The following is a 72,089-nucleotide window of genomic DNA, read 5'->3' on the forward strand; positions in this document are numbered from 1 at the left end:
GATATCCCAACCTTAGCTTTAGCACTGTGCCAAGAAAGATCACAGAGCAAGATCATGGAACCTACTGGGCTACCTCAGATAAAATAAACAACAGGTAATAACCTTCTAGGAGCAGGTCAGGAAAACCTGCAGGACACTCATGAAGAGAGGGTGGGAGCAATGTCCAAGGTCTCTGTTTCTTTCTCCCCAACGTCCTCATTATGTACACAGAGTACTAGTTGCTGATTACTGTGTGTGCAGCTGGGCACCTGATACACCCAACCTCCGGGAGAGCCGCGTGTCCCGACAAGAGGTGGGAGGAGGGCACTGAGAGGGGCAAAAAGACTGGGACCCTAGACCTTCCTGGTCTGGCCGCATCGAAGAACCACTCACTTTATCGTTACAAGATCATGCACGTCGCCCCACAGCTCGTGAGCATCACGTCCAGGCAAAGAAAGCTGGAACAAAGTAAAACAGACAAACAAAAAGAAAACACTGGTGTCCAGTCCTAACCCTAAGGCTTGGAAGCTATGGAACTCACTAGGGTTTTCACTTGCCTTCCTTACAGAAGGGGGCTTTGAAAATCCCCCCGGCCTTATCCTCACAAGAGAGCTGAGAATCACAAAGGAAATCACACAGGTGTGGATTGGGGCAGCCACTTGTCCCATATTTTCTGTCCCAGAAAAACAGACGTGGCTGAAAGTTTTTCCAACTTGTCCACCAAAACGGAATTATTCTGTTCGTTCCAAATCTGATTTCCCCTAAACAACGTATGATCGGTAGCATTTTCTCCTTGCCTTTCCTTTGTGTGTTTGTTTCTTTCTTTCCCAGAGATGCGGGAAGAAAACAGCTCAAGATTCTGGAGTTTTATATCCACACAGAGCGTCTTCAGCAGCTGGCGGACTACAATACAACAATACAACAGATCTATGATGGATCAATAAGTCTATCTCATTATCATTTACGGCTTAAGGAAACGCTTGGTGGTTTGGAGACTGCGAATTAGATTTTCTCAAAGGGAGTATGATTTGGGCTTCCTATGGTCTTGAGACATCCAAGAACCAAACTCAGCTTGTAAAGATGGGAAACAGAAAGTTCTGTTCCCATTTTCGATGCCGATCTCCTATCAGACTCTGATGCTCATGGATTACTTAGCCTAAATGTAATCAATTTTGATAACTTTAGTTTTCCTGCTTCTTCCCTTCTGTATTTTTTCCTTTTTTTTTTTTTTTTTTTTCAAAATTAACCCAGAGGCTCAAAAGGCTGAGGAAAATTTCCCAATGCCTTTTAGCTGGTTTCTGGTTTAAAACCTAGTTTTCTTCTGAAATCCTTGAATTTCCACTGCAGGATAAACAACATACCTTTAAGCCCCCTTCAGTTTACTCCAGAGGCCAATGTGCCCTGCTGATTTATTTACAGATTTTTGGGATGCTCTTCTCTCCACCATGAAATGTTGCGGAAGCCCAGGAACTAGGGACAGGGGGAGGAGGAAAAAAAAAAACAACACATATTGTTGCAACCCCCTCCTTCTCCTTGATCATTAATTGTATCCTGCTGGGAGCTCTCCCGTGCACTCTGGGTGAGCATGTGTCAAACACATTTCCCTCTTCCCTGCACTTGCCAAGGGTGTGTTAGCCTCTTAGTGTTGGAACCCCCTCCTTGGGACATGGAGAAAGTCGGACCAGAGGAAGGAGGGGGAGGAGAAGATCACAGGCGTGCGGCAGGCCAGGGTCAGGCTCTGGGCTGGAGCCTGCAAGTTCAAACTTCCTCCGTGGACGGAGGGTGGGGGTGATCAGGTCTTCTGTGGTGACCAGCTGGAGGCTGGGGAGGCAGAAGGGACCCACTACGGTGCCCGGAAGCTAGGAGGCTGCAAACTCACTTGGGGTTCTCCTTAAATGATGGGGTAGCAATCCTTTGTCTAACTCCGCCTCCACTCGTTCTGAGGGCCCCGGACACTCCCAGCAGCCAAATGTGGCTGCTTCTCCCAGCTGTTTTGAATTCTTCTGAGAGCAGGATAAGCAGAAAAATCCTTCTTGGATATTTATTTGCCCCAGAGGGCAACAAGGTACATGACCAAGGGGCCGGGAACAGTCTATTGGGTTCTATCAAGGGAAGGAACATTCACAGTCTGGGGGGCCTGGAAGCTCCACTGGGGTTTCTGCCGTTTTTGGCTCCCATGGAAGAGTCTTGCCTCTCAGAGCTGCTCCCCACGCTGAAGCGTGAGACACGGGTCAGTCTTAGCAATTCTGCTCAAGGAATTGTAGGCGTAGGGTTGTCCTCTGTCGCCGGGCTTAGTCCTCTCTTCCCTTCAGCCCCAGCCATGTGGAAAGGCTTCCGATTGGCAGATCACAGCTGGCTCGCAGAGAGGCTGCTTCTCCAAGACACGGGAGGACCGGCGACCTTCTCCCCCGATCAGGAGAGGCTGCCAGCCAGCTTTCGTTCGGCTTCACCGTGACTTTGGCTCTTTTCAGTATCACGCATGATGCCTTCAACCCCGCGTCGGTCCCATCCCCGCATTGTCCTTGGCGAAGCTGTACAAGTTGCTGCAAAGTGGTCATTACTACCTGGTGCCCGTGACGGGACTACTGAGCAGACAGGCTTACAGGCGGACACGACTTGACCCACACCTCATTAGCTGCAGGACTTGTCCTCTCTGAACAGCTTGAGCCTCAGGCTACCCGTCCCTGTTTATTTTTAAAGGATGGAATGAGAGGGGCCCCTGGGGGGCTCAGTCGGTTAAGCGCCTGCCTTCTGCTCAGGTCACCATCTCCCGGTTTGTGAGCTCAAGCCTCGCATTGGGCTCCGTGCTGTCAGTGCCGAGCCCGCTTTGGATCCTCTCTCTCTCTCTGTCTCTCTTTACCCCTCCCCAGCTCATGCTCTCTCTGTGTGTCTCTCAAAAATAAACCTAAAAAAGTTATTTAAAGAGAAAAGGCTGAATGAGAATATGCGTGTGAAACACAAACACTGTGAGGGCACGTGGTCTGCAAGAGATCTCATGTGTTACCGCAAAGTGAGAAACGGCAAGAGTGAGATCTGGAAGCTCATGTTGCTTGGGCCACACTCACCAGGGCCACCTCCCAGCCAGGATGCCCCCCTCCTCCGCTTTCAGGTTGTGTCCTCTCTGGGTCACATATGTCCACGAGCCACAGACTTTTCACTATCCCATGAAAACTCAGCCCAGATGGAGACGAGGCAGAAAAAAAAAAAAGGAGAAGAAGAAGAAAAGAAAAAAGCCGAAGTGTGGCTCTCCGCAGACCCTTGCTTAACTTGCGTTCGGCCCACTGCCCACTTGTGCACGAACAGGCACAGCTGTTCCTCCCGCCACGCTCAGCCCCAGCGTCTTGGATGTCCCCGCAGGCCGGCCTCTCGAACCCAAGTCACAACTGGCTCCTCGAGGCAGCCCGAGGCCCGACAGCACCTGGAAAGAAAACTCTCCTCCTGTTGAAAATGCACAGGGCCCCCTCTGCCCCGGTCCCTGCCACTCCCCCAACATTGTCCTACTACTGTTTCCGTGTAGCGCATCTGGCCAAAGCAAACAGCTCTCTGGAGCCGATCTCCAGCAAGCAGCTGCAATTCAGAGTTGGCAGACTGTTTCAGGAAGCCTCGGCCTTCCCCCGCTCGCCCTACGAGCTCTCCTGGAGGACACGAGAAACGGGGCCTAACCTTTTAATTAGCCCTTGCACAGAGCCTGACCCCCTTCTCTGCAGGGACCAGACCTCCCCCTCCACTCTTCCGCCGTGGTCCTCACCCATCTTCCACGTGCCGGGTGCCCAAGGACTGGGATTCGTTTCGGTCCTCTTGAGAAAAAGAAGAGTGTGCTATGCACATGGGAGGGTGGGGGCAAATATGAGGTTCACGGGTCAGAACGCATCTTATTATCCTATAGTCATGGTTCTCTGCCTGAGTCTGCGGTTTGGGGACGGATGCGGGTCTCGGATCTGGGAATAATAGGAAAAGGAAGAATCGGAAGAACAAAGGGTGGAGGAAGATGGAGGGATGGAGAGAAGGAAGGATTTTTAGCACCTTGGTAGGTTAAGTCACGTGAAAAGCGTTTTACGTGGGTTTTCTCCTTTAAAATCTGTAAGGCCATGTTTTCCCCATTTTATGTGTCAGACTTTGGGGATTGCTCAAGGTCACGGTTGGTAAAAGGCGGAGCCAAGGCAAGAACACGAGTCTTTGTGCTCCAGACACGGAAGCTTTCCATCACCTTCTGCTGTTGCCCAGTGGTTTGGGGATTCCTCTAGAATGTACTTACTTGGTCCCATCGCCTGGCATAATGCAACCGTAGGCTCAGCTGGTCCACCAGTCTGGAATGCGTCATTTCGGCTAAGAGTGACAGTCCCTCGTTTTGGGGTTTTGAAGAGTTACTTGGCGGTGGCTCTGGTGACAGTAACGAGGGGGAGTGGCAGTGGCAGCAGGGGTGGTGGTTGTCATGGTGGATTGGTGAATGGGTAACCACAATGTGGAAGACGGTGGGGACAGTGGCCGTATCGATGACGGTGATGCTGATGGTGGTGGTGGTGGTGATGGTGACAGTGGTGGTGGTGACGTTGGTGTTGATGGTGCCTGTGGCGGTGGCAATGACGGTGATGGCACGCCCCTATTGTCACGAGTGGTGGCAGTGAAAATGACACAAGACATAAATAAACCAGGTAACTGGCCTTCTCTGTCTCTAAAACCCTTCCTCGTACCTCCCTCCCGTCTTCTGATGTTTTAATTTTGTAAAAAGTGGCCAGAGTTCTGAAACCTTTGTTTTTGGTAGCAGCATCTGTAAGATGATATGACAGCCTTTTTATTTATTTATCTTTGAAAGGAGGTAAGGGAAACAGCTTCCCTTATTTAAATAAAACACAGAGTCCCCAAGGCCTTAAAACTGGAAGCCAAGTCTCCAGGTGGGGCGGGGGTGCTGACCAAGCAGAGCCAGGACCTCTCCTGAGTTTCCTCTTTCCCTTGCCCTCCTCTCCCTCTGACTCTCGCAGCCACGACTATGTCAGCCCAGCACCGAGTTACCGTTCAGTCTTCAGAGTGCCAGCCCAAGTGTGGCCAGCCATCTGCCCCGCTTGCTTTCCCTTAGCCCCGCCGAAAGACGGAAATGTTAATGACACAAAGAGGAGATAGAGACACACAGAGAAACTGAGAGAAGAACACCAAAGGAAAATAAACAAAGAAAACACAGGAAGTTTAGCGAGCATCCAGATTACAAAGCTTATTTTTCTGAACCTTCACAGCTAGCTCATTCCCAGGCCCCCTGGCCGTGTCTCCGTCCGCAGCTTGTCTGCTGTGTTGAAGGTGCTGGGACAATTTAAGAGGATTTGCATGCTCCCCGAAGTTCCTGACTGTCTCCATGTGGAAAGGGTCCCAGCACATTCCTCTGGTCACCTTGTGCTGGTGCAACCCACACAGAGATCGCGAACCCCGGCCACCCTCCCAGGGTGCTCCCGCGCAGCCCCCTTCGCCCAGATGCCCAGCAACACGGCAGTTGCCACCGAAATGAGTGAACGCACCCTTTAGGGGATCGGCTCGGCCTTTGTGGTTGGCCTAACAGTGTAACAACCTCGTAAGTGCAGAATCACTTTGCAGTGAAGTTAATTTCACCCATGAGGTTACAGCGAGGCCGCCTCCCAGTAAGAGGCAAGACCAAGACGGAAGAGCTCGGTGCCGGGGACTGCCTTCAGCCATCTTTCTGGTTCCCTGCTGATGGCAACATTATGGACAAAAGATACAAGAACAACAGACTTAAAGCTCAAAGGAGAACAATTCAAAACTCCCTGGGGCTGCAAACTGAGTCGCTTTATTTTATTTTATTTTTTTAAAAATGTTTATTTATTTTTGAGAGAGAGAGACAGAGCATGAGCAGGAGGGGGCCAGAGAGAGAGAGAGAGAGGGAGACACAGAATCAGAAGCAGGCTCTGGGCTTTGAGCTATCAGCACAGAGCCCAATGCGGGGCTCGAACTCATGAACTGTGAGATCATGACCTGAGCCAAAGTCAGATGCTTGACTGAGACACCTAGGTGCCCCCGAGTCACTTGAATAACAACTGAAACTCCTTGGGAAGCCTTATGCAGCCCACTTTTCCTTTCTGTTAGTGCTGTGTCCCTGGGCAGTCTGAAGGAGATGTCTACACTTCTTACAAACAGCCAGTCCTAGCTCTGGGGGTGTCAGCCAACTCCCTAGTCAGGGATGCCCCTCCTGGGGAAGGGGATGCCAGTCTGAGGGTCCTGCAGGACCCCGAGCTCCCTCGCCCAGCTCCCCCAAACCTCACACTTTTTTTCCAGGCCCGCTCCGTTTCAGCCTTCACCCAGTTGCTCCCTCTACGGCTTCTTCTAGAAACACTTTGATAAAAGGACACAAGGAAGAGAAGAGGGGAAACAATGCCTGGGAAGGATACCTGGCACATGTTTTTCTTTGCCGTTCAAGTAACAATTTCTGCCTGGTCAGTTTGGACCGCAGATTCTATTTATTTTGCTAGCCTCCTATCATATTCCCATCCCAGGGGTGGGGTGGGCTGATAGTTTCTTTCAAGGCTGTACTAAAAATTCCAGCCTCCCTCATGATTCTAGCCTCCAGGATTAGCGGTGCAGGCAGCCTGTCCCTCTTTGTCGCTCACAGGATGGGGTCGCTCGCAGCCTCCCCGGGGGGGGGGGGGGGGGGGGGGGGGAGGCCTTGAAGCATTTGGAGATGCCCCTTCTCTCCTATCTCTCAAATGTGTTGAGGGAGGATTGCAATTGTCTCTTTTTAGCAGAAACCCCGGGACAAAACTAATTCTCCCCCAGGCCTATCACTCCCTGCCTCACAACGATTCCTAATCTTTCTGCAGAAGTTGAGCTGTTTCCACGCCTCAGCCCCCAGCCGCCCCTGTGGTTTTTCTCCGTCCCTCCTGAGTGAGGCTGGAGTTTGCAGGGAGGGAAGACGAAGACGGGGGGCTCGAAGGGTTAAGTTAGCCTGGCTTTGGAAGAAGAACAACGGCATTCCCCTGATCCCAGCTGGAGAATACTGAATAACTCCCTTGGGCAAGTCAGCATGTTTGGTTATCTTGGAGTGCGTACTGGGGCTAACTCATCCTGGCCAGTCCTTCCGGATGCAGCCTTGCTCAGAATCAAGCCTTATACAGGAGTGTTATTCCCCGGGGCTGCCTCCTCCCCGGCTGATAAAGAGTTTCATCATGGATGATTCAAGAGGTTGAGATTCAAGCTCTGGAGATAGCTAATGAGGCCTCCAGCGCCCAGCTGACCTCACTTTCAAGCTGTTGACAGGTTCCGTCAGGCTGGCCAAACAGCATCCCAACGACGCCAAGACAAATGATCTCCAGCGCCTGCACCCCTCCATGTCTCCAAGTCCTCCTCCTGGATTGCTGTCCACCTCCAAGACGCCCCGTGGACCCTCTCCAGATGGCCCTTGCTCCACAGGCAGATGAGTAGGCCCAGGTGGATTAGGCCGATTCTGCTCTCCAAGCCCACATCACTGGCTGCCCAGAGCTTGACATGGATCCTCATGGACCCTTCTTACTTCCTCCCAAATTCTCCTTCTCACTCGGTCTGTTAGGGGCCTGGGTAGGTGTTTTTTTGCATCTTGGATCACTTTAAAAAGCATGCAGTGGGCCCAGTCTTCTTGTGGACAGAGACTTGAAAGTAGGTGAGGGACACACACACACACACACATATACACACACACACACACACACACACAGCAGCAGCAGCAGTCCAGCCTGTGCTCCAGCCGGGGCTAGGATGGGAAACGGAGGCCTCCTTCTCAACCACATGGCCAGTGGCACTGAGAGCCCCCAGTTCCTGGGAATGGTCACCTCCTCAGATCCTGAGTAGGGGACTGAAAGAAGACAGACGGCAAGGCTGCACTGGTATCCACGTGGTGGGTGCCAGACAGACTGGCCCAGGACACAGCATTTTCTCCATAACTTCTAGAGTTAAGCATCGCTTTGGAAACATTGGAAGGGACGGAAAGTCCTGGGGTGTGTGAGGAGGGACCATACCCCTCCCCTCCACCCCACACAGCCAACTCTTGGGGGCCAGGGCTCAAACTAATATGCAACTTGGGCTGTGTCCATACTGGGCTCAAAGCTGAGGCTGAAAAGGCTCCAATCCTCGTGTGGCAATTCAGTCCACCGAGTTAGACCCAGGGGCGTCAGTAATAATAACAAACCACACCCCCTGACTGCTGCGTGATAACTTGGTCCTTCTTGAAATGCTTTTCCTGTACATTGTCTGATCCTCATGTCATGTCTATGAGTTCTATATTGTTACCCCTCTCTCCTTTACAGGGGAAGAAATCTGGGATAGTGATGAGCAGAATGAGGACACTAACCTTGGACCTTTGACCCCAGATCCTTGGCTTCTCCCTTGAAGAACGCATTTAATTGTACTTGGAAATGGATAATACTTTACAGCAACGTGAGGAATTGAAGACTGATAGGCACAATGATGAGATTAACAAAGACAAGGTAACAAGAGAGTGGAAGACATTTTCCTTTTAAGAATTTTTTTAATTGGGGCGCCTGGGTAGCTCAGTCCGTTGGGCATCCAACCTCCACTCAGGTCATGATCTCGAGGTTGGTGAGTTTGAGCCCGACGTCGGGCTCCGTGCTGACAGCTTGGCGCCTGGAGCCTGCTTTGGATTCTGTGTCTCCTTCTCTCTCTGCCCCTCCCTCATGTCTCTCAGAAATAATAAATGAATAAACTTAAAAAAAAGAATTTTTTAAATTGCTTTACTTCAACGTGGTGGAAATTTAACTATTCATTACTTTATGCATTTAGTCCATGGTTATTGTATAAAAATGTTTAAATACTGATTAAAAAAAAAGAAAAAACTAATGGTGCCTGGGTGGCTCAGTAGGTTGAGTAATCCAACTGACTCTTGAGTTCCGCTCAGGTCATAATCTCAAGGTCATGAGATCGAGCCCCACATTGGGATTTAAGCTGGGTACAGAGCCTGCTTAAGATTCTCTCTCTCTCTCTCTCTCTCTCTCTCCCTCCACTGCTTGGCTTGTGCTCTTTCTCTTGAAAAAAAGAAAAATAAAGAAAGAGAAACCACTAATTTCAGTTCCAGCAACGGGATGTATGTACATAGATACATACACATCCTTGTCCAGTTGAGTTGTTCTTTGTGCATATCATTATTAATTATAAAGATCATATATTAATAACTATTAATTATGTATTTCTATCTCCACATGCCTTCATTTTTACTTAGAAAACCTAGAAAAATTCTGGAACTATGTGTCCATGTCAGTAAATAAATCCATATGATTTTTTAATGATTTCCTAGTGTTTCATTGTATTAATATTATTGGACACTGAACATTGTTTTCATTTTTTTATAATTGCAAATCATGCTGTAAAGAAACCTCTTAGGCATGCATCTTTGTGCAGCTGTCTGATTATTTCCTCAAGATGAATTCCTGGAAATGGAAGAACTTGGTTAAAACATACCTTCAAGGTTTTGGATGCATGTTGCCAAAAAGTGTGCCTTTTTGTAATCCCGGCAGCCACATCTGGGGGTTGGAAGGCTTAGTCAGAGAACGTGTGAGCAGGAGACAATGGCTGGAGTGGGGAGGGAAGGGTCAGAGTGCAAGCCGTGTTTGCGGGGGACCTTGGGTGACATTAAGTAAAGACTGGACTTTGATTTATAAGGATTAGAGACTTACGTTTTGAGCAGAGATGGACTTGGCCAGAAATGGCAAAAACAGGAGGAGAAACTGACCCAGCATAGAGCCCTGGTGCAGGTGGGGAAAAATGGAGTACTGAGATGATCTGCATCCATGTGACAGAGAGACAGAGTGGGAAGTGAGGGGGGGAGGGAAGGGGAGAAGAAGGAGAAGAGAAAGAAGGAGGGGGAGGAGAAAGAGGGGGAGTAGGAAAGTGAGGGGGTTGAGAGTCATGTCATATGTGGGAGTAAAGATGATACAAAGCTTTTGAATCTGAGCATTGGGAGGGATGCTAGCAACGCTCCAAGAAAATGGGGGGAAATTTTAAGGGAAAGTCAAATTTGTTTTGAATGGTTTGATGGTCCACATCCATGCAAAGCTGTCTCTCAGAGCTGGCTGCTTAAGAGGGTGACCTGGTTTAGAGGCACGTTTAGAGCCAGACTCCGAGTTCACGGTTAAGGCTGCAGGAGTAGATGACACTGCAAGAAGTGAAGAGAAGTATAAAGAAAGGACCAAGGACAGATCCAACTTCAACTGGAGGAAAGAAAAGAGTCAAAAAAGATGGTCAAGATGAGTCAATAGAGAGGAAGAAAGAGGACATGGAACCTTGGCCTATGGGGCCCTAAGAGGAGAGATTTAGAGGAGAGGTAGTTGAACATGATGCAGAGAAGTCACCCAGAAAAACATGGAGGAGGAGCCATTCATTTGACCCCACTGGTGAGCTCCTCATGGAATAAGAGAGAAGGCATCACTCAACTGGCCATGAGTCTGGGAGGAGCTCGGTCTGAGCCTTTGCTAAGGGCAAAGATGGGAGTGAAACAAAACAGAGTTCATCGGGCCATGAGCAAGAGGAACCTTCATAGGCTGAGTCCAACAGGAATGTTCCCACCCTTCAAAGACTGATTAAGGGGATGGTGTGGGGGAGCAGTCTTTTTTGTGAATTATCTAAATGAATGCATAGCATATAGGACGGGCACACAATGAAACAGGATGCACAACTCATGCTGTGTTTAAGGCAGTGGTACCGTGGTAGCCCAATCACTCTTTGTTTTTTTAACATAGAATTCCAAACCAGAAAAAGAAAGGGAGCATCCTATTCCATATTATGGGCAAAATTTCCTCCCTCTTCATTCAACAAAATAGTAAAGGTCTTTGGGCTGATACAAATGCCACCCTCCCTCTTAAAACAAAAGTCTCAGTTACAAAAACAAAACAAAACAAAACACATTATTCTCCCAGAGAAGCTGGGCATTCTGTTGCGATCCCCATGCCTTGGTTCTCTCTGGAGGCAGTTCCCTCCGTTATGTCCCTCCACCCCCATTTTCAGAAGGCGGGGGGCAGCCCGTCAGCTGAATCCCTTCTGCTCTGCTTGCCTCCTCCAGGACTCAATTGAGGGCACACACCAGGCAGAACAAAACAGTGGCAATTGATGACAAATGGGCTGAGCTGCCCCCACATCCCCCTCCCCATTCCCTGTTACCATGGAGACACCAGCCAGCCGAAGCCAAGAGATCAGGAAATATCCATAAAGGACAGTCTGGTGAACACAGGTGTTTAGGGAATCAATATGAGCCAACAAGAACCTTTAGTCTATTGAGGGTTGGAGGGGGACTGGGGACTAAGTAACACAGGTGGGCTTTGCCCTTGGGACCAGGAGCCTCTTTTCTCACCACTGAGAGTTGCATCGTTCTGATACATGTTGATGCCATACATGGAAAGCTCTAGTTGTTTTCAGTGCCCATTTCTTCTTCCCTTTTCTACTTCACCCACAAGTCTGAATAATGGATACATGCACAAGAAGCCTTGAAATCTGGCAGAATATTTAGAAGACTTGGTCACTGGAACCTCCTTCAATCACTTTGGAAAATAGACGGGACCTGTATACCGACAAAGGATTCTCCCCACTCTCTCCTGTTGGGAGAAACAGTAAACACGTCCTCGAAACTGACAGACAGAAAGGCATCGTTTTAAAAGATATTGTGGTTTATCCTTCGCTATTAGTTTTCTGTATAACAGGAAGCTAACAGTCAAATATTAACTGGAGCTGTATCACAGCTCAGTAGGTCTAGTGGACATTACTTTCCCCAAACATAAAAATGGGAGGAAAGAACCTTCTTAGGTACTCTTACTCAAAAAAAAAAAAAAAGTAAATAGAATGTTCCTACTTAGGTACTTTGAACTCAGTCATCTGCATTGTTCTAATTCTAGGTACCTGCCATGATTCTTATAACAAGACGCTCACAGCACTCACCTCTGGAGCTGGAGGACAGATTGAGCCGATTGTTCTAGACTTTCACAACATTGCTTTGTCACTGCAGTAGCCGTGAGGATCAAGACCAGGATTTTTGCAGTTGGTTTTGTGGAGCATGAGTTGCCAAAAAACTAGCAGGGTTCACTGCTTGCAGAAGGTACTCAAAACATGCTGGTTGGTTGAACACTGGAAAATTCTAAGCCTCGCTATACTAGAAATTACAGCTGAATCCCTAAGAGTTCTTTTTCCTCCATTGTATAATCCCATTGCATGGGATTGAAATAGAGATTGACTCCACCCAGCTGCAGGGTCGGATCAATCAGCGATTTGATTCTGATCCTCCTGCCACAATGTTTGGTTGAGATAAATGAAGTCTATGCCAATCAACACACAGCATTTTCCTGAGTCCTGGGAGAAACTTTGCCAGGACTTTTGAGAGAGTAAGTTCTTAACTGTGTCAGGGAGAACCACCAAAGCCTCACTCCTGGAGAACATTGAAGATGACAATCTTAGAGCTTTAAACATTTTGCCACCCTGAAGGAAATTGGCCTGAAGATAAAGACGGCACCAATGAAGACCGAGCAAGGTCAAAATAAAACCAGTCCTGATGACTTAATTAATCTGTTGGATCAAACCAACCGTGAATTCCACTTTATCCATTCTTTTTCCAATGGGCTAGGCCAATAAATCCCTTCTGTTGTTTAAGCCAGTTTGAGATGGGCTGTCTTTTTGTTTACTTGTTTTATTTCCAAAACAAAGAGTCCTAATAAATTGTTTAAAATGTTTTAATTAATTTAAAAATTTTTTAATCGTTTAAAAATTTCTAACATTGACAAGCAACCTAACCAACACACTTACCAAAACTGTCATCTGTTTGACAATTTTGCCCTTAATGAACAAAAACAAGTTTTGAAGATCTGAAGTCTGAGATTACAAATGAAATCTCCTCTTTGGAGAGGTACAAACTGGTGAATGACCAAACTGTGTCACCAGCTTGTGCTGTCCAAGGTATCCAAGCACAGTCCACTCTTGACAGTTCTTGTTAAAAGGTGGGGGAAAAGTCAGGGGAGACAGCAAACATTTTGTAGTGCACTGTATGTTCTACGAAAAGCAGATCCATTTTTATATGTAGCTAAAGCTAATATTTAAATGAATTTGCATTCTCTGAGCATTAACGTGGACCATTGTGAAGAATGATGTTGCAAGTGCTCAAGCATTCCAGAAACCGATAAGGAATTTGAATTAGAAATGAATAATATAATATGTCGATAATCCCAATGCCCGTTGCTGAGAAAGACTTTTAGGCATTCTATTGGAATTAAACTATTTGTCATATAGCTGAAAAGAACATGTTAACTCATCATTGGTCTGCAAGAAGGACCCCCTAATTACTCTGACCAGATACACAAGGGAAAGTACTGAGAAGTTAATGCCAAATACTCTTTTTGGAGACTTAGTGATTTACTGGCTGTATTCTGCTAATCCAAGGATGAAGCTGTTCTTTGTTCTTTGACTCCCCACAACTGCAGAGTTAAGAAAATAGGAGAAGCTCAAGAAATAATGGACAGATGGATGGACGGATGGATAGATGGATGGATGGATGTAAGGCTGACGGGTGGAGCTCTCTATGAAAAGAACACTGATCCACACCACATCATCGAGTCTGAAACATTCCTTCCAAAGGCGGGAACCCATCTCTAATTCTGTGATTGCTGGTCCAAAACACATTCTTCAATAGCATCCATCCACACCCAGGTTCTGTAATCTTCACCACTTCAGGTATCTCAGCAAATCTGATGATGGAAAACTACCTCTTGTGTCTCAGCCTTGCAGGGCCTTAGCATCCAACTAACACGTACACCTCTTTCTCTTTTTTTTCCTTCTCAAATAAGGACTTACATGTGCCTTAGAGTCATTGAATTCCAACCAAACTGTCAACTCCTCAAACTCTGTTAATAGAAACACCGTTTTCCTCACCAAAGCCCCAGATTAGGAAATCATCATTGTTCTTCACTTCCTACTTGGCCCCCACATGCAACTTGTAAGCCCTGAAGAGCCCACCTGCTCATTGGTTTTCACCTTGCCCCCTCCTTTCTTTGTCTACCCCCACCTCCTACTTCAGGTTCTCATTAACGTGTCACTTAAACAATGTAATTGCATCTTATTTGATCTCCTTATTTCCGGCCCCCTTCTCATGCTTTTCTATCTTATCTGTCACTAGAAAATACGATACTGTTCCAAAAGAACCACCCTTCCCCTCCCAATTGAAGCCTTACACAAGATGGAAAAAAAGCAAAGTTTCTTCACATAAAGCTGGAACAGGGGTAGAGGAGCAGGTGATGCATTGCCCTCCATGACAGTCCCTTGGTAGCCCTGTGACACCCTACAGCTGAAGCCTCCCTCCTGCTGCTGCCACTGGTGCCTTCCAGGAAAAGGCCGCTGAACAGATGCTGAGAGCATAGAACTTCAGATTGTCAAAGAGTGTGGTGTCCTTTCATCCTCACTGGCCTAGGATCCCTTCTAGAGCCTTGAAGCAATAGGAAGTATTCCTTTTTCCCCATCTCTGGATCTCATAGTGTCAACCAGATATACACCATTTCTGACTCTGAGCTGATTTTTTCTACAGAGAATCAGGCTTGTGTTTGGGACAAGGCTAGGGAATGGTCACCATTCTGTTGGCAACTTACCCTTGTCTCCTCATCTCTTTCCCAGGGACCAAAACAATCCTATCATACCCCTCCAGATAGACAGATTGAAAGGGATATGTAATTTGTATATTTACATATATTATATTTATATCAAATTTAAATTACATGTACACACACACACACACACACTCCTGGGAGTTTCACCGACCCACCAATTTATCAGATACGACCAGTAGTGGGCTATTGCTTTAGTCTGTGTTTATAAACATGTGTTTTCCCAGGGGAGACTTAGGGGTCATAGTCAACATTTCACTCCCCTCTTTCAGTATCTAGTTAACCGGTTCTGTTGAGATTACCTTCTATTTTTTTTTTAACGTTTATTTATTTTTGAGACAGAGAGAGACAGAGCATGAACGGGGGAGGGGCAGAGAGAGAGGGAGACACAGAATCGGAAACAGGCTCCAGGCTCTGAGCCATCAGCCCAGAGCCCAACGCGGGGCTCGAACTCACGGACCATGAGATCGTGACCTGAGCTGAAGTCGACCGCTTAACCGACTGAGCCACCCAGGCACCATGAGATTACCTTCTAAATATCTCTCATGTCTGTCACCTCTGGCCATCTCCATTGTTCATCACCCTACTTTAGGCCCTCATCATCTAATGCTTGGACTGGTGCAGTAGCCTTCTGATAGACCTCTCCACCTCCCAAATCATCCCCTTCCTTTCCATTTACTCTTCCCATTATAGTTGGAAAATATATACATGGCCATTTTTTTTACTCCTCAGCTTAAAACTTTTCAGTGGTTCCTTTTGGTCTAGAGATAGAAAGTCAACCGTATTCGTAACCCGGTCCTGCTTCCGTAGTGGTTTCCTGTACAACTGTCTTCCCAATTGTACACTCTCCCCTCTCTTTTGAGCTGTGGTTAAGTCCCCCTATCTGCATTTGGGGGGCTTCAGAAGACATGGCCATGTCAGAACATGAGCCGGTCCCATGGCCAGAACTGCTCAGTCCTGAATGGGCATTCGATCATTGTTGGGTCAATGAGTTTTCTCACCGGGAATTCTATGCCATGTCTGACCGGAGAATGCTTCCCACCTATGCGGTCCGCTATGCTTCACGCTAACCTGCTGTGAGACAGAATGGTGGAGCCAGCACACACGGGAAGTGAGAAGTGACGCCAGAGAGGGGGGACTGACCACAATCAAACCTCTGGTGCTAGCTGCTCCCCTCCGCGGGCAGGTGCATCGTTGTGCGACTCTTCCTGGGATCCCATGAGCTACCCTAGCATTCTTCCTTTCCGTTCTCTTTTGACGCGTGCTAATCGGAGTTGGGCTTCCACGTCTGCAGCCAACCGTCCTAGCTATGCAGCCCCCCTTACAGGTCAGCCCCTGGAGCCCAGGGCTGTGACTTTGTCATCTCTGCTACCCTCAATGCCCATTCAGCGCTGGCACTCAAAGCTTGTGGAACGAAGAACCGATCTGGTGCCGAATAGAAGTTTCCAGGGCTGCCTTGTTAGCTCATCACCAAAGAGAAGATTAAGAACGATTTAATTCAAGGACACCCACAGCATTCACCTCTTCCGTGCTTCCTGGGATAGCCACACCTTCTCTCCGGAGAAAGTTTCCGGTATCACAGCGACCACAGCAGTGGTGATGCCTACCACCGCCCTGCACATGCGCAACCCCGTGCTATCCTCCCGGCAATCCAGCTGGGTGGCGCTCTCATCAGGACCATCTCCACGTGTACAGCTGGACATACGGAGGCCCAGAGAGAGGAAACGACTGGCCCGATGTCCGTGACCTTGCAGCCCGACGGGGTTCTGCCGGACTCCAAAGCCAGTGCTCTTACCAGTTTCCCGCCTTGCCTTCTCGTCGGATTTCCCGAACGGATTGGCTCTGTGTTTAGACCAGAAGAATCCCCAGAGCGTGAGCCTGTGTTTCAGATCGTGCCAGGGGTGGGAAGAAATCCCCGCGAGCACCTGCGGAGAGGCGAATGGTCATGTTCTGTGCCGCAGTCAGACCGGGCCGCCGGTACAGCTAGCAGAGACCGCACGGGGCCGGGGACACTTGATTTTCCAAGAGGGTCCCAGGTGTGGGACACAAGGCGCCCCTCCCGCAGTCAGCACGTCCCCTCCCTCCGCAGAAAGGTGCTTTGAAGAGCTGACACACTGCGGAAAGCGCCGACGACACATCGCAGAAGGAGCGGACGAGAGAGGGGCCCCCGAGGTGGGTAACGAAGAGTTAAGGCTGCAGCTGCCAGTGCGTGTGCTGTGGAGTTATGTTCAAACTGTTCCCACTGGAGACCGAGTCAGCTGTCATCAGAGAACAAAGAATCCCCCAGAGCCGCTCAAGTTATGTCACACCCGGGAAGCCCTGAGAGCTCCCTGATTAGGATTTCTAAATCAGCCCCATCGAGGCCTGAAGCACAAAGCTGCGGAACAATACGCCGGCCACATTCACACAGTCCCAGTCCGGCCTGGCTGCCCGCCTCCCCGCCACCGCCCCTCCCACGGGGCCTCAGAGGCCACTTCACCTCCATTGGGAAAATCCTGTGGCGTCGAAAGCCCCCCTCCCCGGCGGCTGCGTCCAGAGAGCTTCGGCCGCAGGGGGGTGGGGGGCTTTGTCGCGCGGGGTCTCCGCTTGCAGTCAGGGGCAGGGGCTGTTCCTCAGGTGTGTCTTTGGCGGCATAAAGGGGGATCTGGTGCAAGGACTTGGGGGGGGGCCCTGCAGGCACAGCAGAGGCCTCAATCTGGGAGCGCAGATTTTGCTGTTCGTGTTTCATTCCATGCAAGTCTAGGTGACCAGGGCTTAGTGCTGGAATCCTGGGATCCCCACCCTGGACGCTCAGCCCCAAGCCTGAGAAGGCCTCTCAGATACCAGTGAGCCATGGGCCATGGCGTGGGCCATGACCGCTGGCCAGAAGATTTCTTATCCGCAGACACTGCGGTGAGGCGAGGCAGTAGGTCTCCAAAGCACCTTGAATTTGGAGTTTTGACTTAACGCCCATGTAAGGATATTCATAAAATCGTTCCGGTTGTGAGTGCTATTGAAACTTCTTTTGTTCAGTGTAAATGCTTTAAGAACACCAAACTGTTACAACGTTGAATTGCATAGATTTTTAAATTCTGGGATTTAAAAAAAAAAAAAAAAGGCAGGCTGAATATCTCAAATTCTGAGGATTCTTGGTTTTCAAACATTTTTCCTTTTTAGGGGCACCGGGGTGGCTCAATCGGTTGAGAGTCTGACTTCAGCTCAGGTCATGATCTCACAGCTCGTGAGTTCAACCCCCATGTCGGGCTCTGTGCTGACAGCTCAGAGCTTGGAGCTTTGGATTCTGTGTCTTCCTCTCTCTCTCTGCCCCTCCCCCTCCCCCGCTCACACTCTGTCTCTGTCTCAAATATAAATAAACATTAAAAAATTACAAAAAAAAATTTTTTTTTTCCTTTTTTTTCTACCAAGAGTCAAAGTCATTGCCTGGGACTGCCTTTTACTTCCAGGTGTCATGGGGTCATTAACAAGGAGGATCTGGGGAGCTTGAGCTCTGAGGGGAGCCTGAGCTCTGGGGGTTCTGGCCGTCCCCTCCTCTGTGCCTGCGTCAGCCCTGGGATCTGAGGGTTAGCTCCGTGAGAGGCTCCGACACTTACGGGCCCACCTGGAGCCAGGCCTGGGGGAAGCTGTGCCCCACGTTCTCCTGCCACACCTCCTCCCACCGACTGGAGTCACAAGGGGATACACTTGCATCATCAGGTCCCCGCGCCACTTTTCCGAAGGAGATCGTGGAGGAAGGCATGGCTGGACTCCCAGACCACCTCTCATCCAGCCGTGAGATCTGAAAGCCAGAGCAAAAAGGATCACAGTCCTTTGCGGCAGCGCCGTTCAAATATGTTCTGTTATCAAATGCAGACGCTCCTTAAGGAAGCAGAGTGCATCTCGCAGGTGAGCAGACCAAATGTGCCGTAGCTCCAGGACTTTCTCAGAAGTGTCTATCTAGGGTGGCACAGCCCATCACAGAGTCCAGACCCAGCCAACACCCTGGTATCGGTAACGCCTGCCGATGCAGGACCCTTCTTACGTGTTCAGCATTGCTTACAATTAGTGCCGTAGCATTGATGCCTGTTGTGGTGAGGAGAAATAAATAGCACACAGAGCAAAACACTGACAGAGTCACAATTTGAGCCCAGGTCCGGCTGCCCCCAGGACCACATCACTGAGTTTCCGGGACTCCTTCCCCTCAATTGTGTGCCATCGAAATGGAAAAGTCTTTGATGCAACACAGTTCCCCTTTCTCCTTCTGTCCTCTCGCTGCTCCGGATGGGTGGAAGGAGCCAGAAGCGTCACCGCCAGGGGACAGGCTTCACTGGGGTGGCGGGAAGGGCAAGGGGGCAGTAGCCAGCCAGTCAGGTGAGGCAGTGGTTCTGCTGAGCACCTTAGGCCAATCACCTACCCTCTCTGAGCCTCAGTGTCTTCCCGTGGGAAAGTCTGGAGGTGGCACCGATCTCACCGATGGCTTGGGGATCCACGGGAGAAACCTGCATAGAAGCGTCTGACCCATTGTACGTGTCCTGTGAATGTCAGTGTCTCACCTCTTCCTTCCGTGAGGATAAAGGTAGCTGTTAACCCTGATCTCAAATCACTCTGCTCCGGGTGAACAGCCTCCCCCAAACGGTGCCACTTTCTATGCTCTTTTCCGGACCATCTTTTATTCTCCTTTCACACCTTCTTGAACCCTGGCGGGACTGACTGACAAGAAAAGTTGCCTGAAGATGAGCCAAAGAAACAAAGAAAAAGAAGGAAAAGAAAAGAATTATGATGTGGTCGTGTAATGATGTCACCGATTCATTTTAAGACTTGGAAATAAGTAAACTGGGGTGGGGGGGGGTGGAAAGATGCCCCTTTGAACCTAACACATTAGGTTCAAACTGTTCTGTTTCTTTCCTAAGCTGGAGTATAAGTCTGATTTTAGCAGAAATGCCTGTGAGCTCATCACCACTGTCTCTGGATCTGAGGCAGAGGCACTGAATGAGAGAAGGGGACTTGTTGAATGCAGGTCAATCTAACACTAGCGATCAAGACAGTGGTTGTGAGATGTAGTTAGCGGCCTTCCCACTTTCCTCCAAAGTCTTTTTAAGTTAGTTGTTCTGTGTATGGTGGCCTACATAGGGTTGTCAGGCTGGAGACTGGGGACCTTGACCGGAGAGGGCAGCACTGTGTTCTGAAGTTATTGGTATCTTCAGCGACACTTAAGATGTCTGGTGGGCTGAAGGAATGAGTGAAGAATGAATGAATGAATGAATGACAAGCACATCCCAAATCAAGATTTTCTCTACCTACAACTCACTCTTGCCCAATGACATCAGAGTATTGTCGAATCCCTTTTTCTAGATTTCATTTTTAAATGTCAGCTCAGAGGCACCCAGGTGGCTCATTCAGTTAAGTGTCCGACTCTCGATTTTGGCTCAGGTCATGATCTCACAGTTTGTGAGTTGGAGCCTTGTGTTGGGCTCCACACTGGCTGTTGGGAGCCTGCTTGGGATTCTCTCTCTCACTCTCTCTCTCTCTCTGCCCCTCCCTGTGCTCTCTCTCAAAATAAATAAACTTTTTAAAAGTTTATTTAAAAAAATAAATTAAAAAATGTCAGCTCAACTCTTGAAACTAGAGAAAAAAATTTTTTAAATTTATTTTGAGGAAGAGCGGGAGAGCAGGGGAGGGGCAGAGAGAGAGAGAGAGAGAGAGAGAAAGAAGAGAGAGAGGAAGACATAGAATCCCAAGCAGGCTCCACACTGTCAGAGCAGAGCCCGATGTGGAGCTCGATCTCATGAACCATGAAATCATGATCTGAGCCAAAACCAAGAGTTGGACGGTCAACCTACTGAGCCATCCAGGTGCCCCAAAACTAGAGAAACTTTCAAGTTGATGTTGGCGGATGCCAAGAAAAGACATCAAAAATGACTGACACACCTTAATGACTGGCAGGAGAGAAGAGATGTGTCGTGCTTGGCCCGAAGCTGGGGATGTGGGGATGTGTCAAGCCTGGAAAGAAGGATGAATAACAGATCTGAGTAAGACCGGATTGTTGAAAACCCACCAGCGACATGGTGGTGTTCACGGTGTTCATGGGGGGTGTAGAGTTGAAGACCTCACAGGGCGAGACAATATGTGGTGTTGTTCAAAGAGCTGGGGCTTTAAAATCAGACAACAGAGAGTCCGAATTCAAGTTCTGCCACTTACTGGGTAGGAAAGTTCCATTTCCTCACCTATAAGGTGTGGAAACAAGTACCTACTCTTTACACAAGGCTGTCGTGGGAAGGAGATGATATAGAATGTGTATATGGAGCCTGGCGCAAGGAGACGCTCAGCAAGGGTAAGACTATACGGTGAACTAAGGCACGGGCTGAAGGAAGCAATGGGCTGAAGGAAGCGGACCACAGCCAGGGCGCAGGGGGTTACGATCTGTGGCCATAACCACCGCTCCCTAGGTGAGAACGCTAGGCTGAAAAGTGTCTTAATTATGACATTAAAGCCAGTAAGGGAAAGAAAGGAAACTTCTAGTAGCTCAGGGGAAATAGGAAATGGACAAATACCCAGGAAGGATCACCTGCGGGGCACTGGCTTAGCCTGGGAGAGGCCTCTTTCGTGGCCACCGGGGCCCTGGAGGCTGGGGCAGTCCACGTACAGTCTGTGAAACGCAGCACACTTGGTCTAGTCGTTACTGTCTTCCCGGTCGGTACCTGTTCTCACTCCCCACTTCCCAGAACCCGGGGATTTCACATTATCTCCCTCTCCCTGATAGAAAGCCTGCTCCCCGAACATTTCATTCATTCACTGATGCCAAAGCACGGCTGACAGGTGACAATTTAAAATATAAACCCACCCCGTAGTCATTTATATTGGAAAGCTAATTAAATAAGAAAGTTGATTTAGCAAACGTTTCGGGACTCCAGTTCACCGCGAGCACTCGGGCACTGAGGATACGGAGTGGAGACAAGTGCTTTGCTCCTGCCTTAATGTCATGGTGTGCTAGCTGGGCCACCTCCCATGGCCTGACGTTGGAGCACCCCAGACGTGCCCACTCCTCCAAAGGGTAAAAAACACCCTGTCCAAAGTCCCCTTCAGTGGGTTTCTCCAGCACACACGGTCTTGGGGGAGCGTGGCACTGGTTGTTTCTGCCTGATCGTGAGTTCAGCCCGTGGGCAGAAAGAGGAAGCCAGAGACTGGAGGTCTGGTCGTTCTTGCTCTTTCTTGCTTATCCTGTGACCTTGGGCAAGTCAGCTTTGCTCTCTATGCTTCACTTTCTCTTCAGAAAAGCCAAGAGATCCCTTTTAGTGCCAACATTTCAGGAATTAAATGAGATGGCCATCACACTGGCTCAGAGAACCACTTTGTTCTTGTGCAAAATTATACATTAATATAATTAATATTAGATATCACCAAATAAACTATAGGATATATTATGCATCAAAAAATTATATATTAATAAAACATAATCATTTATATTTTCTATAAAATTTTATATAAATATATAATTTATATTAATATAATTATCTGTTATATATACACAACACACATATATATATGTATCTGTGTACTTGCCATCTTATTTAATTATATACATGTATTATGTATGTATATATGTCACATATGTTCATATACATGTATATGCACACATATAGTTAAAATAGTGTTAAGAATCAATGTTCTAAATCACAGAATATCTTCTCCATAAAAAAAGGACACACACAGTGCAGTTAGATCCAGGAACATGTTCGTTGCTCTTCGGACAGTGTCATTATTTTAGAGCTAGGCCCGGAGGGGACGTTGGGACCTGAAATCATTTCCCTGGCTCCAGTCCAAACGGGGCTCAGTGAGGACTCTTCCAGACTTACTACCCCCATGAGCACCAATTATCCCTTGTGTGTACTTGAGCATTGCTTTTTGTTTCTGGGCTGAAAGGAAATGTTGCATTTAGATAAAAATGCAAAATTAGTAAATGAATCAGGGAGCATCAATATCAAAATTAATGATAATGATAATGGTGAATGACAATGAAGTTCTCTCCAGGCAGTGAGCAGAATGTTTGAAAAGAAGTTTCTGCTGCCTGTGCCAGAGACAGGCCTGGATGGGGCCATCATTCTTGGACTCACAGAATGTCCAGATTGGAAGGGAACTTAAAACTTAGCCAATTCCAAAGAGCCCAAATGTCCATCAACTGATGAATGGATAAAGATGTGGTTTATATACACAATGGAATACTACTTGGCAATGAGAAAGAATGAAATCCTGCCATTTGCAGCAATGTGGATGGAACTGGAGGGTATTATGCTAAGCGAAATAAGTCAGTCAGAGAAAGACAGATATCATATGTTTTCACCCATATGTAGATCCTGAGAAACAACAGAAGACCATGGCGGCGGTGGGGAAGGGGGGAAAATGTTACAGAGAGGGAACGAGGCAAACCATAAGAGACTCTTAAATACAGAGAACAAAATGAGGGTTGAGGGGACGCAGGGCAGAGGGGAAAATGGGTGATAGGCACCGAGGAGGGCACTTGTTGGGATGAGCACTGGGTGTTGTACGTAAGCGATGAATCATTGGAATCTACCCCCAAAACCAAGAGCACACCGTAGACACTGTATGTTAGTTAACTTGACAATACATTATTTTAGAAAACAAACAAACAAACACAACAACAACAACAAAAAAGCAGCCAATTCCACCCCACTTGACAGGCAAGCAGGTCGTCTGGACCCATCATCCAAATAATAGTTGATTGCCTCTCCTGACTCACAGGCAACCGGTCCAATTCACCAAGTGAACACAAGAGGACCCGGGCCAAGCAGATTCTACCTTCGAGGGCTGGGGGAATAAGGACACAGAGAGCAAGATGTGATTCCAGTTAGCAGGGGGAGCTGAGTGAGGAGGTGAAAAAGTGGAGTCTAGGCTGGGTCAGCACGGGGCCAGCCACGGTCATGGGCACAACGTTATGGTGCAGCAGAAACCACGAGTGCACGCAGCAAAGCAACTCTGCAGAGGGCTTGGGAAGCAGATCTATCAGCAAAGCAGAAATGAGAGAGCATTGGCCTTTGAGATGTGAGAGCGAGCGAGCGGGAGGGAGAGCCGAGCCCTCGGGGCTCACGAGGCCCAGCAGTACTGGGCTCCCAGGGCAAACCAGGTCAAGGGCAAGCAAAATCCTCTAGAGGCACCAGTAGTAAAGAAGCATGTTACTAGTTCTAAATTAAAATTGACACCTGCAGACTGTGAGCATTTCAATAAATTACCCTTAACGTCATCATCTCGGACTCGTTCAGTACTTGTATCGTCTATGTGTTAGATTATAACCTCTGGAGATGAGGGGGCCATTTCTGTTTGTTTTCTGTAGTACAATGACACGTTTACAACTCGGGAGTGCTTTTCTTTTTTTTAAGCATCGTATTGCAAAAATTAGATAGGATTTTATCAATTAGAGAGTGTACTGATCTTGCCTGCTCTGTCGACCCGCTTTTGACTCTTTAAACTCGATGCGTGTTCCAGTTATAACAGCCCAACCTGGAAACTATCCAAATGTCCATCCACAGCAGAATGGAAAAATAAATTGTGGTATTTTCACACAATGGGATATTTTACCACAATGAGAATAAACAGTCTATGACTCTCTGCAACAATCAGACTGGATGACAGGAAGCCTGAGACAAAACCACACGTACTGCGCGATTTCATTTATATGAAGTTCAGAAATAAGCCTTGCAAGCTGATAGTGTTAAAAGTCAAGATGAGGGCTTCCCTCGGTGGGAAGGAGGGAGGAGCCACTGGAAGGAAGCCTGAAGGGGCTTCTAAGTTTCTGTTTCTTAATCCCAGTGCTGGTTACAAAGGTGTGCTCGGCTCGTGAAATTCTTCCAGCCGCTCGCCTTTGCAATTTGAGCACTATTCTATAGGGATATTATTATACTTCAATAAAAAAGCAAAGAACTGCATGTATGACTGTGGTAAACATAAACTAATACATAGGAAAATTTATAGATTTTATAAAGCACGTTTGACGTGAATGGTATCAGTACTCCGTACTATCGTTCTGAAACGTTGAGCCAAAGAACATCATAACAAACCACTTCATTAGAATGCTTGCTTTAGAAAACTGTGGTTTTTAACTTCAGGTTGTAAATTCTGTCCTAGGAGGTTGTTCTCAACCCATGCACCTTACTGGGAAGTAATTCATTATGACATCCCCAACTCAGCTCTAACTGGACCTTTACAAAATGTGTGCAGATTTTCTTAAACCTAGAAGCAGAGCTAAAGATGTTTCTTCTTATTTAAAAAAAGTATATATATATTTAAGTATAAAATAGTTATCTAATTCAATTGAGAGAAACAATATCAGTTTCAATGCTTCCTTGTGATAAACCAAAACCTGCCTCAGATTTTTTTCCTAATGTATTCCCTGGGCCATCTTCTCCCCACCTGTTCTAAGCCCAATTCAACCCAGTTTGAAACGGAGGCATAAACATCCAGAGTAATGCCCGATACATGCAACATTCCTCCAGAATAAATTGTGTCTCGACGTTTGAGTTCTTAGAAAGCTAAGAGCAAATAAATGCATTATTTGTGCATTGGTGCAGGTAAGCGGATAACAAACACAGAGAAGTTTCCATGAGCCTACTTAGAGGCACTCAACCTTTTAATGGCAACCAGGGACTTTCACCGCAGAGACGAACCTTTTATCTTTCAAAAGAAAAGTCTCAAAATTTCTATTATCCCGCCACTTTCACAAAGCTACCTTTTAACCTTCTATGCCTTGGAAGATGAATCTCCTTGTTCGAACATTAACGTTTTTCTATTAAAGCCAGTCCTCTTAAAAAAAAAAAAAAAAAAAAGTAGGCTCTTAAAGTTAATTGAGTTCAAAGTGGGATTTTTTTTTTCCATCTTAGGTGGTAATCACCCCCACTGCTGCTTAGCTTTGAGATCACGGATCAGCTTCCCCTCAGCTAAGCATCTTCTCAGGAGGGCAGTGGGTACTGCAGTGGGTTCTGAGGGGCCGTGGAGGGTTTGGATGGGACTCTTCTACTTAGCCCAATTGTGCTCAAATTTGTGTGTGCATAAGGATCTTATGGCTTTCTTGGATGATCTCAAGGCTTTCTTAGCCTTCATTCCCCCCTTCTCTCATCTGTTCCTGGTAATCAGGTTCCCATTACCTAGGGCAGGTGATATCAGCTAAGATGGAAAAGAAGAGCAATGTGATCAAAGTAGTTCATACTAGCGTGTGAATGACTGATGCCATGGAGCAATTTTTGAGCAGTGCCTAGAGGTAAAAGTGTCCCTGGGCCAGCCACAGGCCCATTCTCTGATCTCTTCTAGTCCCTCCACTTCGTACCTGAAAGATGTCCCACTTATCATCCTAAAAGCGGCCATCCCACTTGGAAGCCACACCCACCCCTTGCCAGGATCTCACCGACATACTCTTCCTTCACATCCGGAACTAGCCACTGTCTAACCTGAATTCCTGAAAGCGAGTGCTGCTAAAATCGTGTAGCTCCAACACAACCCGGTGTGCTAGTATTTCTTCGCTTAAACCCTGGAAAGATTTGACGCAGCTTGTCCATAAAAATGCTACAATTTCTCTCATTTTTCCCGTTTTCCCTCCTTGCCCATATTTCTAAGTCTGTTGGAGGCCATCTCATTTCTCCAAACCAATTATATAATTGGAGTATAATTATAATAGAAAATATTATAATATATTATAATAGAAAATATACACTTATTTATAATTATAATAGAAAATTATATATAGAAAATATATAATTTTATATATTATAATAGAAAATAGATTATAATAGATTATAATAGAAATTATAATAGCAAATAGCAAAGACGTTCCCAGCTGTCAACATAAAAGTAGTTACCAGCCTGACTGCCACGGAGCTCATCCCACACACACACAGACCTGGGAGGGGCTCGATGGCGTGTCCTGTCCCCTCAAGTCTGGGGTCTTCCCCTCCTCTTCATGTTGGGGTCTTCCTATTTCCCTCACATCTCATCTTTGGAAATGTCAAGCAGCAAAGCACACTACTGCTAAAACCACGTACAGGACAGACGAACGGAAAGCGACGTTGAAGCAGACTCGCGTCACTTTTCAAATGGGGAAAAAGGCCATCGCGCACTTTCTGGACTAGTCCCAGTACCCATGGTACCTCTGAAAGAGAGGTCCAAGACCTGGGGTCCAGCCTGCATTCGTCCACTCCATTCCACCACGGCTGCTGAGTGACGCCTCCCACGCGCACACACATCAGGAATCAGCACTAGATGGGGGCAGGGGACGTGACAAAGGTAAACCAGAGACAAACCCTGTGTTCCAGGACCCTGTAGTTTCTGAGAGGAAAGAACGTACCAGGAGTCACGTTTACTTATGGTAGAGAACGGGAAGCACAACGCAAGAGGTAAAAAACATACAGTAAAACTTTGGATCGCGAGTAACTTGTTCTGCGAGTGTTCCACGAGACGAGCAAGGATTTCTAATAAATTTTAACTTGCTCAACAAGTGAGGTCTTGCAATACAAGTAGCCGAATGTCACGTGATCACAACTGAGCCAGTGGTTCTTCTCTCTCTCTCTCTCTCTCTCTGTCTCTCTCTCTGGGGGATTGTGGGTGACTGTCCCCATACTCGGTCTCAGGCTTCAGTGTTTGGCAGAAATCAGTGATTTTCCAGAACATCGGAAGGTACCCACAGCTGGCACTAGTGATTTTTTGTCACTTTGAAGCACCTATGGACAGTCCTTGGCTTCTCCATCCAAGAGTGAGCTTAGGAACGCTTTGCTTCATTCTAGGTCAGGCTGCCTGCAGATAGAGACCCTTCCCTCTGCTGCCTTATTGCCAGCTGCACTAAATACAGTGTATGACAAGAGTTTATTAATACTGTACCATAGTCAACATCCCTGTGAGCGTATACAATGGCCCCCACGTAGAACAATATTCCATCGAGCCAACAGACAGCAGTGATTCCATTAGTGACAGTGAAAGTCGTCCTACACAATATCCCTCCTCTCTCTGGTCTCCCTCGCACCAGCCAGGAAGGTTTTCAAAGGTAAGTGCAGGCTAATTTATGTTTCTTTATATTTTTTAATCATCTTTATTATTTTGTATTATATTACAGCATTGTAATCATTTTCATGCGAATATTTTTGGGTCGTGAAATGACTCACCCGAGTTTCCATTATTTCTTATGGGGAAATTCGCTTTGATACACAAGTGCTTTGGATTACAAGCATGCTTCTGGAACAAATTACGCTCGCAAGCCAAGGTTTTAGCGTGTATATACATATGAGAAGTCAGGGAAAGAAAAGTGTTCTTCGGATAAAGAGAGTCAGCGAGACAAAATCTGAGCTGGTTTTTAAAGGCTCAGAATTTACTCCTACCAGAAGCCACGTGGGGAACTGTGATTCGGGTCGAAGCGACAGAGGGGCAAAGGGCAGAGAGAGAAGGTGTTCTCCTTCTGGTCCAGCTCAGAGCACAGGAGGCAGCTAAGGGAACCCAGAACCTCATGGGTGAGAAGTTGGGGGCGGTTAAAGGCGGGTTGCTGGGCAGTGGGGAGGGCTGAGATTACAGGTGGGTTCAAAAGCCAAAGGGTGATGTGAGCAAAGTGAAGAGGCGGGTCTTAAGGAATGTGCCCCATTTTCCTGGCTCCTTGGGGACTCCAGGCATTCTAACAAGAGATGTGTCGCCTGCCAGCCAGCAGATGTGGCCCATGAATAAACATCCCCGCAGGGCTGGGGGTGGGGTGGGGTGGGGTGGGGAGAATAATAAATATGAAGAAGGTGGTGGCCTGCCCCTCCGGGTCCCCCTTCCCTGCTCCCAGGGCAGCAGACACGCTGGCCCGAAGGGGCGGACTCAGACATCCTCACTCTGGGCCGGGGTCGGCCGCACATTAATCCGGGTGGATTTGGCCATCTTGTGACATAGCCAATCAGTTCGAGGGAGGGGATGGCAGGAACGCCTCTCTTTTCACGCCACAAAAGGATTTTCGTCCCTAGAGAGCACAATGGGAAAAAAAGCCAATCAAGGCGGGATCAGCTGTGGGCTGGTCGCTGCAGATCTGTCTCTCCCAGAGGGGGGTGGGGGGGACATATTGGTCCGTGTGGGAAACCCACAGCCTCAGCTTCTCACACATTGTTCTCCTCCTCTTCAACTGCACCCCTCCCCACCAGCCCGTACCCTCCCCTCTCCCCTCCCCAAAGCCGTTAATGCCACAAAAGATACTTTCCCCATTGTGCCCGGACAGCTGAGAGGTCCGAGCTAGCCCTACACAGCTCTGCGTCCTCTCCAGGGAGAAGGGGCTGGACCGTCCAAATGGAGAGCTGGATGCTTATCATACAAAGGAATTAAACCCACTTGGGCTCTCTCCTGCTAATCTGGGACTGTGGGGGGTTAAATACGGTTACATTTTCATTAGGTGCTAATAGCACAAGGGCAGCTCGGGGCAGGAGGGGCCAGACATTGTCATGCAGAAAGCTTCCCACTAAGGAAGGTCAAGGCAGGTGGGGGTGGGGGGGGATAAGAGGTAGGAGGGGACCGCCAGCCTTAAAGCTTGGGGGGGGTGAAGGGGGGGTGTTCTTGCAGTGGGTGTATTGTTGGCCTCAGAGTTCCATCAATGGCTAAAGTCATGTTTTCTCCAAAGGAAACAGGGTGAAATTGTTGGGGAGGGGAAGGGCTGGTCGGTGGCTGGGGGACAGAGCGAGGCCACTTGGGACTAAGTCCACCTTCCAGGGAGCCCTCCCCACTGCCACATCTGCTCTGAGGCTCTGTCAGCGTAAATGGAAGATTCGGGCAGGGGGCCAGGGTGGTGGGCAGTGGTGTGGAGGGGAAAGTTTTGGAATCTGGGAGCACTGGTTCTGCCAGTCTCTCCGTGGTGGTGGTGGTGGTGGTGGTGGTCTTGTGCCCTGGAGCATCAGTGGGAGTCTCTGAACCTCAGTTTCTTTTTAATGCAAAAAGGAGATAAAACGTAGCCCCAAGGATCCTTGAGCAGCCTCAGGGATTGGAAAGTGTCTGTTACAATCAGCCGCTCAGAAATGGGACGGGCTTTCTCCCAACTACCACTGAAAAGATATAGACAAAGGTGAGCTTTGATACTGTGGACTAATGTCACTTTACTCCCTCATGGTCTTCTAGCCTCCCTGACCTGGGAGCACACGCCTCTTCTCTTTGGTTTCTTCCAGAGCTCCATCCAGAACTCGGCTCTGCCACGACCTTTGTTTGCTTTAAGTTCAGCGCATTCAGACACCACAGTCCCCCAGCCCTGAAAATGCGTCCACAAATAAATCAACGGGTAAGCCCGTGATCTGTTTTCTGTTGGGGATTTCTTTTCCGTGCGTTTATCATCACACAGCACGGGCAGGACTTCATGGGGGATGCAGAGAAGTGTGCCCGGAAGACGAGAAAATAAACACCCTGCGGGCTGGCCCTAGCCTTTGAGGTGGTGAGCGTATCACGTCTTCATTCAACAAGACACGAGATCGTGGCTCTCCATCATTTCTCATCGCACTTGGCATTCCCAGAAACTCAGAATTCATAACAAAGTGGTGAAGAGCTGCCCATCAAAGACCCTAAAGATCTCGTCTCTACAGTACGTGGCCAGAAGATGTACGTATGACAGCACAGCTTCAGCAGAGGTAAATCTGTATTTTTATCGACCTTTTGCACTGAGTGGGTTAGGGCGGGAACTGCTTTCTTCCCCACATAGGATGCCATTCCCCTCGCTCTCACCTTCTCTCTAATACCCACCTCCGCAGACGGTGGTCCCGGATCTGCATGATCCAATGATTACCTCTGGTGAGGTTTCAGGTTCCACGAGGCTGCTTTTCAACCATAAAGAAGTGCCCGGTCAGGCTAGTCATTTCCAAGGGGTCCCTAGTAAGATACTTCCAGGGTGCGATGGCTTGACCAACAGTGGCACCTGCGGAAGGTCTACAAGAGCGACTTGTTTTCTGGAGCACACACTTGGTTTCAGAGTCTCTCCCGAAAGCCCAGTTGGGATGTATGTGATGGGGAGAGAGAGGCAATTAGTCCTCACACTGGCTGAGAGTGTCTTGCTTGGTCCGACACGGGTCTTAGCACAACAGAGGCTCTCCAGCCACATTCCTGATTTATGGAAAGTAGTTGCAGCCTGGAAGAGCACCCACGGAAGTAATGTGCTCATCCAGAATACCTCTGAGTAAGAGAACAGATGACACTCCAGTCCAGGTAGCATTCAGAAAAACTCCTCATCGCAAAGTCATAACCAGGGATCTGATAACCTGAAATCTTTAATAAGCTCCCTCTTATCTTCATCAAATATCAGATGTCAAATATCGAAACCAAGGAATTCAGGAGAAGCCAAGCACTAAACCAAACTAAGGCAAAACAAGAAGGTTTCTAACTTCAACCTGGACTTCCCCCCCTTCAACCCCCGCCCACCTCTTTGGGAAAAAAAGAGAACATGCCTCACCCAACCGGTTAATAAAATTAGAATTCAAAAATCTTTCCAGTGCATTGATGGATCCCTTTAGAGGAAACTGCTTCCCTGAAGCCAGCAGTGCTCAGAAATTACAACCGGTTTCAGCAATTAAGAGAAGTAAAACATTAAAAAGCAAGAGGCAAAGTACATTTGCATGCTAATAGCCCCTTCTGTAGTGCTGGGAAGCCGTGTTGTACAACAAAGCAGATAACTTTCCCACTATAGCAATATTAACCCTTGGGTTCTCACTCCAGCCCCTTGCCCCAATTCCGACGTCCGGAATTCTTCTGGCCCTGATTGGGGGAGGCGGGGCTTAGCTGTCTATCAATCTACCCACTGTGGCCTAATGCTTTCTGACTTGGGCAGGAGAAGAAATAGAAAGAATCTTAAGACTTTTGAACGTCCTTAGGGGTAGCGAGAGGAATGTGGAAAGTTGCAAGAAGCACCAGCAGTGAAAAGAACGTTTCGCTAGAAAACACGCTGGGACGGGCTGGGCAGAGGTTCTGGTGTGAAGTGAGACTTGAATTTGAACCTGGCCATACCACTTCCTAGCGACGTGATGTTGGACAAGCTATTGAAGTTCTTGGAGCCCAGTTTGCTTATTGAATAGGGTGGAATGAGGATTAAATGAGGCAATGAGGGTAACGCTTCTATGGGTCTGGTAACTATGAAGGTGACTCTAACGGTGCTGTAACAGGTGGGATTTGCAGTGTTTTAGGAGGAACTTTACAAAGAACTTTTGGGTGTAACGCCTTGAAAAATCACTATGATTTTATTAGAGGTGAAAAGCGATCCTTTTTGCCTCCTGTAGAAAGTTCATCTGGGAATAACAGCAGATAATGTAAAAGACTCCTTTTTGTTTTCTTAAAGTTCATGTATTTATTTTGAGAGAGAGGGGGGGAGAGAGAGAGAGAGCAGCAGAGGGGCAGAGAGAGGGAGAGAGAGAATCTTAAGCAGGCTTCGTGCTCAGTGTGAAGCCCAAAGCGGACCTCGATCTCATGAAATCATGAGATCATGACCTGAGCTGAAATCAAGGGTCGGACACTTAACCGACTGAGCCACCCAGGCGCCCAGACTGCTTTTATTTCTCCCCAAGATGGAGGCCAACATTCTAGGTTCCATCAAAGATGGCAACTGTCAAGAATATACTGTAGGCTTAGGGTAGCTCACAGAAACGAGGAGAAAATTCTCAGCTCCTATTGGAAGAAGATGGTATGGCATAGAGCTTGGGTTTGGGAGCCGTGTACCCCTGGTTTTGACATCCACTTGCTTTGAAACTGCCTGGCTGTGTTACTTTGAACAAATTTCTTAACCTCCCTGGGCCTCAGTTTCCCACTGTCAAATGAGGATGATAAAACAGCATACATTTGGGGCAAGAGTTTTATGAGTAAGCACTCAACACATATCAATTATTAAGGGATATTTCCTTGTTTCTCTTTTGAAAATATGTCCTTCTCCATATGACACAATGAGGAAGCAATGCCCAAAGTATGTCATGCCTTGGATTTCAGGCCAACTCACTGAAATCGAGTAAAGATGAGGAAAGAGAAGTTTCAGTTTGTACACCAACATCCTCATCACTCACCACAGTTCTGCTGATGGGAAAGAGAGGCTGCCGGAAGGAAACAAAAGTTCATCAAGGGTTGGCAAAATATTAATCTGGAAGCTCACGGATGGGCAGTGATGCGCGTTCTCCGGCAGCATGCTACCTGCGGGCTGGACAAGCCTACCACCCCACCCTTGCACCGGGGGCGCTCGCCATGACATGCCATTCACCCTCTGGACTAGATGTACCTCCAAATTACTTTCTGAGACGAGGCCAGGTAGGGGACTGGACGGATGGAAAGTGAGTGGAAAAGCTCAGCGAAGAAGCACAGGTACTGAGGTCTGACTTCAAAAACAACTTCTTTCTCTTAACAGGGTGTGTTTTCCCCCAGCGTGGTGGGCTTTAACCCTGATAGTGCATCAGATTCACAGAGGAAGCTTTACAAAATTGTGCTGGGTCTCTACCCCCATTGATTAGGATTCCTTTTTTTTTTTTTTTTTCTGGGGTGAGCCCTGCACGTGGGTATTTTTAAATAGCTCTTCAATGATTCTGACAGGTAGCCAGGCTTGAGAACCATTGTCCCACATGGAAAATCTGCTGAGAGTCTCCCCGACCGCCCCCTTCCTTTAAAGGATGTGTTTGATCAGCTCATTCTTGGCTACACATTAGGATTACCTGGAGGACTTTGAAAAAATGAGGATGGCCAGGACCTGCCCCCAGAATTTTTGATTTAATTGGTTGAAAGTGGGCTGTAGGCATCCAAGATATTCCTCCACAAGCTTATACTTCCATCGGTACAAGATTATTCACACCGCATAATTTGTAATAGCAAAGATTGAAGACAAGCCAAACGCTTATCTAGAAGAGATGCGTTAAATAGAGTCTGGTACAATCGTGACCTAGAATGCTATGCGTCTGTTAAAAAAGAATTAGAAAGATCTCTCTGATTGCACTGATATTGAAAGACATCTTGGGTATATACAAAGAAAAAAAAAAAGCAACAGGCAGAGTAGTTACTATAGGAAGGGGAAAAAAATCAAGAATATGCTTTCATATTGTTTATATCTTCATAAAGGAAGACTGGAAGAGTACCCAAGAAAATAATGAAGGTGGTGACTATAAGGAGCAAAGGGTGACAAATGTTTCGGGACATGGGTTGGATAGAGACTTTGGATACTGTCTGAATTTCTGGAGTATCTAAATTACCTGTTAAAAAAAAATAAAGTTCTTAAAAATTTCCTCTAGTGATGCTAATGATGCAAATTGCATCCTGTGGACAAAATCCAGCCTGCCCCCTGTATTTTTTTTTTTTAGTTAACTTTTTATTTAGGAATATTTTAGACTTTGAAAATTATTGAGAACATAGCTCAGAAATTCCTTGTATATCCTACACCCAGTTATTCCCCTATTATTAACATCTTGCATTAGCATGTACCTTTGCCATAGCTAATGAATAAGTATAGGTAACTCATTACCATACTTCAGATATCCTCAGTTTCCCCTAATGTCCTTCTTCTGGTCCAGGATCCTGTCTAGGATCTCACATTATATTCAGCCATCATGCCTCCTTAGAGACTCCTCTTGGCTGTGATAATTTCCTGGATTAACTTTCTTTGTTTTTGGTGACCTGGACAGTTTGAAGGGACACTGGTCCAGAATTTTGTTGATTGTCCCTCAGTTGGAATTTGTCTGATTTTTTTTTTTTTTTTATGATTAGACTGGGATAATATGTTTTGGAGAGGAAGCCCACAGATGTTAAGTGCTATTCTCATCATATCACGTCAAGGGTATATGGAATCAACAAGATTTATCACTGTTGATGTTAATCTGGCTCACCTGGCTGAGGCAGGATTTGCCAGGTCTGTCCACTGTGACACTCTTTGCCTCCCCACTTTCTGTACCGTACTCTTCGGAAGAAAGTCACTATGCACAAGCCACATCTAAGATGGAGTAGCTATAGAAGTTACTTTGGGGCGACTGGGTGGCTCAGTTGGTTAAACATCTGCCTCCAGTTCAGGTCTTGATCTCACAGTTTTGAGTTCGAGCCCCACATGGGCTCTCTGCTGTCCTCGCAGAGCCCACTACAGATCCCGTTCTGCTCTCTCTCTGCCCCTCCCTTGCTTGCTCTCTCTCTTTCTCTCATTCATTCATAAGTAAATAAATAACTAAATATTTGGAAATCTGCATGAGACATTCTCCATTTATTCTTCTGTTCTCCATTTGTTCATCTGATTGCTTATTTATGTCATTATAAACTCATGGGTATTTGTTTTATACTTCGGGATATATATAACATTACTTAATTTTCTTGCTCAAGCAGCTTTCAGGTGGTTCCTGTATCCCTTTAACATACTCCCATCATTGTGGGGTGTTTGTTTTGTGCTTTTTGTTGTTGTGACTTTGTTTTTTAAACATCTTCTTATATTCTGGCACTATAGGATGTTCCAGGACCACTGTGTATATTTCCTGTCCCCATAGAATAATTAGCTATTTCTCTAAAGATGCCTGGATATGTCTTTTTACTGGAGAGGATCTTGGTATAGAAACCAAGATCTGGGTACTAGATGTGCTCATTGTTTCTGGGGTGTCATGGCTTCTAGTTTCTCTCAGCTGACAGAACAAGGAGACATATGCATGTACACTAACCTGTGCATACACATGTATCTATAAATATTTCTAGATGTAATCATCTGTATCTTTGTTAAGCTAAATAGGAGTCCAGTTAGATATCTCTAAAGCATCACCACATGGTTAATTCTGGCCTCCTCTCCTTGTTTATTTATTATCTCCCTCTCCAACAGTGAAAAACCTGACTTTCACCATCCTCCCCCAATCAACATAATTGCCCAATTCTGGCATACGTGCCTTATGGCTTCAGAATTCTCAACTCCTATTCCTGTAGTCTTGCAAACTCCAGTCATTTCCAAAGTTAATTAGGTCAACGCTTTGATCCTCAACTTCAGTCATTTATGTGCTTACATCTGTAATACACCGACATTCTTTTGTCACGTTCCACGTTCCATGTGGGGACTCCTCCAAGTACTTAAGTCACTTTTTAAAATTTGTATGAAGCCTACTTTCTGTGCTATAAAGTTCTATGGGTTCCGATAAATGTTTAATGTCTCGTACTCATCATTACCGTATCTTACAGAACAACTTCACTGCCCTAAACAATTCCCTGTGTTCCCTCTCTTCAGCCGTCTGTCCCCTCTGAACTCCTGGGAAGCACTCCTCTGTTTCCCATCTCTATAGTTTCACCTTTTCCAGAATGTCCTATATTTGGAATCTTACACTTTTGTAGCTTTTTCAGACTGTCTTCTTTCACTTAACAATATGCTTTTGATCAAGTCTTTTGATGGCCTACTGGTTCATTTCTTTTTATTGCTGAATAATATTCCATTGTATGAACATACCATAGTTTACTTATCCATTTACCTATAAAGAACTTCTTGGTTGTTTCCAGTTTGGGGCGATTATGAATAAAACTGCTATGCACAGTCAGATTTCCGTGTAGACATAAGTTTTCAAACCCAGTTGGGCAAATACCTGGAAGTGTGATCACTGATTTGTAGGGTAAGACTATGTTCAGTTTTATCAGAAACTGCCACATTGTCTTCCAAAGAGGCTGTAACATTTTGCAACCCTACCAGGAACAAATGAGAGTCCCTGCTGATCTTTATCCTTGCCAAAATTTAGTAGTCAGTTTTTGCATTTTATTTTTTTTAATTAAAATTTTTAAATGTTTATTTTTATTTTTGAGGGAGAGAGAGGGAGAGACAGAGCACGAGAAGGGCAGGGGCAGAGAGAGAGGAAGACACAGAACTAGAAGCAGGCTCCAGGCTCTGAGCTGTCAGCACAGAGCCTGACGTGGGACTCGAACCCATGAATGGGGAGATCATGACCTGAGCTGAAGTCGGACGCTCAACTGACTGAGCCACCCAGGAGCCCTCCATTTTTGGATTTTAGTTATTTTAATAGATATGAAGAAAAATGTTATTAATTTTTGATTCTTTGATGACACACTGAGTTTCTTTTTATGTGTTGAGTTGTCATCCATCTATATGCTTTATTTGATGAAGTTCTGTTCATATCTTTTATTCATTAATTGGGTTGTTTTCTTATTTCCTAGTTTTAAGAGATCTTTGTATATTTTTATACAAGTCCTTTATTAGATGTGTGTTTTGCAAATATTTTCTTCCAGTCTGTGTCTTATCTTTTTATTCTCTTAACAATGTCTTTTGCACAGCAGAAGTTCTCAATTTTAATAAATCTGATCAATTCTTTGCTTTCATGGATTGTGGTATTGATGATTTATCTAGGAATTTATCCCCAAAGCCAAGATCATGTCGATTTTCTTCTATGTTTTCTTCAAGACGTTTTTTAAGTTTATTTATTTTGAGAGAGAAAGAGGCAGAGAAGGACAGAGAGAGAGGGAGAGAGAGGATCCCAAGCAGGCTCTGCACTGTGAGTGCAGTCTGAAACAGGGCTCGAACTCACGAACCATGAGATCATGACCTGCCTGAGCCAAAACCAAGAGTTGGACACTTAACTAAATCACCCAGGCACTCCTCGAGACTTAATTTTTGTGTAAGGTGTCAGATCTGTGTCTAGGTTCTTCTTCTTCAGTTTTGTATAAGGATATCTACTGTTCTGGCACCATTTGTTGAAAACACTATCTTTTCTCCACTGAATTGCCATTGCTCCCTTGTCAAAGATCAGCTGACTATACTTCTCTGAGTTTTTTCCTCAGCTCTCCATTCTGTCCCATTGATCTATTGTTCTGTTCTTCAAACAATACCACAGTTTTGATGACTAGCCTTTTAGTAAGCCTTGAAATCTGGTAGTGTGAATCCTCCAACTGTGCCCTTCTTCTTCAGTATTGTGTTGCGTAATTGAGGTCCTCTGTCTTTTCATATATACTTTAGAATCAGTTTATCAATATCTACAAAATAGCTTGCTGAGATTTTGATCGGAATGGTGGTGAATCTGAAGATAAAGTTAGGAAGAACTGACACGTTAACAATATTGAGTCTTCTAATCCATGAATATGGTATATCTCTCCATTTATTTAAATCTTTGATTTTTTCCCACCAGTGTTTCTCATTTTCCTGCCTGTTTCATTGGTTCATGGCCATGTTTATTCATTTATGTATTGCCTGTGGTTGCTCTCACACTACAATGTCAGAAGTGAGAAGCTGAAACAGAAACTACAATTCACAAAGCTTAAAATACTTACTATCTGGCCATTACAGAAAAAGTTTTCTGATCCCTGATGCAGAGCTCACATTGCTGACCTTCTTTCTTCCAACTCTGCTTTCAATGATCTTTATCTTTTATGGCTTTGGGAAAGAAGAGAGCATCTAAAAAGGAATAAGGGTATCTTGAGCCTCAGCAATGAATTAAAAATTCTCCTTTAGAGGCAGTAAACAGAGGATCAATAGGAACCTTCTTTATTATCAAGGTTTTGTGGGTAGAGTTTAGAAGTAGATTATTTATAGAATTTATGTGTATGTTCTGAACTCAGTGCTGTTGGCCTAGCAGCATCTCAATGCCCCTCATAGCACCTAAAACACAGGAAGTTCTTAATAAATGTTTTATGGATGAATGAAATAAGGAATGAACGATGTGTGACAAAAGAATCGTCAAGCAGTTACTCTGGGGACTGCTGAGGTGCAGAAGTAATATCCTCAGGAGCTATAAAAATGGAGATGAATGGAACAGAGGCATGGGCCATGTAGCTAGCAGCAGGTATATAAAAAGGATGGCCCTTTGTCTTCCAGGGAAGCCAACAGATGGCAGGAACACTGGTTTCTGCACTTAGCAAATGTAGTCTTGTGTTGTATCTGTATCAGTACTAAAGCAATAGGGAGAAGAAAGCCTATTAACCATTATCATGCTCCAGGCACCAGGCTAGGCCCTTTACACACACTATTTCCAAACCACACAATAGTTGCAAGGTAGCCCTTAGTATTCCAGTTTTAAAGATCAGCAAACTAAGAATCAAAGAGCAAAGTGACTCCTTCAAGATCTCTTCGTTTTGAAGTAGCAGAGACAAAACTAACTAGGGGAAGAGGTGCAAAGGAATCTTCAGCCACATGTTACCTTTCAGCCACATTCAATGCAAATGCCAGCAAATAGCACAAGATGTTGCACGGCTTCCTGCTATCATACAGCCAATATCTATAGATGCCAACTCCAGGGATCTCACAAGCATAGACATTATGCTTATGTCCCACATAGACATTAAGAAATTAGCAGACATATTTCTGCATCCATGAAAGCCCATACCTACTCCTAGTCGATTGGTCAAACAAGGAGTGACTTCCAGCTGAGAGCACAGCCCTTCACAGCAGGCACTGAAGGAACATCGGCAAAGGGAGAGATCTGCTTTCTGCCCACAGGAACCTCATGCTGTCCTGGGGAGTCTAGCATGCATGCAGGTACATCTATCCCCACACGGAGAGTCAATGAAACCATTAAAAAGCACATTTAGACAAGTGATCTTTACTGCATATATATATATATATATATATAGGCATTGACTCAATATGATTAAACTGTGGGGACTTCAAACTCTCCAGTTGTTTGTTCATTCATATAACAAATCCTCAACAGTATCTGATTTCCATTGTCCGATTTGTCATGAATCAACAACAAAACTAACATTTTTATAGTCCTTTACAGTTTACATAGACTTTACAAATACATCTGCCTCGCAAAGGACCTAGCACAGGAATTGTTATTGTACCCATCTTAAATCTTTGCATTCTGAGGTTCAGATAAATGATTTGTCCAAAGTCATGCAGCTAGTAAGCCAAGGACTGCCCACTAGCCTACAGCTCCCTCCTCTTTCCACATATCCCCAAAGCTTTCACGTGCTAACCTTTTGTCTCTGTCCATGAGAAATCTGCAGTCCCCAGGGCACCACCGGGTAGGCAATGGTGAGAATCTCCTTTTCCTCTCCTGGAGCTTCAAAATGAGATGGCCTCTCCCAGAGGTGCTTAGTAATTCCCTTCTCTTGTGACCGGCAAAACAAAGCGGCTCCCTTTCCAAGAACCAGAGATGATCCAGGCCACCTTTTGCTTGTGGAGCATCTGCAAACCCTGTTCCCACCCCAGCCTAGCTGCTTTGTTTCCTTCAGCACAGAAAGCACGTAGGCTCAGCCGACATCTTCCCAATGCAATGGCCAAGGCATCTTCCGTGGATCTCTTAGCGCGAGGCAAGTGAATCTGGTCCAACTCCAAAGCTCTGTGGCACCAACCCACTGCCTCACCCATCCCCAAGGTACACACAAACCAGCCACCCTCTTCTCATCCTCCCACACCCCTGTGGCCCTCTAGTGTCTTCCAACCAAAGAGACATCTACCACTTCCAGGGGGTAAACAAGGAAGAGGGGGGTGAAAATGAGGGTAGACTCCCTAAAAGAACCAATGGAAAATCTTTCACTACCTTCCTTCAGCACTAAGCAACAGCTGAGCACCCAAGCCACCTGGAAGGAGAGCCTGTATTGACAGAACAGTTTTTGGCATCTCGCAACAGGTTGGCCAGGGTCCTTCCCCAGAGGGGAATATTTTGGTGTGAGCAAATCTCAAGGAATGGCCTCATCAAACTTCCCACCTCAGAGGAAGCAGAGCTGACAGGTGAGCTCCTACGAAGAGAAAAGCAACAGCTCCAGAGGGTGACCGTGTGTTTCCTAAGCTTTGGTTGACGGCCACAGGTGTTCACGGGCTCTTCCCTCTTTTCACCCACAGCGTCTTGGATGTTTTCTGAAAGGCAGGCTGAAGTGCAAGCGGGTGAAATGGATTAGCCACTCTGAGGACTGGCAGGGATTATGACCCAAGCCCCCAGGGTCCTGACATCCAACCACCCATCCAATCCTGTTTATCTTACGATTCAAAGGATAGACACGCTTTACAAATAATGGGTCGGAAACCAGAACGGGACCAGCAAATACTCCGCAATGTGTTCAGCAGTGGGAGTGGCTTGTCTACATCCGCTGGGCTCGGCGCAGGAAGGAGCTTACTGCGCCTGGTTCACTGTGGTATCCCTGACACCAAGCACAGGGCCTGGCACAGAGCAGGTGACCAATACATCTTTATCGAATGACCGAGACTTTCTACACCTTCTCTCTCCTGGAGTCGAGGAGCGCTAACGTGGTCGTAACAACAGAACTTGGGCCGACGTGGTCAGAACACTGAATCAGAACGCAGGAGGGGCCTGGTGAGGGCGGAAGGTGGGGACAGCCAGCGGTCGCCGAGCTCAGAGCCTCGCACCCTCTCGACTGGAGGGACCAGCCCGCTGATGCATTAAAGGCAGTCCAACTCAGAATATTCTCTGCAGGAAGGAAGGGTCTTGAGTCACTTCAAAGCAGGCGATTGGTTCCGTCTGTGATTCAGGATTCCAGATGAGTCACTCTAAACATGAACTTGTGAAAAAACTTAGAGTAATCGAGCAGATTCTTCCTCCAGGAGCTCTGAGAGAGAAATCGTTATTTTATGGTAAGTATTAGTATCGCTGTTGTTGGTACTACCGTTACCGCTACGATTGTTTGTTTTTTTGGTCTAACTCACGTTTCCCTTGGGCTTAAACTTCGTACTGGAACTGCTCAGGAGATCCCGAAGGAGGCTCGCCCCCATCCCCCAAATGCGTTTGAAGCGATATGCATGAATCTATAGAGAGAGACAGATCTCAGTCCCAAGATTGAGCTTAAGTACTGCAGCTGCAGGTTATAAGCCCATAAATAAAGTTTATGGTTAAACTGGCCTGACCTGGCTTTGCCCCTAGGTACAGAAGCAGTATCTTGTCATTAGTATGCAGAACACATCAGCCTAATGTCTGCTCATTTGTTCTCAAGCCACTCTGCTCTATAAATCTTTTGGCGAGGGCGGAGTGGGGGGGTGAGGGGGGCAGAGTGAGGGGTAGAGGGAGAAAGGGTCAGAGGAGGGAGGGGTGCGGGCTGCTCCGAGTTTCACCGCTGCAGTCCAACAGGCGGCCGCCGGCTCACGTGCTTGGTAGAGGGGAAAGTCACAAGTCACATAAAATAAAGTATTTTGTTTGTCCAGCGATAGGTGAAGAAGTAGGCGGCTGTGGGAAATCTAATTTGTAAGATGAGAACATTTTCTCACTCTCCGAGTTCCAAAAACAAGTTCAAAGTTATATATCGTAGGATTTTACTGACAAAGCAAAGTCCCCCTGCCGTTGGGGTTGCTTATTTTTGCCTTTTGTTTTGTCCTTATTTTCTTGTGTGTTTGGTTTTTGGTTTTCCTTTTTTAAAAAGGGTTTTTCTTTTCGTTGTTGTTCTGGTTTGTTTTTGTTTGTTTTTTGTTTTGGTTTGGTTTTGCATTCTAAGGAAAGGAATGGATTTTGCTCACCCACACCACATGGGGGGCTCTTAGAGAAGCAGGTGGGGAGTTTTCGGTGTTTCCATCCTTGGCAGGCTAGCAAGCTGCTGAGTGCGAAGGCTCAGACCTTGGTCATCTCTGCTGAGGGCTACATGAGAATAAAACGGGGATGAACAGGCAGACAGGAGGGCCGACCTTGGAAACCGCCCTGAACCAGAAACTACTGAAAATTGATTTAATTTGTAGAAGGTGAGCCTTTCTTCTTTGCTAGGATAACTTCCAGTCCGGAATAAATCCTGACTTTGGGAGTATCTTGCCTGGGGACTCTGGCGTTGGGGACTGGGGAAGAGGTGGGCTCCGGGAGTAGGGCAGGCCCGATATCTGTGCCTCTTGAGGGCTTTCCAGTTTCCCACTGGGCAGCAAGCAAGGGGACATCTCACCTTCAGCCTCCAGCCAGGCATAAGGGACCTTCCTTGGCACATTGGAAAGGTGTTGCAGGAATCAGAACAGAGCCTTACATGACTCACGTCAGGGAGGGATGGTGGCCAGAAAGGGCAGGATGCTGGAGAGGAGGGCTCAGCCCCACGTTGTGTAGACTGCCCATCCCCCAGCATCCTTCCATGCATGAAAGGTGGTTAAAATGAACCCAGGCTAGCCTTGAAGGGGACATCATGGGTCTTACAGCCTCAGGGCACTGAGTGGAGGAGGGAGTGGGATTACAGGTCCCAGGCTAGCTCTCCAATTCTTGATGACGCTGCCCAGGGACCTAAGGTTACTTATAGGCTGAAGGTTTATATTTAAACCTCAGGCCCTCTATTTTATTATTATTATTTTAAAATTTTTTAAGTTTATTTGTTTATTTATAGAGAGAGAGAGAGAGAGAGAGCACATGGGAGGGCAGAGAGGGAGGGAAAGGGAGAATCCCAAGCAGGCTCTGCACTGTCAGCACAGAGCCAATGCGGGGCTTGACCTCACGAACTATGATGTCATGACCTGAGCCGAAATCAAGAGTCGGACACTTAACTGACTGAGCCAACCAGGCGCCCCAATTATTATTTTAAGTGGAGCATGCAACTCTGATCTCAGGGTCGTGAGTTCAAGCCCCACGTTGGGCGTAGAGCTTACTCAAGCCCTTTACTTTAAAACTGGTGTCAGGGGCGCCTGGGTGGCGCAGTCGGTTAAGCGTCCGACTTCAGCCGGGTCACGATCTCGCGGTCCGTGGGTTCGAGCCCCGCGTCGGGCTCTGGGCTGATGGCTCAGAGCCTGGAGCCTGTTTCCGATTCTGTGTCTCCCTCTCTCTCTGCCCCTCCCCCGTTCATGCTCTGTCTCTCTCTGTCCCAAAAATAAATAAAAACGTTGAAAAAAAAATTAAAAAAAAAAAAACTGGTTTCTCCTTCACTTTGGAGTTTCTCAGCTGCAGCACTATTTACATTTGGGACCAGATAATTGGTGCGTGTGCGTGTGTGTGTGATTTTGCGTGTGTGTGCACTGTAGGATGTTCAGCAGCATCCCTGGCTTTTACCCACAGGATGCCAATAGCATCCCCCACCCGGTGGTGACAATCAGAAAATATCTGTAGACATCGCCAAATGACCCTTGGGGGCAAAATCACCCCCAGTTGAGAATCACTGCTCTTCTCCCTTTTGCCTCCTCCAGGCAATGCCCTCAACCTGACCATGCTGGCTCCCAGGGCCTGCCATGCACAGGCAGGAGAAGCAGGGCCCTGGGGGTCATAGCAAAGGAGGAAATACAAAGAAGCATGCCCAGTTCCTGACCTCAGGAAATCTGTTGCCCCAAAGTGCTTTTAAATTCATCCTCAGAACTTAGACCAAAGAGAGACAAGAGAAATGGCTCTTCAGGTAGGGCTGTCAGATTTGGCAACCAGAACAGCAAGGAATGCGTATTTTAGTATACGTGTGTCCCATGTCATATTCGGGATATACTTACACTAAAAAAAAAAATTACTGGTTATTCATCTGGAATTTGAATTTACCTGGGGATCCTGTATCTTATTTGGCAATACTCACTTCAGGTGGTGGTGATCACATAAGGAAAAAACCCAGAGCGATGTTCTCATGGTGCAGAAATATTCCATTTTCTTGGAGCAGGATTTGACCTGTAATTGAAAACAAAAAAGGCAGATCTCTCCTTAATCCCACTGAAGCGCTCTCAGAATTCAGGCGGGACTGGAAGACCAGAGGACGTCTGCGTGGTTGTCTAGATCTCTCTCCGTCTGAAAAAGTAGCCGCTGCTCCCCGCTGGTGGTTCTATTTGCACACCCACCTTGGAGAATCTTGCCCTGGAACTGGCTACAGAGAGGAAACACGGGACTGTGGGTGGGCGGGTCTCTGCCAGGCTTTATCTGGAAGGGGGAGATGTGGCCACTTCATAAACCCACCCGTAAGAGGCACTTTTCCTGCTGGAGCCAGAGGAGCGGGGGCCGGGGTGGGGGTGGGGGGATCTTCACTGGCCTTTTCCTCTGCCATCAATCTTTTTCCTCTTTGAAGGAGAGGCGCCATTACTCATGGCCCGGCAGAGTGAACTGAGGGGAAGACGGCCAGGGGAAGAAGAGGGCACCTAACTGGCAGGTGAAGGCCTCTGGGAATCCGGGGGAGGGGGGAGCAGAGAGGGACAGTCCCGGAAGGGAAGTTCATCAAGGCCGGGCCCCAGAGGAAGCTCAAAGCTGACCATGAGTCAAGCTGAGCAAATCTGGCTCTCAGAGTTTCAGGGGAGCCTCCATGTGGGGAGGAGGGAACAGGAAGACGCAGGTGCTTAGGCAGATCCTTCAGGGCCATTGAAACCTCCCCGTCTGTGTCTGTGCGGAAGGACGGTGCTGTGGCCACAGCTGGGGTCCGGGACCACAGTTCAATCTTAACCTGCCTGACTCACCTTCCCATACACATCTCTGTCTCTTCATTTGTCAAGCGAAGGGGCTGATCCCACATGATTTTTATAATCTCTCTGATTGTCAAATTCTGCTCTGCGTTTCTTTCCATTTCCCGCTACAAGCTTGGGGTGTTCCGCTACTTACTTCCTTTCGTGAAAATCTGAAGCTCTGAGAAACTGTAGGGAACCCTTGGACCCTAAGATTTCCTTAGGGAAGATGATGCAAAGGAATACTGTGTCCAACAAGAGAACACAGTCCCTGGAGGATTAGCACCCCTAAGTGGTGAGCGGGGCGGGGGGCACCCCTCAATAACAGTGTAACCCGAGGGAAGCAGGTCACTTCTGACACTCAGTGATACCCACCTGTAAAATGGAGGAGTAATCCCTACAGTTTATCGGGACAACAAATGAGACAGCTGCTAGAAGCATTGTTAAAAATAGAAAAGCTGTATGCATATTATATCTAATAATACACACGTGTGGCACGCACACACGTGCACACACACACACACACACACAGGGCAGCGTGACTCCAGCGGTCTCTAGCCGTTAAGAGTGGAAACAGAATAAGAGCGTGTCTGGGAAGGGAGGGGGCCAGGTCTTTGGGAAGCTGCTGCCAGTCTGTCTTTCCTTCAGGACAACAGCTAAATTCCAGAGCCTCATCAGACGGGCCCTCCATGTCTTAGTAAAACTAAACTGGCAAGCGTGACCTCCCCTTGGCGGTTCACCTTATTGAAGCTGTCTGGTAGGTGAGACATTTATTAACATGGATGGACTGCCTACCGCGAGGGCCCCACTGCGGAGGGCTCAGCGGAATGAATTCCTTCCCCAGATGCAATAAGTCTCTGCTTCAATATGGAATTTGATCAAGTCCTCCTTGCCGAAGGGCCTTGACTGAAGGAAAGCTGTGTTTTTGACATGGGAATAGTCAATCCATGGGGCTATAGAGCTGTAAATGTGAACTCCAGTCCTGGGAGGCACGCGGTTCCATAATTCTGGACAGGCCACTTCAAACTCAGTTTCCCGTCTGGGAACTGGATTAAAACTGTCCACAGTAAGAATGGAGATGGGAAGGGAGAGCACTAAAAATTTCACCAGAGTCAATCCGTTCGAATGTTGGATGGGTCACAGATCAGTCTCTCTACTGGTGACCCAGGGCACACACCCATAGTTAAGATGAAATATTCGGGAAAAATCTCAGAACCAGCTTAAGCAGTACTGCGAATGTGTTAGCTATCTATTGCTGTGTAACAAGTGATCCTAAAATTTAGCAGGTGCGGACAACAAACACTTACTATCTCAGAGTTTCTATGCATCAGGAATCTGGGCTCAGCTCAGCTGGGTGCCCCAACTCTCACAGAGTGGATTCATCTCCAGCCTTGACCCAGGGAGTAGGGGAGGATATCAGCTTCTAAGGTCACTCGCATAGCCACTGGACGGAGGGTTTCAGGTCCACAATAACTGTTAGCCTGAAGCCTCCTTCAGTTCCTTGTTGTGTGGGCTTCTCTGGAACATGGCTCACAACCTAGTTAATTGGTTTCCCTTACAATGAGGGAGGGCAAATGTGATGGTTAAGTGGATACGTCAACCTGGCTGTACCATGGCGCCCAGATATTTGGTCAAATATTTAATCTGGACGTTTCTCTGAATGTGTACATTGGGTGAGATTAACATTTAAATGAGTGGATTTTGAGTCAAGCAGGTTACGTCTGTAGTATGGGTGGGCCTCATCCAATTATGTGAAGGCCCTAACAGAGAAAAGACTGACCTGCCCACAGAAAGAAAATGTTCTGCTAGCAGATGGGCTTTAGACTTGAACTCTTCCCTGAAGCTTCAGCCTGTTGGCTTCCTCCATCAGATTTTGGACTCACTGAACCTTTGCAATTGCATGAACCCATTCTTTAAAATCAATCAATCAATCAGTCAATCATCTACCTATCCATCAGCTATCCATCTGTCCTGTTATTGGTTTCTCTAGCAAACCCTGATTAATACAGAGAGAATGAGAGAGCAAGCAAGGTGGAAATCCCAGATTTTTGTAGCCCAATCTTGAAAGTGAAACCCCATCCCTTTTTTCCCCAATTTTTTTTATTGTGGCAAAATACACATAACATAAAATTTACCGCTTAAACTGTCTCTCAATCTACAGCTCAGTAGTATTAAATCCCTCTATAATGTAGTGTCACATCACCACCATCCATCTCCAGAACTTCTTCATCTTCCCCATCTGAAACTCCCCGTCCATTAAACAATAAACTCCTTTCCACACTCCCCTGACACCCCCCCCCCCACCACCACTCCTAGCAACCACCACTCTATTTCCATCTCTGTTTGACTACTTTAGCTACCCCATGTGACTGGAAAACAGTCCTTTCGTGGCTGGCTGCTTTCACTTAGCGTTATGCCCTCAAGGTTCATCCGTGTTGTAGCAGGTGTCAGAATTTCCTTCCTTTGTTAAGGCTGATAATATTCCTTTGTTTGGATAGACCACGTTTTGCTTATCCACTCATCTGTGACACCCATCAGCTTTTGCTGTATTCTACTGGTTAGAGGTGAGTGGCTGGGTCCAGCCCACCCTCAAGGGGAGGGACTTACGAAGGGTGTGCATGCCAGGTGACAGGGATCACTGGTAGCCATTCTCAAAGCTGCCCACCCCAGCAGGTGTCAGGGGACAAACTAACACTCTTATGAAGCTTATCAGCTCTATGATCTTGGGGCAAATGATTTAACCTCCTCAAGCCTCATTTTCTCATCTGCTATAGGGAGGGAGGGAGGGAGGGAAACAAAAAACCTCTTACAGTGATTCTATTGTGCAGTCGTGGTCATAAGGAGTGAAGATGGCATTGTAGCAGGGGGACCCTGTGTTAGTTTCATCCCTCAAACACAGCTAGATTGACATCAAATTGTTTTGAACACCTAGGAGATCGATCTGAGGATTAAGAGGACAATCTGCATAATGTGAGGCCGTCATGGTCAGGATCTACTGCATAGAGTAGGGGTTAGCAAACTATGGCCCATGAGCCAAATGGCCCACCACTTGATTTTTGTAAATAAAGTTTTATTGAAACATAGCTACATTCATTCACTTAACATAGTGTCTATGGCAGCTTTCTCACTACAATGGCAGAGTTGTATAACTGCAACAGAGACCACATGGTAACTCTCTGGCACTTTACAAAAAAAAAGTGGCCTACAGGCAGTGGTCCTTAAACTTTGGCGGATATCAGAATCCCCAGGGAACTTTATAAAAACGCAAAGGCCCGGGCCCTTTCTTACTTCCACAAGCCCGGGCCTCTGAGTCTTTACTGGACCTCTGAGTGAGCCTACATACTAGAGTCACTACCCGGACTGATGAGGGAGACCAGGAGAAACACCACCCACAGTTGCCTATCGGCAGACACTGGGCTAAAGTTCTGAATGATGACCTCTCATCTCTGTCTCTCTCTATGACAGTCTTCTGCCCCATGGAGCTACCGATTCAAACAGGCTTATCTCCCCAAATGGAGATGTCACACGAATCATTTCAGCTCCTCATGAAACCGTGGCACGATGCCGTCCCACACGGTTCCCTGAATCACAGCCCCTGCGTAGACAGAGGCCGCATCGTTGGCTGCAGTCATGCACTGGGGCGCAACGTGGTCAGCGTGCAAGAGCTGGTTGTGTTCTTGCACAGGATGCGTAAAGCCCACACCTTTGTTCTTACCACTACCTCCTCTGCGGTGTTTTGTTCATGGGAACAGCCCTGACACATGTCCAATGCAAAGGCTGTTACTCTGGTTCGGGGGCTCTCGGCCATGATCATGCATCATTAGAACCCCTATGGAGTTTCAAAGAACTAACCAATAATCTGATGCTTGGGCCACACTCTTGAGGAATTCTCATCTGGCAGGTCTGGGGTGGCAGGTAGGCAGCTGATTGTAATAACGCAGTCACCTGGCCTGGGAATCGTTGTTCTAGACTCTAGAATCTAGAGCAGTGATTTCCAAACATTACCACGCATCAGACTCCCCTGGAGGGCTTGTTAAAACACAGATGGCTGGGCCCCACCCTCGGGTTTCTGGGAGTTCTGGGGTGGGACCCACGAATTTGCCTTTCTAGCAAGTTCCCAGGTGTTGTTGCTGAGGCTGCTCTGGGACAAGACTGTGAGAACCACTATTTTAGGACATCATGAGGTCTGACGGTGGGAGGGACTGGAACGGATGGAGCATGGGCTGCATTGAGGGCATTTGGGTCCTGTGGTAAAGCCACTGACAAGTCAGTCCCTCCAGGTCTCTGCTTTGTTGTGTGTGGATACCAAGTCCACTGGGGGCCCAACGAGGTGACATAATATCTGCTGATCTCCAGATAATTCCCCGCGGAAGGCACCGGGAAAAGATCAAGGATGATGAACAAAGGACAGGCGAAACAAAGCCCAGGAAAACAAAGCATTTCAAAATTGAAATTCCTCAAAGCTTCTTTAAAACCCACCACCAGTGGGAACCTGAAAGTGTAATTACATAACCCGTGAATATAATTAGGCGCTTCCCTTCTGTCCCCACCCACTTCTCTCAGGCTTTGGGTATGGGAGAAGGAGGAGGGGGTCCTGAGAGCCTCCAGACTCACAACATAACACCCTACATTCCCCTGCTCTTATAAACTTCCTCAAAAAACAGTACTTGGATCTGGCTGGAGCCAAACCCCAGAGCTTCTTGTCCATCAATTAATATTTATTGGGCCTTCACAATGAGCTAAGCAGGCTTATAAAAGACAACAGTTCCTGCAGACTGTTATTAAGCCGAAAAAGAACAAGCACCTCGCCTTCCTTTTCACAAGGTGTTGGCAGCTGGGTGGTTGTGTCTGGGTCAAAATGAACATTCAACCACTCAGCCCACAAAAATTTACTGAGCACTCGCCATGTTGCAGACACTCTTCTAGGCACCGGAGGTGTGGCCGTGAGCAAAACAGACAGAAACCCCTGCTCCAAGTAGCGGGCAGATGAGACGGAGTCTCTAAGAAGCTTGGGGACAGAGGCTGGTGTCCGATCTCTACACATGTGGCACCCCAGTCCTGCCACTGGGTCAGCCAGTCTGCCAGGAAACTGCTCATTTAAAGAAAAATCCAAAACTGTTTACTTTATGGGCTCTTTTCCAAAACATAGACATCTATGATCTCGAGGCCCTATGGGGTCTGACTTTAGACACATTTTCTTCATGAATAAATTGGACGCTCATTGGATCTCCAAATCTCTTGCCCAAATAAAATATTCATTCTAAAGCCCAAAGACCAGAAACTCTCTGGAGCATCATCTCCTCAGCAGCTCGGTTCCTCAGAATCTGTGTGCCCGTTAAGAGGCTGCCCCGACCCTCGCCGGAAGCTGTGGCTGTTCCAGGTCAATGGTGGCTCATTGACCCCTTCCCAAAAGGCACTGGTAGTTTTACAGTGTGTTACGCCCTTCTTAGAAGGTGGTTGGGTACCAGAGAGCCCGTATCTCAGCCTGGCTGGTGGCTCCCAATCAGGATCCTGTGAATAGAAGCTTCCCAGAGACAGGTACCATTTGCTCTGTCCAGTGTGGCAAACTTAGCACCTAGCAGTTTTCCTGGAGCCCAACAGGTGAGTGTCGGAAAGGAGGAGCGAATAAACGAATCAGAAGCACTTTGTGGACCTTTGTAGTCCCACGAGGCTTGTGCCAGGAACCTTCTCCACCCTCATGTTTGTCATATCGACCTCACGGAGGACATTCGCTGAGCCCGTGGCGCATGGAGGTGAGACATGAGACCAGGGTTGTAATTGGAGACCCACAGAATGGGAACAGCCACTGGAAGATCTAGATAATTGTTCCACGGGGGTTGGGGGGGGGCGGTGAACGGAGGGCAATGGCTTATGAGCTGGACAGAAAGCAACAACTAGCCTCATATATTTTTCTCCTGCAACCCCACTCCTCGACATCAGGTAAAAAGGGGGCATCCGGGTGAAGTTTGAAAGAGATGCATTTGAACTTATTACCTTTGGAGGCAATTAAGCTGGGATGAATGGGGATTGAGCCCCATATTTGGAGATGAGGAGGCAGAAGGAACAAAACATCGAAGCAGCTCAGTATTGTTGCAGGGTGACACAAGAATGTGTGAAGGGATGCATAGTGGGTTAGCATAAGCCCACTAGCACAGGTAGGAAAAGTCACAGAGCCAACCTAGCATACGTGCTGTAGGGGAGGAGGAATCAGAAAACCAGCCAAGTCTGTAAGAAAAGACCCACTTGGGATAAGCAATCACCATGTGCTTGTTCTCACTGTGTGGAACATGTTTTGCTTTCTTTTTCTTATCCCTCGAGATCTTGACACTTGCAATTATCTCTCCCTGGAATGGCAAGACTTATCTTTCCAGAAAACTCCTCTGCATCCTTCAAAACTTAGTTTTCATTTCATCTCTCACCCCCAAAATGACTGCTTTTCCCAGGGATTACCACGGTACCCTCGACTTCCACCATCGTTGCATGTGTGATTCAACGCTATGTTTGAACACGTTACGTGTCTATCTACCTTGCTGGACCGTGAGTTCCCGGAGGCCAGGATCCTATCCTACTCACCTTCGTTCTCTCCAGTATCTGGCATGAAGTAGTCCTCAATGCACATTTCTTGTATTGAAAAATAAATAAATAAAATAAAATAAAATAAAATGAAAGGAAAAATGACTACTACAGGCCTTGTCAAATTTGAACATCCGATGGGGACATGTCTATATGGGGGAAACCGAGTTGTTGTGGACAGTTGAAAAATGCTCCCTGAGTGAAACCTTCCAGGTTGTGGGCAGTGGGGGACGAACACATGTCAACGCCGGGCCAGAGCTACCCCATCATTCCGGAGGCCCTCTCAGGAAGCAGGGAGGCTCACAGGCGATTGGAGACTTGTTTATATCAAATAAGCACTTGCTGGAATATTCAAAAATCAGCAAGTTCCAACTTGAACTCTCCAGAGAAGTCATGGCCATTTACCCTCCATTTGGTTCAAGAGTTTGAGCAGCTCGACGAGGATTCAGTCTGGCCCCTTGATGGGAGATCCATTGGGACGGCTCGAGCCCCAGTGTCAGTGGGACCTCGGGGACGTTGTGAAGACAAACTACCCCTCATCCCAATGCTGGGTGTCTCTGTGTTGCTACCTGAGAGACTAATAAGCAAAATGAAATAACTGTGGTATTTACCGCTGTTAATTAACAGCAAGGTGTTCATGAGTAATGTTGTGGTATTAAGGGTGTGGTGCAGCTTTTCGTTACTGACTCCTTCCTTCGCAGGGTTATAAACTCCAGAAGAGATGTTCCCTCCTGGCTGAAACTTGGCAGCTGGCCTGAGGTTCTTCCCTGTGGCTGGTGCTGGACCTGCCCGCTCATCAGCCTGTTGAGATCTGCCTCCGTTTCCACAGCAGTCACTGCTAGGGCCACGAGCTTCTGGAAAACTTGCCATTGGAAGCCACTCATGCTCCCAACCAGCATACAAAGCTCTTAAAGCAAAGATTTAAATAATGGGACTGACATGCTCTAGAAATGTCCAAGTCCATGGGAAGTCACCCAAAAAAGCCACCAGGAAGTAGCATGTGAGGGCATAAGGCTGTCTTTGTCCAGCAGGTAGGTGCAGAAGGGTTAAGTCAAGAACACATCTGTTATTCTCAGGACCCAATACTCAACAGCTTTAGCAAAGTCCTCTGAGGGTTGCCTCAGATGAGAGGATATATTAGGGAATGAGCTGGGGGTAGTGTGTCTTCTATTTGGATGAAGTTTATAAGTTATAACATGCTCTGGCTTCACATTCCCTGAGCAATATTCACATCCCGCTAGGTTTTGCACTTTATGTTTTCCATCGCCTTTTCACAAACAATATTTCATTTTCATGTTCTTCGGTCCCACATCCCTCTGAAATGGGCAACGGTGGGGCGGGGGGTGGGTGGGATTGTTACTCTGGTTTCACAGATAAAGAAATCGAGTTTCGGAAAATTCAAATGACTTTCCCAGATTCACATGACATGTCCACATTCAAACTCAAAGCTTCTGATGCCAAGGCCAGTGCTCAGACTTTCCACCCTAGCTTGTTCTAGAAAACTAAGAGTCACCACTGGTCCCACTTCTTGCAAAGCTGACTGGCAAGCGGGTTGATGGTAATGGATTGTGAATTTCCCTCTGGGAAGGGAGAGTTGCTCAATGAGCTGCATTTCTCTTTCACTTAAACCTAAGAGAAACTTGGTTCAGCTTGGCTTGGATTTCCAATGGTTAGGGACCCAGAATGAGAGGCCCTTCTGAATTCTATCACCAAGTCAGAGAAGGAGAACCCAGGGCAGATGTTCTGGAGACCATCACCAGACCCCCACACCCCAATCAAACAATAGCTATACTAAATGTAACCTCCTTAGCCCCCAAGTCCTTAAAAAGCAATAGCACGGTAAAAGGAACCAACAAATTAGTAACCCATTACCTACAGATTTTAATTAGTAATGAAAACTAGACCCAACATGAACTCCTCTCTAGAAAGTCTTTCTGTTCCAACCACCTGGCAGGGATATTCCCTCCTATCTGGGAATGCTTTCAAGAAGTTGGCAACAGCCAGCTCAACCTGTCCCATCCTCCAAGATGAAGGCTCATCCCTTGGATGAGCCACGGAAGCCCAGCCAACGACTCCAGCAGAGCTCAGAGACCCATGGAAAAGTGACAGGGCTTGGTTGCAGTTGCAAATCTTAGCAGATCTTGGCTAAACCATACAGAAACAAAAAACAAAAAACAAAAAAAAAAAAAAAGGAAAGAAAGGAAAAGAAAGATGCCTCATTTTCACACTTGGAGATTTAAAGGCTACTCTTGGTTATCCACCCGAACAAAGTTTAACTAACACAGTGTACATAAAAAGGTGCTTATGTTTAATTTTGAGATGAGCTAAAAATGCTTTATATTGCAATTGCTTCTCTACCTCCTTGGAGTTGCTTTGGCTCCCATTTACATTATTGGGCATCATTTGACCGTGTGTTAGCTGTGCAATGAGGAAAAAGAGGTGATGAGTGGGGCGCATGGACTGGTTACAAAGGATGGGGCATGGAAATTGCGTACATGAAGAACCTGCTTGGTATACGGGTCTTGGCTCTTTCTCACAGGGGTTTTCCTTTCTGAGCAAGGAGGGGAAGGAGCCATCCCAGAATTCGTTTTAATGCCTGCCTACATTCAGGGAATTGTCTCAGCCGCTGCTGATCTTCTGGTCCCTCCACAACTGCTGCTACCCTGAGGTGATGTGGCTGGTGATCCACAGAGATGAGCGTTGGTGCCCCCCAGCCCCCTAAGAGTTGGAACAATCCACAGGGTAAGGGGAAGCAGACATCCCTCCTTGCCCTGGGAGCCTCTGCCTCTCTAGTCTTCCCTGATCCACCTGCTTGAATGTGCACATTTTTTCACTGAGGGGTTAGGAACATCTCAATATTGGGGACTTCAACTTCTTTATCTCCTTGTACCTTACCAAGGTGAAGAGGCATCACAGAACTCAGGAAAGTCGAGTTCCCATGTGGAGATACCCCTTCTCCTGTCCGTCCCTTTCCTCAGGCCCTGTATCCTCCCATGAGCTCCTCCAGAACGTACCCCACACTCTTTCCTCAAGAAATCTACCCTTCCCTCATTTCTTACTTAGATGTAGCAAACTGAGCATTCTATTAGATGCTAACAAAGGATCTCATTTATGTGCGTTTGGAAACTCGAAGAAATGAGTCCCAAGAGTTGGGTAGGTGGTGGGAGTTCAAGTTCACATTACACCTTCTTCAGCAGAAAGCTGCCGCTGATATACTCACAAGTTACCTAAGAAGCAAGCCCTCCTCACCAAAGCCAGCAGCGCTGTATTTTTCTCAGAGATGCCCCCATCTGGTCTTATATGAGGAAAACACATCCCTCTTCAGAGCGTGGTTAGATTTTTTTTTCTTTTGAAAATGATAATCCTGGAATTAATATATTAAAATATGTTGGATTCCAGAGATTTACTTATATAAGAGTATACTAGGAGTGGACGAAACTTACCCATCAGTGCTGGATGGTGACAGTTATAATTAGGTAGTACTGGTGACCTCATCTTTCCTCAGTTTACCTCACTGCAAACTGGTAATTGAGATGTTGTTTACAGGGTCTTTTTCCCAGGAACAAAGCTTGCCTTGAGTTCCTCCTCATGACGACGTGAAATATAAGTAAGGGGAATAACTAAAAGAGTTCTGGAAACTTCCCCTATTGTGTGATATATGTTACATACCTAAAAAATAACAGCAAACAAGAGATGAGGGTTTTAACAGGGGAGGTCAGCTACTCACATAACTTGATGGAAGAATTGGCCATTTCTGTGGAAGAAGAATGTTCTTCTTGACTGAGCATGAGGATGTGGGAGGGATGTACATTTTAAAAAAGTAGTCGCTCAGGAGCACATGGGTGGCTCAGTCGATTAAGCGTCTGACTTCGGCTCAGGTCATGATCTCGCGGTGCATGAGTTCGAGCCCCACGTTGGACTCTGTGCTGACAGCTGTGAGCCTGGAGCCTGCCTTAGATTCTACGTCTCCCTCTCTCTGCCCCTTCCCTGCTCGTGCTCTATCTCTAGCTCTCAAAAACAAAATAAACATTAAAAAAAAAAGCTGCTCAATTAGCCAACCAGATCATTCACATAAACCCTGTGATCAGTGAGTGATAGATCATTGTCACATCTGAAAATAGACATGAATGGATTACACAACATGACCCAAACAAATCAAAATCGATTGGTCTTTTTCAATCAACCACAACAGAATATAGCTAACGGGGAAAGCCCATGGGGACTTGATGCTTCCCCCAGAGGAACTCCCCCTCCCCCCACAGAGGTGATGCATTCTAGAAGAGTAACTATCCTTTAAATCATGTGACGTATGTATTATTTCAAAACGCTTCATATCTCTAAATTTTAACTTCACAGACTTCGTGAGGACATCAGAATCTCTAGGTTTCAAGTGGTAAGATGGATGGTAAGGGTAAATGAGGCTTCATGGCCACCTGTCTAATGGACGGTGTGTCCAGGATTGTAATCCTGTCAGGGAAGCCTGAGTTCTTCCTCTCCTCTCCTCCAGGAACATAAGGTTCTGTTTAGCTCATGCCGTCTTGGCCATTCCTTTTCCAAGAAAAGTAAGTGTGCTCCCCAAACCATATGAAGGGAAATAACAATCTGGAATTCCCTTGGCCTCTTGGCCTCAAAGCACCCCCGTGGGCGTTGACAGGCATGTCAGAATGAAAGAGAAAGAGAGGGTGCCCATCTCCCCCTCTTTGCTCTGGGGTGCAGGTTTTTCAGCCCCTGCTATACCAGGGAACAGGATTAGACAGGCTGGCTGGGCATCAGGTTTCAGATTCTTAACTTCTTTTCTCTTTTCTCCTCAGCACGTTGGCTTGAGAACTGACACCAGAACAGGAAGGGGTGAAATGGTAGGGGCAACACGAAGGACTAGAGGGGGACAGATAACTCAGAGAGCTGGAGGGAGGGAGAGTCAGAAAGTGTGAAGATAGACACCTCACAGGGACGTATGCAGCTAAGTGAACAGTACGGTGGTCATGGGCATGGCAGGGTTAGACCCTGGGCACATCTGAAGCCTTAGGAAGGGGGAAGTGGATGGCAGACTCAGATGGAAACCACACATGAGAAAAGTAAGAGAGAAGTAAGTCTTATCAAAGGGGGGAGAATCCATACTGACTGTTGGCGTTCATGCGTTCCAGTCCTTGATGAAAAATAGACAGACTTACTGATTAATGACCTGTGTAATTAAGCGCCAATGGCTAAAAAGAAATACAAATTTAAAAACTGTCTTGAGCTCTGTAGCAGGAGAGAGCAGAAGAAATGTTCCAGGAAAGGTGCCTCATCGATAGTGAGGCTGATTAAAAGCAAGACCAAATGATTCCGGAGTACATTTGAAGAGGGAACTCTGACTCCATTTTTTATCTGGATAAAAGGCTGAAATGTCCTCAGATGGCCCTTTTGAATTCTGGCTGGCCGCTGTGTGCAGGGGAGAGCCTCCCCGCAGGCACTGAATCCTACAGTAAGATGATGTTAAAAGCTGAATTGTCAAGTTCCATTTCCTCAGTGTAATGAGGAAGAAGGGTGCAAAATTTGGAGTCGGAAACTTGGGTTTAGTTCCAGAATCTGTCTCTCCCTCTCTGTGTGATCTTGGGCAAAGTCACTCAAACTCTCTGAGCCCCGCTTCTCCACTGTGTGTGACATAAGTGATAATGCTCAACACAGAGTATTGTTGTTAAGTATCATCTTCTAGAATATGAGTAAAAGTATTCAATGCCAGAAGAGACTTTATAAGTGTTGATATTCTTTAGCTCAGAACATCCAGACTCAAGAGGTGAAATAATGTTCAAATGGCTAGTTTAAAAAATGGCTAGTTAATATAATAGCTAAGAACATAACTTGGGTTTCTTAGCTAATGCTTCTTGCTGGTTGAGAGCTAGTGATTTGAGAGTGTTTTATAAATGTTATAATATGGTAATTCATTGAGGCTTTCCTTTTTTGCCATCTGGATTGAGCCACGAACAAACCCCAACTCAATTGCCAAGGCATTCGTTTCCTTGTCATGGATCCTAAGAGTGGAGAAAAGGAGCACTTCCTCCAGAGACCAATATGGCAGCTTCTCTGTGACTGTGGGAGCTCTCCATTCATCTCGACGGTGAGGAGGCAGCAATAGGTAGCATGGAGAAGTCATCCCAGCATGGTCACAGAAAGCCTATCAAGGTCAGAACAGAAATCTTCAAGGGGCACGGACAGCCACTGTGCAGCCAAGAGGTTGGTACCATCTTAGGAAAGAAAATGGGACCGGTCACATGCACGGGCTCTCTCCTCCTGCAGCTCCTCACGAGACTGCCTTGTGTCGCCCAGAATGCCAGCTAAGCCATAAATCCACCCATTGGGTGAGCCCCAGCAACCTGCCCAACCCTGCTGGGAAACAACACATCCGGCTGTTGACGGCACTCATGACTGCCTGGCTGAGAAGTGGTATTTTAAATAAAGAGAGAAAAAAAAACGCCCTATTATTTTACTCTGGTAATTGACAACAAGTTTCTCATGAGTAATTTTATAGCACTCAGGGTGTGCCGGGGTTTGATTTAACTTCTCTTTACAGGAGCCTCAAACTTGCAGTACAAACACTATTTTGAATGGAATGAAACATGCTTCAAAAATCTGTATGGACATTGTCAAGACTTTAGTTGAAATATCCTGATCCTAAGGCCCACTAAAGACTTATTTTATTGCTGCTTCTTTCAAATTCCACTTCTGGGAAGAGAAAACATCTGAAATTGGGATCCCCAAAGATCTTAACTAATAAAAAAAACCCTCTAGTTGTATATACATGTATACTACAACTGCAGTATACAAATATATGTATTTTTTCTTACAATTCTATTCTATAGAATATAGAATTCTATACAATTCTATTCTATATTCTAGCAACTAGTGAGTGATTCCCAAAGTGGAATGTGCAGAAAATTAGTTCCTCGAAATATTCTTTAAAAATGGGTAAGGGTGATCCTTGCAATCAAATGTAATTGGGAAAGGCTGCCTATTCAATAGTGGGTCTTGCTAGGCCACTAGCTATACCACTTACTAGACCATTAGCCATACACTAATGTATATGTTCACGATATACATTAGTGTGATCAAGGCTCTGAGATGTCCTGCAGGAAGAGAGCCTTGCTCATCACTGTTTCGAACACAGAATCCCCCAAAGTAGGTAGAGCACAGCATTTCCCTACAAGAAATTACATACACGCACAAACACATACCACCACTTGTTAACGTCCCAGTGTTATTTGATCCCACAGGGTGAGAAGCTTGAGGAACAGATTTCGAGAAACCCAGAGCTAAAAGGGAAGGAAGGAGGTACACTCGGGGCTCAGGAGTAAACCATCTCCTACTTGATTTTGGTGTTTGTACCCCAATGCCTCGTTATTCATTCAACAAACACTTATTGGGTATCCAATATGGATAATGGTCAGGGGACATGCAAAGATAAATCAGATGTGAAGAAACAAGTAACACAACACTGTTGAAAGACAATGTGCTGGATAGGTTCAAAAGATCTAGTTCTACCTCCTTTCTAGCTGGTGGAGGAAGCTGGGACTGAGAGAAATGACATGATTAGTCTCTGGACGTAGAATACCTAGGCACTTCTACTTTGAAGCCCCTTCCCTTAGAACATACACATGACTGGAATAAACATTTAGCCTCCAGGAGGGAAAACGGCTCTAGGTACAAGTGCCACGTGTTAAAGGCATCTGCAAATGCCCTCAACATGAGGGTCTCTAACCACGTAAGTTTTAGGGAAGGGGAAGAAATTAAGGTGACATCTTTCCAGGAAAGACATCAAGGAGGAAATTTAATGAGCCAGATGTCCTACATTGAGGAGGAAGTTGGACACTCAAACCTGGTCTCTGCAGTGAGAGGAAACAAGCCCGTGGCAGCCACATTCAAGGCCACTGGGTACCTTCTAGGACTCTGGACGGCCATGGGAGAGCCCTAGCGTTTATGAGAGACGCTGTCGGTCTTTGCTTTCGTGTGCTGGGCATCCGGTGAACCCACTATGCCCTCATAATAAGAGCACTTCGTGGGTTTGCTTTTTGTTTTTCTTTACTGCTTTTTGTGATGAGTACTAAGCATAGAGTGTTAGTTCAGTAACATGATCTTTCTCCTTTGCAGCCCTCAGAGAGCTCATTCATTCTTAGAGCTTTGATTATGTACCTGTGTGCAGCTGGTTCCCATGTTTGTAAGTCAAGTTCTCCCCATCTACCCAAGTCTCCTGTTGGGTATTTTCATTAGTCTCCAAACTTTCCTGTGAATCTTTACACATCCAGGTTATCTTCCCTCAAACCCTCCTCTCCTCCCAGTCTGCCTAATTCCCATCAATGCAAGCATTTTCCCTGATTCCGTATCTCCCTCATTTCTATTTTCCCAGGCACCCGGTTTTGAAAGCACAGAACTTTTTCCTGTGTCCTCTCCATATCCCACAGGCAGTAACTAAAATGTGTCCTTTCGTCTTCAAGATGTCTCATGGATCTATCCCTTCCTTCCCTTTCTATTTGCTATGGACCTAGAAGAGGTCTTGCCTCCTGTGGTTGGACCACCAGTCTTATAGCTCCAGACCACCATTCACTCCCTGCTCTGATCCACCCATCCTCAGTGTTCATCTAGTGCCCCAGCTGGGACACTAGAGTTTATGGACTGTATTGAAACAGGAGCACTCAGGATGCTATATACGTAATAAGTTCCCCCAGGTAATCCTGGTGTTCCGCCATGATTAAAAACCATTTGCATCCAGTGGGCATTCGAACAGTGGTAATCTCTGCGGTCACAGTATCTCCTGGGACACATTCTCAATCTCATCAGCCACAAGTAGCCCCCATCTGTTCCCTGTTTACCATGTGCCATAAAGTTGCTCAGCACTCGATGCCAATGCCATTACATAGCTACCGGGATACCCTTTTCATAGATGAGAAATCTTCTGCCGTCGACACCTAAAATCCTTATTAAATGGGTAGTGATGGGAGTGACCTCACATCTCTCTCCCATCAGCAGGAAAGACATGTTCCATCTGAGCCCTTTAAAATCTCAATTTGCATATGCCTTGCCGCCTTTACCTATCTGAGTATCAGTGGAAAGAATCAAGTAATTGGGGAAAGACACACGCCTCTGTCAGACACAGTTGGAGGTAGCAAGTGTAGAAAACATGGAAAGGACTGGAACAGAAGAGAAACTGTCTATTTTGGACCCAGATGCTGCCCATTCAGTGCACCGGGACCCACCGTTAAAATCAGCCTCAAAGCCCACCGAACGGTTTGGCCTCCTTCTGCATTTTGAAGAAAAGTGTTAGAGACTCTCCCCTGACCCAGGCTGTTGCAGCAGGGCCTTGTTCAGACGTTCAGACTCTACCCTCCGCAGACTAGAGGTTTCAGACTCCTCCCCAGCCCACTCCCCTCACGGCTGTCCGTTCCGAGAGCCCTGCTGAGCCCTCTCTCTGCACCTGCCTCCACGCCAGCCGGCCCCCAAAATGGCAAAATCAGCCGAGGGGGCGGTGAGATTACCGCAAATGAGGTAACGATAATCCCAGGCAAGGACCTTTTATCCAGGAAAAGTCTCCATCTAGCCGTCATCACGGCTCTGCACAATCTCCTCTTAATAAGTCCAAGGCCGGAATGTTGCAGAGATTAAGCCTGTTGAGGAATGTGACGCTTTGTAGTCCTGACATGGAGTGCTCGGAGCCGGGGAAGGAGGGACAGGTGGAGGGCGGTGGAGAGCGGAAAGGAAAAGAGGAGAGGAAAGCAAGACAAAGGACAACGTAGTCTGCAATCTTTCTGCTAAAAGCCTTTGTTCGGCCGGGACGTTACTTGGTGATCCAGACAAGGCATAATAATGTCCTGTATCTGCTTGGTTTATTATGTGTGTGTGTCATGGGTGTACATGCATATTATGGACTCTAAAATATATAGACTGTGTGCCAGGAAGAGGGGAGAGAATGCAAAGACTTCTGACTCAGTGAGAGTTTGCTTTCTCTTGGGCAAGCCGGCCTTCGGGCATCCTAACTGTGATCATCTCCAGCCAAGCAGTGATTTTGAGAAGAGGCCATTTCATAAAGTAGACATAATTAAAAAAATAAATAAATACAAATGGCTATGTTAATTCTTGCTCCCCTAGAGCCTGGACAAAGAACAAGCCAAAAGATTTTCCTTGCTGTCTAGGGTCACATCTATTTTCTGGGAGTGCAGTGAGGGAGGGAGAGGTTGTGGTGGGAAATTGACCAGCCTATTACTGAAGAGTAACAGAATGCATATTCACTTCCTGTTTGCAGCATACTGGCTTCTGTGGATGTTTTCTGAAACGTGTTCTCGATTAATGAAAAATTCACGGAGGGTCGTCCACAGTAGAATTAAAAAAAAAAAAAGCTGTGGGGTTAAACAAACCTGGATTCAAATCTAGCCTCTGCTCCTTGGGAGCTGTGTGATCTCCTGTGATCCCCTTTGTTCCTCTGTTAAACTCACCTGCAAAACGGAATCATGATTCCTACCTTGGAAGTTTGGTCACATGGACACCCAACACTGCACGTGGACTTATCATTTATCATTTACCAGTGAGCAACTGGGGGGGGTGGTATTACTCCAAAGAGGTAGGTTGCTGAAGGAGATCGGCGTTCTCTGACTGCCTTTGCTGCGAGGCCGTCTTAGCCCCCTGCAGTGACCACGAGAGGAAGACAATCAGTTATAGCCAATCAAGATTCCGCAGAGCCTTGGAAAATGTTCTGTCTTAGCAATCCAGTTCTCTTAAAAGGGGGAACTGGCATAGAAGTTAGTTCATTTGTACTTCCCTAGGGAAAATGGGAGATGCGTCCGAAGCATCTTCAGGACGATTTGTTGCCTCTGGGTGAGCTTGCTCTTGCAGGACGTAGTTCAGATCCCTTGACTCACACACATCCAAGTCTGTGGTCTCTCACTGACCATCTCAGTCGGTTCCAATCACCGTAAGCTGCATCTCCGGGGCCATTCATCCATTCATTCACACATTCACTCACTTTGCAGCTGTTTGCTTGTTTTAAAAATACTATGGGGAGTTAGGATATGTACAGGGAAACAACAGAAGGGCACATTGGCCCCGGGGATGGTGCCTTGAGAGCAATAACAGACAATTTTGACAAGTCTTAAAGTCTTATTCTGTACATTCCTTATTGCCTTCAGCTGTTCAGACATCCATGGAAATCATCAAAGACAGGAGAAGACAGGAAGAAGTGAAATGCACATTTTTCTTAAGCAGCATTGGAGGTACTAAGAGGATAAAAAAAAAAAAAAGCAAGGGATCAAAAACAAAGGAAACTTCCTGTTTAAAATAGGCATTGCCTTCGAGACACATTTCATCTAGTTGAGAAAACGGTGCATGTGTGCATGAAGAGGTAATAACTGAAGGTGACAGTTCACAAAAAGTCAAAGCACTATTCTTTCAACTTTTCTGAGGGTAATAAATAAATATATAAGTTACCAGCTGACTTCCTTTTCACAGGAGTGTCTTAAATGGTAGTTGTATTATTAGAAAGAGCTGAAAGCAGGAGTGGCTGAAATGGAAATGGAACTCTGAAATGGATAGGACGTTCTCTGCAAAAGAAAAAGGATCTGAGTTGAACCTTTCGGGAAAATATAGTAAATCTCATGATTATTGATGAGACCAGTCACCTTCATTTCTCAGCTGCATAGGTGATGCCAGACCTGTATTATGTGCTTCCTCAAAACTGCCCCCATGGGATTCTCATACTGAGAACCAACACGAGTTTTGTCAGCCTATTTGACAGAGGTGAAAACTGAGGCTCAGGGCCACTGAGTCAGTTCAAGGTCTCACAGTGAGGGAAGGTGGTAAAACCAGGATTTGAACCCGGTTCTGTGTGACTCTGGGGCCAATGCTCGTCCTCCCTAGTCAGAGTGTTTTCCCTGTCAGGCAGGACTTAGACAAGCAGGAGAGCGTGTCAGGCAAGGGAGACCATTATGCAGCACAGCATGATTCCCCAAATATCATCTTGTGAACAAATGAAAGGATTGACTCTAGCCAGGATTACTGGCTGTTCCCAACAGCCTTCTCACCTTCTTGCTTTAGTAACAAAACCCTGAGTCTTAACCAGGCATGCACATGCCCTGTCATAGTGAAGCATACATTTCCCAGCCTCCTCTGGGCCTGGATGTGTCATGTGACTAAATTCTGACCAATAAGATTTAAGTGGAAGCCATCTATACAACTTCCAAAAATGTCCTTAAATGGAATGTGTGTGTTCCCTCTTCACCTTTCCTACTTCTTTCTGGGTGGACTATGGATTTGACAGCAGGGTGTGAAATGCCTAATCCAGATCCAGGGTGACCTTGGGAATGGAGGTCACACGAAGCAGAGCAACAAGATAGAAGGAGCCTGGGTCTTTGGGCACTTGGTGAAGTGCAACTATCATTCCTGTCCTGGGCTTTGAAAAGAGGGAGAAATGAGCTTCTATGTAGTTTAAGTCACTGTTAATTTAGGCTATGGTGTTACTGGCAATTGAACTTAATCCTAATTAGAACACAGTCTAAATTGATTTGATCTGAGTTTCTGTACGTGATCGGTGGGAGAGCAGGTTAGGAAAGAATGGAGATTGTGGAGAATTTCTCGAATCAAGTTAAGGCACGTGTTACTGATCTTGTAGGCTTTCTGGGCAGACAAGTATAATACGTGCGGCATTTCCAGAAGAATAAACACTCTCGCTGTGTTTTGTAGAGTGTCCCAGTCTGGAGAGCCAATGGAAGAAGTGTGGACACTTGGGAAAATCACTCCCATAAGCCAGGCGTGAGGTGGTCAGAGCCTCACCACGGGGAGAGGATGGAGAGGTCAGGAACTGAAGCTGTAGGATTCAGATACTAAGTTGATATTGAAGATCAGAATGCAGGGTAGTCAAAGGTGACAGAGATTTTTCTTTGAGGTGTCTCAATCCATTGGCCAAAACAGAGAAGTCAGAAAGTGAATGAAAATTCAAAGAGAGATGGGACCTCTGTTTTGGAATTCTGAAACTGGAGATCGTGGCAACATGTCTAGCAAAAGACAGATTGGGGGGGGGGGGTCCATGCCTACAGCTCATTAGAAGAAAAGTTGAAAAATACTAGTATGGACAATGGTTAGCATAAAGTATGGAGCAGAAGTTGTGGTATTAGATGAGTTTGTCAAGTAATGTGATTTAAGAATCGGTCCAGATTCATAAATATGAGGAGGAAGAAAGAGGCAGTAGAGGGTGGTGGGGGAGGGGGGAAGTGGTCAGTAGAGAAAGAGAGAGAGGGAAGAAGTGAATTGGTAAAATAGATTGTCTGAGAGCCTTAGGCAAGAGCTCCCGTCAACAGTGGAATGTGCCAGAAAATAAGACTAAGTGAAAAAAGGTCATTGAACTTGACAACGAAGAGGTAGGTCATTGTTGACCTTTGAGTGACGGTGTCACTAGAGGGCTGAGAATGGAAGCCTAGGGGAAGGGAGGTACAGTTGAGAAACTTGGGTATGAATTGAGAAAAGAAAAAAAGGAGCTAGAAAGCCCAGGAGGACGGTGGTGTCCAAGTCTTTCTTGGGATGGTGGAGGGGCCCTATATGGATTACTTAGCAGTGTATAAACGGGCAGAAGCCACCCCTCAAAGCCTTTGTATCTTTGCGTGTCCAGTGAAAGTGTGCATATCTACCACGTGGGATTGTGGTGAAGATAAATTAACGTGTGTGAAAATACACAACACAGAGCACGACACGTAGTAGTTCCCCATCAAACATCCACTTATTCCTCAATGCCTTCTGGTGATCTCTCCCTTTTCGTCATGTAGTTTTAGGCCTAGGGAATCACCCCTCACGTGACTGTCCCTGTGCTTGTGGAGGTCAGAAGAAAGCTCACTGCAAACCCACGCCAACCATCTAAGGCAACAGTCCAATTGCACCTGTGGCCTGGATCCCACGTGGTCTCAGATTTCCCAGCAGTTCTGGGGGTCCTGTGAGGTGGGGAGAGACCCCTCGAAAGCGGCGACTCAAACAGTTCCTGTGGATCTCCAGTGCCCATGAGGCTATAGTGGCCGTCCCAGACAGTAGCCAGGCCATGTGCTAAGCCCAGACAGCCTTAATTTCACTTAATTCATGAAGTTGGCAAAATTATCTTCTCCATTTCACTTGTGGGAAACAGGAGGCTCAGAAGTTTCACAAGTTGTCATTTGTTGCAGAGGATCACGTGAGGAGAAAGGTTTCTGAGCTCAGTTCGTGTCTGAAACCCATGAGCTCTGCCATCACTTTATGGCCCTCTTCCTGCTGAGGTGTCTGGGGGCCTGGAGCCTTCCCTAGGGCTCTCCCTGCTTCCGTGAACACTTGCCCAGGAGGAGAGAAGGCTGAAGGCAGCCCTGACCCAGACATGAGGTGGGACAGTCACAGGGCGACAGTGATACGAGCCTCGCTATGTTCAAGGGCAGCCCAGATGAAGGATGAGCCTGTTCCCAAACAGGGAGGGGCAGAGAGGAGGTCAGTGGCCCAAGTGACAGAGACTGAGCCCAGCCTTGTCACCTCATTTATCCAGAGGCAAATTTGGACCAGACCCATGGGCCACAGCTTGAACTTCCAAACAGTCTGGCAAATCCTGACAAATTTTATGCCTTCCCCAAGGCCCCCTCAGCCACCAAAGAGCCACTACATCATGGACGCAGAGACAGCTCTGGCCTCCACACACTGCAGCAATTGTGGTGGCGGCTGGGCCCCCAAGTGACCCCGCCCAACCCAGACACCTCGAAACAGCTATTCTCCGAAGCAGGCCTGAGACTGTTACCTCTAAATGAAGTAAGCGAAAAGATGAAAAGACCAAGGTGATCATTTCAGTCCGGCTTATGCATAATTATGCATTCATCAGTCAGAGCTTTAATTACCCGGAGATAAAGGTACCATTAGCGTTTGGGGGAAAACTGGCTCCAGCAAAGCGCATTTCTTTTGTCTCCCAGCCAGTGACAACCAACTGTTATCCTTGCAAGGGCTTAGCAGGGAGACTCCAACCTAAACCATAAAAGACCCTCAGTCATAAAAGGCGATGCCACTGAGTTAGGCACAGCATTTGTGGGAGATGTGGCTGAGCTGGGGAGCCCGGAAGAGCTTCCCGGCAAGGACACGCTTCCCTGCACGCCGGAGAACGGAGAAGCGTCGGGCACACAGCAGTGGAGACGCGGAGGGCAGGGGGAAGGAAACTTTGGCGCCTTCCTTAAAGCTGTACCTTGCCATTCCCTGGCATGAAATGCAGAACTTCACATCCCACCCAAGATCTTCCGAATGAGAATCTGAATTCTCACGTCATGCCCCTGGTGTTATAGACGCACGTTCAAGTGTGAGACACATTGCTTTAGAGGTCCACATACACCAGGACAACATCCCAGCTTCTCATATGAAAAACAAGAAGGCGGGGTTTGCTCCTTTCTCCTGTTTATCTGTGTACATTAAAGAGGAAAACTGGAGGCAGAAATGTGTGTGTGTGTGTGTGTGTGTGTGCGCGCGCGCGCGCGTGTGTGTGTCTAGGGAGTATTTTTCTTTTCTATTTTTTTTAACATCTGGCAGGAGAAATAGATTTTCCCCTTCCAGTGTTGCTTTAAAAGGTAAACATAATTGAATGGGGGCAAAGTGGGGGCGGAAGTAAAGAGCATAAAACACACAGAATGTCAAATTGAAATGATTAATAAGGCTGAGAGGCAAAGCATCTCCCGGTGTGCTGTGAGATGCGACAGACAGGTCAGGGCAAACGCTAGCGAATCAATTTCAGTGCCTCTCGCCTAAGGGCTGGGACAGGCAGCAACAGAGAGAAAACCATTTCACAACGAGAAGAGGAAACTGGCAAGAAAGAAACCTCAGGAAAGGGGGACCGGGTGAGAAGGAATCGCACGGGGAGAGAAGTGGCCGGGGTGGCGAGGTTATAGGTGTGGTGGGACAGTAGGGCAGCATCTAGACCATACCCACACGATCAAATTAACAGACCATAAATGCCAGGCATCCAACCCAGAGTCCTGAATAATTAGCCAAAGTTCTGAGGTCTGAAGGCAGATTTGGCTTGTAATGCCAATGCGGCCACTTAGAAATATAAATCTGGATGCAATGCAGAGTTTTTCATTGACCTTCAACTTCTTCATCTGTAAAATGGGGATAATTCTATCAGTCTCACAGAGTTGTAAAGATTAAATGAGATACTGCATATTAGACCTTAGCACCATGTCTGGTAAATATCACGCTCTCACCAATGGTAGCCATTATCATTTATTATGTTTCCAGAAAGTATTCCCAGCATAACTGAATTCTCAGCGAATTTCTTCTGTTGGCCCTGACCTTAATCTGTGTTCTGAAAGAGGGATGTGGAGTGATTCAAATGCCTCTTAGTGTTCTCAGAGTATGATCTCTTATCCCATTCATTCATTCTTTCAACAATATTGGAAGCTTAGTGCATATCAAGCATATTAACCAATTAAACTCTACTCGTATTAAAGCATCAGTGACAAAAAGCATAACGAAGATGCACAGAAACCAGAGAGTGCCTAGCATCCTCTCAATCTTATGCACCTGCATTTTCTTTTCTTTTTTTTTCTTTCCTTTTTATTTTGAGAGACAGAGTGTGAGCAGGGGAGGGGCAGAGAGAGAGGGAGACACAGAATCTGAAGCAGGCTCCAGGCTCTGAGCTGTCAGCACAGAGCCCGATGCGGGGCTCGAACCCACGAACTGCGAGATCATGACATGACCTGAAGTCGGACACTCACCAACTGAGCCACTCAGGTGCCCCTGCACCTGCATTTTCTAAGACCTAGCTCTGAAGAAGTGCGGGACAGGATTTAAGCCAACTTCCTGGGCTTCCTGGAAGTAAATACATGCTCTCAGGAATGACTCCAGGATGAGGCGAACAGGTCTGCAATTCCTGTATCTCATGGAACATTCCATCAATGCCATGTCCCTCAGATGAAGGGACACAGTGACAAGGAAGCCATGCTCAGCCACTTCTCAAGTGGCTTCTTCGCACTGCAATACCATTTGCGTCCCAGACCAGATCATCTGCCACACAGACTCACAAGGGTGAGTCTTTTGTCCCAAGGGTGACGGAATGAGACCAGGTGGATCTGCATGGCTCCCCTTTTAGGGAACAGGGGGTATGGAGGAGACCTTGAGAGCAGTGCTCCATGGCTGGTGAGTTATTGGGGTCTCTGCCAGGGACAGCCAACACAATAAGGGACCATACAGAAGTGCTGAGGTACAGTCATCAACCACTAGTCTCTGCGCTCAGACAAACCTGGGTTTGGAGACCTCTTATTCGGTAGAAGCCCTTGGACTTAGTGGCTTGCCCTCCTTCAGGGTCAGTTTCCTCGCCTGTAAAATGGGAATCAGATTAGCACCTACCTCTGTATCAGTCAAGGTTCTGGCAGAAACAGATGACACACTCAAAGTGGGTACTTTAAGGAGAGTTTAATGAATGAGCGACTTATAGAGGAGTGGGCAGCGTGCAGGGCAATAGGGGGGATCGTGCAGTACCCCAGGGCTGGAAAGAGCAGGGCCATCACCCAGGACTGAAGGGCAAGAATGCAGAAGAGGGATATCCCTTAATGGTACTTGTGAATTCTGATGGAGAGATGCAACCAGCCAGGGTAGCTCTAAAAGATAAGGATTGGCTCGCCTTTGTCTCCTGCCCTCCTTGGCTTAACCCAACTGGAAGCCAAGAGCAAGGCAACCTATTGACACTGTTCCCTACAGCTCAGCCTCTTGGGACCCAGAACAGGGTGAAGAGGCAAACTGAAAACACTCAGCACAATCTCATGGAGTCACCATAGGGATTCAATGAGGTCACTCGTGTAAGCATGGGATAAATGTTAGCTCCAACGACGACCCTTTTCTTTCCCCCGTGAGAAGAGTGAGGCTTAAGAAGTTCAAAACTTTTCCCTAAGTTACGTGGAACTGGGACTCTGACTGGTTATTAGTCCTAGAATGCCACCCCTTAGGTATGGGGACAATGACAAGGGGACTTAGCGGGTGGATGGAACATCTAGAAGAAAGATCTCAGGGCATCAATACAATTGGACACACACATGCTCACTCTTTGTGGCCTCTCATGTTAGGTCCAGCGGGAGGAATTAACAGAAAACATCGCCATCTGAAATACTTATGGGATAAAGAGGGATTTGGGCTGGACGTCAGAGTCTGCAAGAATACAAAAACAAATACGTGTCAATTGCAGGTCTGTCTTGACATAATCTAAGCAGCTTTGGAGCTAAGTATAGTCCATCAGAACCAACACTTCCATGTACCCATGAGCTCAACGCTGGTAGAACCAGGTGACCTCGTCAGCATTGTCCACAGAGCAGTCTAGAACTTGACCAGTTGGTGGCTATCGGCATCAACTATGCCATCTGTCCCATTCGGGTGCGTCATGCTGGGTATGGCTACAGCGCCCTGTCAGCTCAGGGAGAAGGCTTGGCTAGCCCGTTAGAATCTCAGAGCATCCGGGATCGCCTTGCTTAAACCCCTGATTTCACTCCAATGATGCCTGCATCTTGCGCTGAAGTATTGTTTTGGAGATGATCACCTAGACATGACCCATGGGCACCAGGACTCCTGCCAGGTCACACAGCTATCTACTACCCCTTCTGGAAACAAGAAATCACTCCACTATTCCCCAACTAGTTCCACCCAGATCCTACTGAATAATACCCAGTGCTGTCTCAGGACCTAACAGTGTGTTTAATGAATCTCCTGCCATGAGAAATCTTCCTTCTGGACCCAGGGTGAATTATATGGAAACTTGACTTTCTATTTTACATTGACTTTCTCAGGGACATCCATGGGCCATTCACAAAATCCCCCAGAAGACACTGTTTTTGCCATCAAGCTCCCTCTGCTCTTGGCTTCCACTCCTGCTGGCAGTCTATGATTGCTCTGCCCCTGGCTATAAACCACAATCCACTGTATCCCCAGAAGAATAAACATCAACGTATTGCAAAAATCTTGGCCTCAGATGCAAACCCTTACAGCACTTACTCATATCCAAATTGTTGCACCCAGAGCTCATCTAATGGGCAAATAGAGGAGTTGAAACAATTCCTCATTAGGGTCAACCTCAGGTGGCCCCAGAACCAGTAGTCTCCAGGGATGGTCGCCAATATATGCTCCATTTGGACTCACTGAGTGAGACTTCCCAACTTTCAGACAGACACCCACCAGCTTGTTCAACAAGGAGGCAAGCAGCTCTCCCTCCGCCCCCACCCCACCCCGGCTGCATCTAAGCTGAGATTAAGTTGGGTCTCAGGAGCAAATTCAAGCATAAGCTTGTGTTCTTAGGGGCGTCGGTTAAGTGTCTGACTTTGGCTCAGGTCGTGATCTCACAGTTCGTGGGTTTCAGCCCCATGTTGGGCTCTGTGCACAGCTCAGAGCCTGAAGCCTGCTTTGGATTCTGTGTCTCCCTCTCCTCTGCCCCTCCTCCACTCGCGCTCTCTCTCTCAAAAAAAAAAAAAAAAAAAAAAAGCAACATTCTTAAATGGATGCCTCAAGCTTCAAGATACCCTACATGTCAGACCTATAATCAAAAACATTTCTACGGACCTGAGTTTTATATTCAGTTGGCCAATTATTTTCCTAGAGGAGCAGTGGGGATGCCACTTGGTATTTGTCCATTGGTTTTTGACTTTTTAGAACACCAGGCTCTGACCAGTGTCCAAAGCCACAGGGAGCAGTATGCATAGTGGTTCATCCCAAGGAATTGGTGGGAAGACAAACATTAACTGCCAGGCTCTGAAATTTCCTATAGCTCTGCTGGCCTCTGATTCCACATTTGTAAAATGGGGCCGAGAACATGGAGGCGGTGAACAGGGGTGACATAATTCACAAAACACTGAGTCCAAAAGACAGTAGCACTCAATGAATACTAAAAACAAACAGAGGGGCGCCTGGGTGGCTCGGTCAATTGAGTGTCCGACTTCGGCTCAGGTTGTGATCTCACGGTTTGTGGGTTCAAGTCCCATGTCGGGCTCTGTGCTGACAGCTCAGAGCCTGGAGCTGTTTCGGATTCTGTGTCTCCCTCCCTCTACCTCTCCCCCTCTCGTACTCTCTCTCTCTCTCTCTTTCTCTCTCAAAAATAAACATTAAAATTAAAAAAAAAAACAAATAGTAAAAGATGCTCACAATCCTGACCCATTTTCTTTTCCTTCTGTCCCTAAAGCGAGTTAAAATACCACATGAAACACTGGAATGGTTTGTTCCAGGCAATGATAGGAAACCCTCAATGGAAGAGGCGTTTTCAATGAAATGGGCCGTTTTACGTCATTGATACGGATGCACACGTGGGGGGCGGGGATGGGAGGGCGGGGTTGGGGGCCAGCACAGGCCACCCTGATGTGGGGGCTGGGAGGAGAAGGAGGGTAAGAGCCATTTTAGTAGCCGTGTGGCGATCAGGGGAGATTCAGGTCTACATCTCTTAACCAGTGGGATGCTGACTCAGTTGGTGAAATGTGGAAAAAGCTAATAGGAAAAAATGAAGCCCATTAGGCTCTCTCCTCTTGCATGTTGGCTGCAAGGCTAAATGTAGCACAGGCTTCCAATAAATATGAACTAATAATCAAATTTAAAAGCGAGGAAATCATTGTTCTCCCAGCCTGGCCGCCCGCCCAGCTGCCGCTGGGAGGACGATGGGCTGCTCTTTATCTGAGAGTGGATCTCCCCTTTGCCCGGAGAAATTGTTCGGAACCCAGTCCAGCTGGAAGACTTTTCTCAGAAGTGTTTGCTTGGACCATGGCCTTCTTTTTCCAGCACAA

This window comes from Prionailurus bengalensis, chromosome E1 (assembly GCF_016509475.1).
Source record: "Prionailurus bengalensis isolate Pbe53 chromosome E1, Fcat_Pben_1.1_paternal_pri, whole genome shotgun sequence".
NCBI lineage: Eukaryota > Metazoa > Chordata > Mammalia > Carnivora > Felidae > Prionailurus > Prionailurus bengalensis.